General features: G+C 46.0%; 2 protein-coding genes across 2 annotated transcripts; both read right to left on the bottom strand.

The window, feature by feature from the left end:
- Positions 1-15,422: 15,422 nt before the first annotated feature.
- On the bottom strand, positions 15,423-21,529 carry LOC119826911 (protein FAM205A-2-like). The gene is made up of 5 exons (XM_038348427.1): positions 21,386-21,529; positions 20,789-20,834; positions 20,353-20,413; positions 16,854-19,122; positions 15,423-16,820 (listed from the first exon to the last, which is right to left on the bottom strand). Exons 1-5 carry the CDS (start codon positions 21,527-21,529, stop codon positions 15,423-15,425), a joined length of 3,918 nt encoding a protein of 1,305 aa, XP_038204355.1.
- A 16,877-nt stretch (positions 21,530-38,406) lies between these two features.
- On the bottom strand, positions 38,407-45,757 carry Fam205c (family with sequence similarity 205 member C). Its single transcript, XM_038348386.1, has 6 exons — positions 45,614-45,757; positions 45,111-45,156; positions 44,427-44,487; positions 43,041-43,492; positions 39,482-39,484; positions 38,407-38,651 (listed from the first exon to the last, which is right to left on the bottom strand). Exons 1-6 carry the CDS (start codon positions 45,755-45,757, stop codon positions 38,407-38,409), a joined length of 951 nt encoding a protein of 316 aa, XP_038204314.1.
- Between the last annotated feature and the right edge of the window lie 25,701 nt (positions 45,758-71,458).

Genomic DNA, 71,458 nt, shown 5'->3' on the forward strand with positions numbered 1-71,458 from the left:
ACTCCAAGGTCAGTAGACCAGAACAGACATGGATTTCAGCCGACCCGTGTGACCCAGCTTAGGGTTGGGGCTTTTAGCTTAGTCTCACAAGCTCTCATTTCACGCTCATCATTTCTCCAACTCTCAGTCTCACGGCTTCCGTCTCTGGCACTGGAGACAAAGATCTGTATGTCCTTTCCCGGTAACCACATGGACTGTTCAACCGGCACTTACACTTCCCATTAGGTTACAGATCTGTAACAAGTCCATATACACACATACACATAAATACACACACATACATATACACACATAATACACACATACATGATTCGCACATGCATAATACATGCATGCACACATACATACACATAGGATACATACACACATACATAAATGCTCCAACTCTTATTTATATAAAATATCGGTTATTATTTGAATATGAAATATTCTTCACAGACTCATGTATCGATTGTATTCTCAGCTATTGGCATTATTTCTGGGCATTTTTTCTAGATAGGAGCTGGTTGAAGGAAGCAGGTCAGCTGGGGCAAGCCTTTGAAGGCTCTCCCTGGTCTCCAGCTCCTTCTCCACACCCTGCTCACAGCACCATGGTGTTCTGCTTCACCACGGATGGACTGAAGTCGCTGAAACAATAAACCAAAATAAAGATTTCTTCTCTTCGATGGTTTCTGTCAAGCGTTTGTAGCAGCAATTAGAAAAGCAACTAATAAAGAGAATGCCAGAGAAGTGGGGTCACTGCCAGGGCTGACCCTGCCCGTGTGGTTCAGAAGTCTTTGGGAAGGTTTACGGGAGGAACTGGAAATGGCGCTAGAGAAGCCCTGGGATGATGTCGGCAAGGCGTAATGGAGGACTCTAGTGAGTTCATGGAGGAAGACAGACTGGAAATGCCATTTCCCCAAATTCTGGCTGTCAGACAAAGCCAGTACTCCTCCAGAACCAGTGAAGCCAGTTCCCCTCTAACAAAGGAGCCCTGTTCCTTATCACTGGCAGAAGGGACAAATGGCTACCTGTGATGCCTATTAGCATATCGAAGTCTAATATTAGCATGTAGATATTAGCATGTCAAAGTGCCTGCTGGCCTCATGGCTCCCTCGGTATCACAAGTACCTGTTACACACTTCAGAGTCCATGCTGGCCTCATGGCTCCCTGGGTGTCACAAGTACCTGTTACACACTTCAGAGTCCATGCTGGCCTTATGGCTCCCTGGGTGTCACAAGTACCTGTTGTATATCATTAGGAATATTAAGAGCCTCTCGGCAGACACAAATAATTCCAATCCGACCAAATCAGACCGAATAAAAGATGCCCATGTTTAATGCAGCACTCCTGGATGGCTCCTGGAAAGTGAGGGGAAGAGAGAGCCGGGGAGACCATGCAAAACCCAGAGACCACGTGTTCCCTTTCTGGGTGTCTGCCTAAATAGCCTGTGGGAGTGGTCCTGACCCTCCCTAGAGAGAGGTCACCGCTTGGCGGAGCTTTCTTGACCCTTCCTGGGGAGGGGTCACAGCTTGGTGGGCTTTCTCAGAAGTGGAGTCCAGACCAAGGCAACTCCTGGGGGAGGGGCTTGAAATGGATGCCAGGGGCTAGGGGTGATGCTTCCAACCAAATATCCCAGACTCCTTGGATATAGGGGTGTCAGGGGGCTGGGGTCTCACTTCCAATCAAACAGACGTCCGTGCTGTCCTCCTGGCTCTTCTCAGCCCCCCCCCCCACACCAAAAAAAAAAAAAAAAACTTCTCCAGCTCCTGGGCTTCCCTCCCCACCAGCTACCCATCTTCCTTGTAGGCCAGCTGTGACAGCTCTGCACTCTCCTGTGCCTCCCTTTCTTTATCCTCCTCTCTTGCTTCTTTCTCTGTGCTCCTTTCCACCCCCATCCCTTCTCTGCTCTGCTCCTGCTCCTCTCATGGCCAGGGCTCATCTGCAGACCATGCTCAGTCCACTGCTTTCTCTCTCTGCTCTGGACTCCTCCAGATGCCTCTGGCCATTCTCTCCCTCACATTACAATACAAATCTCCCCTTAACCATGGCATGGAGCAGCCACATCATCATCGGCTTATACAGTGAATGCAAAGGAGGTCAGAATGGTAACAAGAATGCGGACCACGAAGGCCACAAGGCCCCTGCGGTTTCAGTCGGGTGGCAATAATTTTAGGAATTAGACTGTGGTTATTTATGTGTTGCCTAGCAAAGAAATTGTCTATATTTTATTTGTGTCCTGAGACTTTGAGTAAGGCTAAATGTAAAAGTAATGGACTAATTAACTTGGTGGAACTTTCAAAACAGCATAGTTGGACTCAGGCTGTTTCTATGGTTAAGGCAGAATGCTTTCAGCCAGGTTTACAGCAAGGATTTGGGGCAAGTGGGAAGTTTTGAAAATTATGCAATTTGGCTAGCAATTGGAAGTGTTTTTAAAGTTCTGGACAAGAAGCATCTGGCTATAAAAGATATTAGTGTCATTAAAAAGAAATAAACTACTTTAGTACAATAAGAAAAATGTCTTGAAGGCATCTTAAGAATTGGCCAGACCCCACGGCTTAGAAGGTATAAAAAAATAAAATAAAATCTATCAAAGGACTCCCTGGAGAAGAGACCCTGTGCCTGACAGCAACTGCGTCACTGGATCTCCATTACTGTAACAGGATACCTGAGACAGTTAACTCAAAAAGAGGAAGAGGGGCTGGAGAGACGGCTCAGCAATTAAGAGCACTTACTGCTCTTGCAGAAGAACTGAGTTCATTTTCAAACACCCGCATGACACCTTACAGCTGTCTGGAGCTCCTGTTTCTTCTTCTGGCTTCCTCCGGATCCAGACACACACAGGGTGCACAGGCATGCATGCAGACAGAACACCCAGATACATAACATAAAAGAAGAGACAAAACAGGGAAAGTTTGTGGGGACTTGTTGTCGGGGTGTCAGTCAATGTTTGGCCGGCTTCTTGCTTTGGTTCCTGTGGAAAGGCCTCACAGAATGGCTGGGAGTTTTAGTTAACCAAAGCTCATTAATCATCCACCTCATGATAGCCAAGAAACAAGAGACATGTGGGAAGGGTTCCACTATGTCTTTAAGCACCAGCATGTAATTGAACAAAGTGACCCTTTAGGACATTGTTGTAATTCAATGGTAGACCCTTGTTTGGCAAGCACAAGACCCTAGGTTCTGTCTTTAGCATTGCAACAGCCTTCCACCAGGCTCTACTTCTTAAAGATTCGCTACCTCTTAACACACACCTTGATGGGGACCAATCCTTTAACACACACCTTGCTGGAGACCAATCCTTTAACCCACAGGATTGGATAGGTGGGTAGAGGTGACATTTCAGATCTAAGCTGTAGCAATAGTCAATTATAGCTCCTTGTGTCCAAGAACGGCTTGTTTATGCATTCCCTAGGTTCCAGGGCTGTAAGTGCTCCCTGTTTGGCAGGAAAGAGAGCTGAAGGTCTATAGCGGGAATATGAGTTCAAGGGCTGGGCTGGTCCCGGAAGAGGCTGTAGGGTGGTCCAGCTGCCCTGGGCCTGTATATCCAACAAGGGTCAGAGGTGGTTTGATTCTCTTAGGTTCTCTGGCAGGTTGTTAAGTTCTCGGGCAGCACAATGCCCCAGGGACAGTGCAGCTGCTCCTGAAAAAGTCTGTGTTCCCTCGAGGGTGTACATGATACAACCCTGTGACATTCTTGTGCCCATGTAGAGGCATGTGTTATCCAACGTGTAGCGTCTGTGGGCTCAGAGTCGTACGGTCGCTTAGACCAGCATTGAAATAGTCACAGACCAGAGCTGGGCCGTGGAAAGGTCAAAGTGGTCCTGTTGATGTCAAAGTGGGGTTTGAAATTGAATTTGTAATCCATATTGAGAAGATCTAGCATATTTCATGCCAGGGAGATGGCTTAGCAGGTGACGGCCCTTGCCGCTAAGCCTGACAGTCTAAGTGATTCTTGGGTCCTACATGGTAAAGAAGAAAACTGACTCCCAAAAGCTGACCCCTAACCTCTACACCCACACTGTGGTGCTTGCACACACACACACACACACACACACACACACAAACACGCACTCATGCATTCACACATGCATACCTTAAAAGATAATTGAATAAAACTTTTAAAATGTAATAATTTCTTTTTTAAAGAACTGGTGTATTTTATATTAAGGTCGTGTTAGGAATGGAGTAGAGAACCACCTGCATTTAGCCTTAGGGCTGAAATGGCCAAGAATATAAACTGTATGTTAGCTTTTAACTTCTTAAAGATTTGTTTTTGTTTTTTATTTATGTATGTATATGTGTGTGCTTGTGTATGCCACATGTGTGGATGTCCTCAGAAGCCAGAAGAGGGCGTTAGGCCCCCTGGAGCTAGAACTACAGGCAGTTAGTTGTGAGTGCTGGTGCTCGAACTCGGGTCCTCTGGAAGAGCAGCACCTGCTCTTAATTGCCAACCATCTCACGAGGCCCCCTTAATGTCAAAGTTAGTCTGGCAGGCAAGAGCCAGGAGGGGTATGGTGAGAACTTGGGCTGAGACAGACCCAGGCTTGTGTATTCTGTGCAGGATTTTTCTGATTTACATAGGAACTTCTTGGCTGTTTTCTGGGCCCTCTGTGCTTGATGGTTATGAGTGTCTCTATAGTCATCCAAAAAGGACAGGTGGCCAATCAGCTGCCAAGGAGATGGGGATGATGTCACAGCCGTCCTAATATAGTCATCCAAAAAGGTGGCCAATCAGCTGCCAAAGAGAAGGGGGATGTCACAGTTGTCCTACGGTCATCCAAAAAGGACAGGCAGCCAGGAGGCTGCCAAGGAGAAGGGGGATGTCACAGCTCTCTGTCAAACTGACTCAACCACACTAACAGACTTTGTTGACACCAGCACACAGTCCTGGTGAGGGGTTTGTAACTGAAAGATGACGGAGAGGGTACTGGAGTGACTGCCTGGTCGGAGAGTCTCTCAGAGCTCACACCCAAGTCTCTGAGACCAAGCTATGCACGTGAATCCATGACTTTCCTGCAAAAGGACAAGCAATAAGATAAAAATTACAAACCAAGTTTAGCAGAGTGGGGGAAAAGCCAGAAGAGGCCGAGAGGTTTAGTGGCGAAGAGGGGCTGAAGGGTACATTTGGAGTACAACTGTGTCCGTACGTCTTTGCAACAGGCTGTGGCACTACGTGTACAAAGGGGTGTCTGTGTCAACACTTGTGTGCCTAATGTGGGGTGCTCATGGTCAGTAGTGGATGATTCCTTGGTAAGAGTCTGTGTTCCCTGAACTTGTTCCTGACTGGCAGGGTCACCTTCGACACACTTGTGTGACTGGGTATCTATTTCCCTGTGGGTTGGTTTTAGCCCCTCCCTTTACCCCCACTTTCCACCTGACACACCCCAGCTGCCAGCACTATTTACCGAAAATAATGGCTTCCCTTCCCCCTGTCTGGATTCCCATGTGTCAGGCTGCCTGCCCAGGTCCCTGGCCCTGTGGCCTCTGAAGCAGGCCTGACCTTGGGAGTGCTACACTTTGGAAATCCCCAGTGTGCTCCTTCCTATCTGAGGACTTAGAGAAGTTATGCGGAGAGAGGCAAAGTGGGAGAAGCTGCAACGGCAGCACCAAGTCTTGCTTCTGGAAATAAGATCTCTCTTGACTCCTTCCCAGGTCCCCTGCATCGCCCCATGCTCTCCTCCCAACATGCCGTGAGAGTTCCGTTCTTGTCATCTCCAGGCCTAGGACCTGGCAGATTTCTGTGATCCAATCAGACCTGCTGTGGATGTTCCCAGCGTCTGCCCTGTCCAAGTCCTTATGTGCCCGCTCACTTCCCAGTTGTCCTCGTTTTCACTTTGTGCCTCCCACATCTCCACCCTTTCCTTTTCTCCTCCACTTATTCTCTCTCCTCCTTCTAGTTTGCTTCTTGTTTGCTTTGAATAAAAGTAACAGACCATGACCAAAAGCAACTTGGGAAGGAAAAGGTTTATTTTAGCTTACAGTTTGTAGTGCATCTTTGAGGAAACCAGGGGCAGAAATCAAGGCAAAACCTTGAGGCGGAAACCTCTGGGTGAACGAACGCTAGTGAGTAGTTCTGGCTTGGGGAGTTACCTTTCTCATACAATGCAGGCCCACCTACCTAGGGACGGCATCACCCATTGTGGGCTAGGCTCTCCTGCACCAATGAGCTAATCAATGAAATGCCCACAGATGTGCCCACAGGCCAGCATGATGGAGGCAATTCCTCAGTGGAGGGCCCTTCTTCCCAGATGTGTCATTGTCTGAGGCTGGCCGTCTACCCCCAGTTCTCCTTCCTCAGCCTCTAGAAGGCTGGGATTACAGATTATGCCACCACGCTCACCACTTACGTCATTCTCTCTTTGCAGTGCACACAGAGAGCATCCTTGTCTTTCCTTCTGTGATCCTCCTGGCCTAGGCCATGGGATGACTATTCCAGTCAAGGCGTTAGGCCATGGTAGGCTGGTGAACACCAGAGACTCAACCACAGCCCATGATGCGGTGTGCTACCATGTGACTTACGCCTGTGCACATCCTGTGGTTTCTGCCCTCCCTCCCTGGCTTTCAGTCAGCAGGCACAGAAGTGAGGCAGCGTAGGCTCAGTCCCCTGCAACCCAGTGTTTAACAGGAGTGACATGGAGAGGTTGTTCTTCTCCTTCTCTGTTCAGTTGCCAGAAATTTGATGTGGGATGTCCTTCTGTACACTGGCAATGTATTGTTTTTACTGGTTAATGAATAAAGCTGCTTTGGCCTATGGCAGGGCATAACATAGCTAGGTGGAAAGCCAAACTGAACACAGACGATGGGGTGGAGAGACGCCAGCAGCCGCCGGAGAAGCAAGATGTGAGGTAACAAGCTGCAAGCCTTGTGGTAAAGTATAAACTAATAAAAATGAATTGATTTAAATGTAAGAGCTAGTCAGTAGTAAGCCTGAGCCATCAGTCAAACAATTATAATTAATATTAAGTTTCTAAATGATTATTTTATAAGTGGCTGCAGGAACCATTGGGTGGAAGAGAAACCAGTCCAGGCTGGAATGGGCAGGATGCAAAAAAGTATCTGGCTACAGACATTTCTTCCAAATGATTTTTTTTTCTCTCATGGTTTATTTTTTTTTATATTTAAAAATTTCCATCTCCTTCCCTCCTCCTCCCCCCTCCCTCCCCTCCTCCTCCCCCTTCCCTCCCCTCCTTCTCCCCCTTCCCTCCCCTCCCCTCCACCCATACCTCCCCTCCCTCCCTCTCAAGGCCAAGGAGCCATCAGGGTTCCCCACTCTATGCTAAGACCAAGGTCCTCCCAACTCCCCCCAGGACCAGGAAGGTGATCGACCAAGCTGAGAAGGCTCCCACAGAGCCCGTCCATGAAGAGCAATCAGAGCCCAGTGCCATTGTCCTTTGCTTCTCAGTCAGCCTCCGCTGTTGGCCACAGTCAGAGAGCCGGGTTTGGTCGCATGATCCATCAGTCCCATTCCAACTGGAGTTGGTGATCTCCCATTAGTTCTGTCCCACCGTTTCCATGAGTGAACGCACCCCTCTCGTTCCTGACTTTCTCCCTCATGTTCTCGCTCCTTCTGCTCCTCATCGGGACCTTGGGAGCTCAGTCCAGTGCTCCAATGTGGGGCTCAGTCACCTTCCCCATCTGTCGCCAGCTGGAGGTTCCCTCACGGTCCTGACTTTCTTTCTCATGTTCTCTCTCCTTCTGCTCCTCATCAGGACCTTGGGAGCTCAGTCCGGTGATTTGAAGTGCTCTGCTGGGGGTCCCAAAGGAAGAGCTTCTAAATGGTCTGCACTGCTCGCAGTGGCACAAACATGTGAACTACAGATTTCTAACCCAGTGCTGATGAAGAGCAGTGAGTTAGCAAGTTAGTCTTGAAAACCTGTTTGTCTGTCTGTCTCTCTCGTGTGTGTGTGTGTGTGTGTGTGTGTGTGTGTGTGTGTACTTGTGTAACTGTGGGGGTCAGAGGACCACCTGAGGCTTCGGGCCTCACCTTCCACCTTGTTCCAGGTACTTTCCTTTGCTCTCCATAGCACATCAGAAGCTGCCCGAGGCTTCCAGGAATTCTCCCATCTCCGCTTCCACCTTGTTGTAGGAGGACTGGGATTGCAGATGCACACCCAACTTTATGTGGGTTCTGGGGGCTCAAGCTCAGAACCTCATCCTTGTGCACCAAATCCTTTAGTGACTGAGCCATCTCCCCTGTCTTAGGATAGTAAATTCTTAAATTTATGCCTTTGTGAGGCTTCTGTTCCTTCAGATTTTCCTGAAGTCTAAGGGAAGGTGACAGGTGGCATCGTGCTCAGCTGGTGGGAGGGACTGGAGGTTTCATCCTCCCTCAGCATCCTGCTTGAATCATCGGCTCTGGCTCTGGCTCCCAATTCTCGGTCCCGAAGGTCTCTGTTGCGGTTCATCTCTCCACCCCTTGTCACGGGAGGTTGGTCAGCAGCATGGGCCCACCATGGAGTATGACAGACAGGACCTGTGGGTGCCATTGGAAGGACCTCCACCCTAAACCAGGGTGTGTGCAGAGTAAGCTGCCTTCCTACCTCAGGCCACCAATGACCCTTCCAGTCAGCTCCCTTCATCCAAGCCTCTTCTGGTCTTAATGCCCTGTGTCTTTCTGCCCAGCTCCTGCCAGGCAGAGGATGCACCTCTTACAAGGCCTCCTTTTCATCTTTAGGACGCTTCAGGAAAACACCTGGAGATTGAGCTGGCTCCGCAGTCCTGGGACTTGTATCTCCAGGAGACAAGGCTCTACCCTCCAGGCACAGACATACCTTTCAGAGAAAAGCAGCACCCACACTTCTGGCCCTCTGGGCTCTCTGCTAGAGGTAGGCCCGTGGCGCTGTGCACTCTGGTCACCTGTTATAGCAGCACGCCCTCTGCTATTACTTCTTGGTTTGGCCAGATAGGTTAATATTTTCTCAGAGACCCAGAATATTCCTACTTCTCATAGCACACTGTAAAGGAATTCAAGCACTCTTACACTGACCCTTGCTGTGCTATGACAGGCTAGAAGGAGGGCATAGAAGTGTCACCTTCAGAGAGCTACACGGTATCCAATAGAGATGGATGACATCTACTCAGGAATCCCTGGTCTTGCTGATACCCAGTGATTAATTCTCATCTGTTCTCTATCCGTTGCCTTTCTCATTGTGAGAACGAAGTGCTCTTTCTTACAAGGAGATTTCCTTTCACATTTTCAGGGAGTTCCAGTGCATCGCAGCATGGAGGACAAGGTGGGAGGAGCTTGTGGGGATCCACAAGCAGAAGCGATTGTTACCTTCAAAGTTCTGCTTGTCGTGGTCTACTTCTTCCAGCCAGCCTCAACTCCTAATGGCTCCAGAGTCTTCAAAAACATTTTCAGAAGCTGAGGGTCGATCCCTGAAACACGAGCCTGTGTGGGACAACCTGCGATCAAGCACTGAGGTGCTCCCAACCTATCGTCACACCTTTCTGAATATTAGGTCGACACCCACACTCTCTCAGGCTCCACACATTCAGAGCTTTCTCTGGGATCTGGCCCTCTGTCCAAAGAACATCTGCTTCTCATCCATCATCATCGACTTCTACCACATGTTCATGCCCACCTGTGCTAACATGGCTCCCAACTTCTGAAATCCTGTCTGCTGTACCAGGGTTCTCTAGAGGAACAAAACTGATAGAAAGTGTGTGTGTGTGTGTGTGTGTGTGTGTGTGTGTGTGTGTGTGTGTGTGTGTGAATATATATGGGATTTATTAGTGTGGCTTACAGGCTGTGTGCTCTGTCTGGCTCTTTCAATAACAGCTGCCTCCTGACAGAAAGACCAAGAATCCAGTAAGTTGTTCAGTCCACGAGACCGGACACCTCAGCTGGTCTTCAGTCTGCATTGGAATCCCAAATAAGTAGCTTCCAGTACCAGCGAAGAAAGTGCCTCAACAGCAGGATACCTGAATCTATCAGTGAGAAAGAGACCAGCAAGCAAAAAGCCAAAGCTTCCCTCTTCCTTGTCCTTGTACGTGGGCTACCACAGAAGGTGTAGCTCAGATTTAGGGTGGGCCTTCTGACCTAACATGATCTGGATTTAAGGTGGGTCTTTCCACGGCAAATGATCCAATTAAGAAAAATCCCTCACAAATGTGCTCGACTGCTCTGGTTTTAGTTGATTCCAGATGTAGTCAATGAAAGAGTCTAGCAGGCAGGACCATGGCAAACACAGGCTCGAGCATGGCAAACACAGGCTCGAGCATGGCAAACACAGGCTCGAGCATGGCAAACACAGGCTCGAGCATGGCAAACACATCACCGGCCGGTTTTGCCTTTTACCCTTCTCCCCCTTGCTAAACCGTAGATTATATTCTTCCTAAAGCTAGCCATCAAGGTCTGTCCCCTATGTGACACTGACTCACTCCTGAGACTAATCACCAAGGTCCAACTACCAAAACATCAAGGTCCAGCAATCAACATTCATTATTTTGATTAGCCTAATTAAAATACCCAATTAGAGCTTAGAACTTACCGACGTGCCCTCACTCATTTTAACACAGACCTCCTGTTTTCCTTCTTAAAACTAACACTTGCAAAGTGATTTGCTGCTATTTCTGCCCAATTCAGATTCAGCCACCGTGTCTCTTTGCCTTGCTTAGTAATGAATCTCTTTGTGTTTGGTTTGTGCTTGAAAGTTGGTGCTTGAGTGTGGTCTGTACCTAACCCGGGGTCCAGAGGGGAGGTACCCTGCAGGCCACGGGTCTGCAACCAAGTTGACAACCAAGATTAGCCCTCACACCTGTTCACTTCCAGGATCTCTATGTACCTCCAGTTCTCCAACTTCATGTCCCTTCCATGCTGTCATCCTGTCTGTGTCTTTGTTGGCAGTCCCCTATTTCTGGGAGAAACTCTCTTCTTTTATGTTACCATTCCTTTACCACCACCAAGATATCTGTGCTTTCAGTCAGGACCAATTTCTTGAGTTGAACTCCATCACTGCCAGCTTGTGTTACTATGAGAAAGAAAATACCTGCAGCAGTTAGAAAAGGGGAAGGCTTTCTTCTGACTCGGGGTTTCAGAGGCTTTAGTCCTATCAGTGAGTCTTGCTACTTTGGGTCACGAGGCTGCTTAACATGGTCAACAGCAAATGGCCAAGAAAAACTGCTCATCTCAAAATGGCCAGAGACAAAGGAGAGATGAAATAAGAACCCAGCGCCCCATACCTACCCGCTTCTCATGACTGCACCCATCCACCCGACCTCCTTCACTAAGACCTCCCCGGCCACACCTCCCCGCCGATCGCACTAGGTGCTTACTTGTCCCTCTGCTGTGGCAAGATGCTTGATGCAGACAACCAAAGGATGAAGGGTTTATTTTGGCTCCCAGGACCAAAGAATAATCAATGGTGAGAAGTCATGGTGGTATGAGCTTGATGCATCCAATCACACTGCAACTGCAGTCAGAAAGCAGGCAGACATGAATGGACACACTTAGCATGCTTTCTCCAGTGTATCGAGTCTGGGACCCCAGACCACGAAATGGTACCACCCACATTTAGGGTGGCTCTCCCTACCTCAGTTAACCAAACCTGAAAAATCCTTTACAGACAAGCTCAGAGATTTGTTTTCATCGCAATTCTAAATGCCACCAAATTGACAGTCAGGGTCGCTCACCACAGCACCTCAGCCTGGCAACAATGCTTGCAGCATGCGGTCCTTCTGAGACATTTCAGAGCCACCCTGCAGCAGCACTGCTCTCCCTCCTCCTAAGCAGCACTTGGACCTGACGGTTCTTCCTCCCTTGCTGTCTTGCATTGTTTATTGCTCTTGAGCAGAGCTTTCCCACCTGTATTCAATATGCTGCGTCTTTTAAGAAAACCTAGGTGCTGGGATAGAGTCCAGCACCTTCAGCACTTGCCCAGCATACTCGAGGCTGTTGTGGGAAGTCATTCAGTCATAGCTTTTGTCTTTAAGCTATATAGGAATTAATTACAAGTCAATAGTCCCCCCATGTTTGCCATACTTATAGTTAGGCTAGTCAGGCTCTCTAGATGCACAGAGATTGTACTCTGCATAAATAGGTAATCTTCAAACACTTCGAAGAACTGTAGAATATGGCATTTGAATAACTCAGGATTCTGTTGTGAGACACAATTGCTCCTGGCAGCACTGATCTATTCCTGAGAGAATGAATGTTGGGCACCTAAGACACTCCAGTTGGAACTTGTTTTCTTCTTGGCAAAACTGACCTTTGGGCAAAGAACTGCCCTTTCCTTGACTATTGACAATATTCATGCTGCCCAAACCGGACAAGCAGGATACAAGCAAAAATGACTGTCTAACCTTACCAAGACAGGGTAGGACAGTCTTTCGAATTTTCATGCCTCTGAAAATAGTCTGCCAGATATTCTAGGCTTTAGCCAAACTTGGTTGCCTCAACATTGCAAATAAGGTAGCTGGAAGTCTCTGTCATTTCTTGCACCTATTGGAAATAGCTTTCTTGCACTTCCTGCTTACTCAGATAATATTATTTTCTTTCTCAGGTCTTTGATGGTGTTGAAGACTAGATAATCGGAGCTACTTTCCTCTCATAACTTAGCTAAGACATTTTTAATATAAGACTTAGACTCCTCAGGCTAGGATAACTATTGAAATAATCTCTGATATTTGCTAATTACCTTAGACTGAACATTTAGCATGTATTTCTTGCTTGAAGATGTTCATGTTGGTTGTATTTATGTGTGTGTGTGTGTGTGTGTGTGTGTGTGTGTGTGTGTATGGCTTTGCCTTTTCTTTTTCCTGGGCAATGCTTGATATTTTTTCTTATTGTATATAGTTTTGTATCAGGTTTAGAACCCTCTTACTTAGACAAAAGGGGAAAGTGTTGTGGGAATTCATTCAGTCAATAGCCTTTTGGGTTCCTGCCTATTAGGGCATGGTTTGAGGTACTATAAGTGCTGATGAAAAGTGTGCTTGCTCTCTCTTAGCTGGTGGTCTGGATCCTGTTCACAGCTCCCAGTGCTCACAGAGCAGAGGGCAGCAGAGGCTTCCTTATTGTGAGTGTTCCCCCAAATAAACATTTGTTATCTTTTATTCCATGTTCTTGTGGACTTCCTTAATTACACCTACGAGAGACCCTGGATTTGATTCCCAGCATCACAGACAACAAACAAGCTCTGTGGAGTCTCCATGTCTTCCTATCACTTTTCTACCTCTGTGGAATAAATTCTTGAAGGACCAGTTGCTTCCGTCTGTTCTCATATCACTTCCATTGATGTAGGAGAAACTTGAAGTAGTAACACTGACGTTTATAAAGCACTTATTAATAAACTAGTAGATATAAACTAGGAGATATTAAGTTACGTAGAATTTAGCCAGAGGGGCGTTGCCTCGAACAGGACAGGATCTCCCTGTGCAATGCTCCCATCTGCCTAAGTGGCCAGACTTGCAGTTTCCTGTCTCGGTTTAAATTAAACCTGGGGCTGGGACTTAAAAGAGATTTCCTATGACAGCGGGACCAGGGTTTGAGTCCCAGCACCTACAGTCTCCTCCTAACTTCCTGTAATTTCAGCTTCTGAGGATCTCTTAACATAGGTGAAACCATCTTGTGTAACTTGAAAACCAGTTTGTGGCTTAGAGTAACGCAAGACAGGAGCCTGCCCCACGGCAGCTCAGGTAGGAGCTAAGCCCAAAGTTGCTGTGCTGGTGAACCAGAGTAACTGTGAGCCTGGACAGTGCAAAGCTGAGGCCCAAGGAAATGATGCAAAAATGGAACTTTTACAGCATCCCCTAGAATTGTATTGCTGTGCCGTGCTCCCAAGTCAGCATCTCAAGTCTTAGCACTGATGCCCATCTGCGAGAGAACCTGGAGACTGTCCTGTATGTGTGGCTCTGGCTTTGGCAACCCATTTCAGTGTGCTGAGCTCACACATCCTGCCAGTGAGCACCAGCAGCTAGCTGAAAGCTCTCAAGGATCTTTCTGGAACCTCCACAAGTGTCATCTTCCTGGCCTGGCACAGCTGAGGACTTCACAGTGGACATGGGTTGAGTCACCAAGTTCCTAAAGCAACCTAAGTGGAAGCCAAATGGCAGTGGTGCATGCCTTTAATCCCAGCACTCGGGAGGCAGAAGTAAGTGGATCTCTGTGAGTTTAAGGCTAGCTTGGTCTACAGAGTGAGTTCCAGGACAGCTGGCACTACACAGAGAAAAACAAACAAAAACAACCCCCAAAAAAAGACAAATGAAAAACACAAACAAAACGAAAGCACCCTAACTGGAGAAGACTCCGGGTGGAAGCCTGCAGCAGTGTGATCTACCCATTGGCTCCCCACCAGGGAAATGTCTGTCTAACCTTTATAGCAAGATGATATTGTAAGTGATAATTGTGTGAATAGTCTGAGCACAATTAAAAGGCAAATTTCACGTGGACATCCTACTTCCTGGCCACCGCAGAGTCTACTAGCTGTGCTTTCTACGGGATCTGATGCCTTTTTCTGGCCTCTGTGGGCTCATACACATATGTAACACACAATCACATATACAGGAAAAACACCCATAGACATGAAATAATAAAACAAAAGTATATCAGAAAAGTGAAGGTGGCAGGAGAGGGTGGACTAAGACGACAGAGGTGGACATGTGTGATACGAACAGGACACAGCAGTAGAGCTCGGTACGAGCTGTTGGCCTCAGTGGTCACAAATCTGTTTACATAATGTCTTAGTGCTGGGATCTTTGCCAAGAAACTCTAATGCTCCATTCATTCCTTTATCACACAAGCAGCTCACAGTGGCTGCACTCCTGTCCCCAACTCCTGTGCTGGCCTTGGGCTAGCCTCCTGCTTCAGTTTCTTCTGGTGTTAAGAAAACTGACCCTTTGTTCCTTGGTGCCCATCAGAAACACAGCGGCTTTGGCACAAGTACAAGAACTCCCTCTGTATGTTTCTGGGCCTTCCCTGGATCCCCCCCTTCCAGGAGGCACCTAGGCCACACAACCAAGCACACAAACCAGGCGAGGGGGCTGACGCAGGCTTCTGGGTGGGTTCTTAGAGACATTCCCGACACCAATGGGTTGAGCAAGGAGATTCCGAGACCCAGACGTGCTATTTGCCATATATGCTCTGTGCGTCTTCGTTTTAGCTAGCTGCTTTTGATCAACTCAAAGGCATCCCTTGAAGAAAGGCGTACTAATGGTACTTCTCTAAAACACGCGTGCAAACTTTGGACTAAATCTCCGCTCCTGGATGGGCTCGACGTCATTGCTTCCTTCATATCTCCCCTTAATAATAGATGGCAGAGACAAGAAGAGACAGACTGTTTATAGGTACAGAATATATTTTGGGTGGTTCTTTAATCCACCTGTTCATTAAAGGAAATGACAATAACACTGCTCTTTAAAGACACTGAGGAGGGCGAGCCTAGAGGAAGAGCCTGAGTGGTCACCATTAGCAGAACAACATTCCCAAGGTAAACCTTGGGACCTAGGGCGGGTTTCTGGATTGGGTGGCACGAGCCAATCTAGGGCAGTGTCGAGGACAGTGCCGGGGCTGGCCTGGTACTGAGACAGAGCCATGCTGTTGAGAGCGTGGCCCAAGCTTACTGTCTAGAATGTGGGGAGCAGTTAAAAACGATGTGACCACTGGCCTCTCAGAGGACGCAGATTGGGCCTTGGGCCCCCTGCTGTTCTCTGTCTTAGTTTTCTTGGTGGGACTTTTGACTTGAGGCAGACCCTTGTCAACGTTTTCTTTACTGGGTTTGGACACTTTCCCGGGTGTAGAGACTGTGGATTCCATGTGGGTTTTGTCTTTTATCTTGGGGCTCATAGAGTGAAGAAAGGATTTCATCTTATTTTTCAAGCCAGCCCCTGGAAGGCTGGGGCTAGCGTGAAGAGAGGCTGGCATCACCCGCCTCTGTGAAATGTGGTCTTGCCAAGCTTGGCCTTTAAAAGGTTTTCCCTGAGTTGGTAGGCGTGGGAAAGGCAGACCTTGGGAAGTCTTGGAGGCCACAGGCTGGGTGACCTTGGCAATCCTTGCAGGTTCCAGGATGGCATCGACCTTGGTCAGACTGTCTTGCATGTTCTGTGCAGCGTCTGTCTCCATAAGGAATTCTGGAGGTGGATCTGGGAACTCAAGCTCAGAGAGATTCCGGGGGCTGGGCGAACAGGGCTCCTCAAGATGAGAGCTAGGCCTCTGCTCTGAGGAGCCTTGGGGTGTCTCAGGGGGAGGCCTCTTTTCTGGCTCCTCATCTCCATCATGGTGTGTCTTCCCACTGGTCCAGGGAAGCCCAAGACCTGCATCCCCTTCTTCAAGGTTCCCCACTGCCTTGGGTTTCCCTGACTCGTGGCTCTTTTCTGTCAGCGTGGGGCTATGGGCTGAGTACTTGCTCTTGCCTGGGTTTTGAGGCTCAGTGCTAAAGGTTTTCTCTAGTTTGGGTTTTTCCCCACTGGTCTCCAGCTGAACACAGTGCACTTGGGCCTTGGTCATATTCCTGAGTTGTGAGGCCTTGGAGCCCCACTGGGCAGAACCATGGGGGCACACGGCCTGCCCTGCAGTGGCTGGCTGTTTACCAAGGTGGACCCTGTTTGCATCTGGGGCTAGAGGAGAGTCCCCTGAGCTGGGCAGCTGTGGTAGCACTGTGCTTTCTGGGATTTTTAGAGTCCCAACAGGCTGCTCTGTGTATTCACTCCCTGGGTCCACTGCATTTGATTCTTGGAGCTCATTTGCTATTACAGGCATTCCCAACTTGATCTCTAGGACCTTTTTCTTCAGGTGGAAACTCAGTTTCGCCAAGATCTCTGTCTGCGTCTCTAGAGGCACCTTCTCTGTCCCTCCTGCCGCCTGCACGTTAGGCTGGACCTCTCCTGCAATGTCCTCAGAAGTCTCATTGTCATCCCATGCGATGTCCACAGAAGCCTCGTTGTCATCCTGAGTACAAAGTTCAAGCCTACTCTGATATGGGTCTTCAAGAAAGGTCACCTGAGTCAGGGGTTCCTGTGGGATTTTGACAGGTCCAGGAATAATCTCTGTGATTGTAGATTGGTTCACAGTTGCTGGGGATGTTGCTCTAGAGGAGGCCACGCAGTAATGGACAGGCAGGCCTGACAGGAAGGCCAGATACTTATGTCGTAACGTCGTCTCCAGTTTCTTAATGGTTTCCTCAGATAGGGCTTGGGGCCGCTTACAGTGTTCAATGAGAGCCCCTGATAAGGACTCTTTCTCCTGGTCAAGGGCTGCTGGTTCTGGTTCCTGAGAAACAGCTTTGTGCTGTAGGTCAGGGTTATTTTTTGCCTGTAGCTCCAGGTGCTGGCTTGCTGGAATGTTTGAGAAGGAAGCCCCTACTGACAAACTCCTGGGAATTCTGCATTCCCAGGAGCTTTGGACACAGGCAGGGACCTTGCCCTGGTGGATCTGTCCCCATTTGGAATCAACATGGGTCTTCAACACTGTCTTTGCCTGGCCAAACAAGTGAGGTGTGGGAACTGACACTCTGTCCACTGCAACCGCAAACGTGTCACCGGACCCATCGACCTCTGGGTCGCCTGGCTGCAGGATGCTCACATTGGGTAGTGCCCTGTTGCTCCAGGACCGGGGCTGCTGGCCAGGAGAGGAGGGGACCAAGTGAATGGAGCGTTGGATCTTCTGGGGCAGGCCCCAGCGCAGGTGAATCAGCTGCTTCTGGAGGTGAAATTCCAGCAGCCTGCGTACAGGCTCTGGGACAAAGACGAGGTCTCTGGTGAGGACTGAGAAGGACTTTCTTGGCCAGGAGGCTTTTAAAGTCTCATGGGGCTTTGCTTTATTACATGGCTTATACTCTATGTGGCTGTGCTCATAGGGAGATCCAGGGATGACAGCTGGCAGGCCCCACTGTAGCTGAAGCTGTCTTTGTAGAAGGTGCCATTCCAAGGTTTTACACTCAGCCAGAGTCAGACAGGGCACGTTGAACTGAGTTTGGCACTCATACAAAGACTCTTTCGGAGAAGCTGAGGAAGAGGGAGGGGCTGCCGTAGGTGGCCTGTGGGGCGGCAAGAGGAAGGGCGAGGCCTCTTTCAAGAGGTGAGGATCTTTGCAGGAGGGCTCGGGTGTGTCCTTGGTGAGACCTTGTGTGCCTAAGAAGGTAGCCACCAAGGACTCACTGTGTATAGAGGGGAGGCCACAGAATAACTGGGTGAATGTCTTCGGGAGTTTGTTCCTGGAGTCGTTCGCCTGTCCCTTGGGCAGTAGCCAGATGCCACGGAGAATGTCATAGTCAGGAGAGAATAAGGACTTCTCCACAGGGCTTGTGATTTGTCCGCGGTGTGCTATTTGTTCCAGCTCCACATTAGACCACTGAGAAACCCAAAAGATCTGAGTAGGTTGGTTGTCTGTATATGAGCACCAGGTCTGGGGGGAAAGACTCCCAAACCTGTGAACATAGTCTTGAGGAATATTGTTCAGGATCAAAGAAACTGGTTGGTTATTTTCTGGCTGGAAATACATTGGAGGGTGTGGCATAAGTTGCCTTAGTGATTCCTCTACACGTCTGGGAAGCCCCCACCTTTGGAAATGCATCAATTTTTTCACATGTAGCTCAAGAAGCCTTACCACTTCAGGATTGAGGAATGGCGGGGGGACAGTGGTGACAAGAGACAGGGTCATCGGATGTGTAACATGAATACTATCTGGGCTCAGGGTTTGAAAAGGGGTCTGTGAGTTGAAAGACGACTGGTCTTGGATCTGTTGGACGTAGTTATAGCTTACATCGCTGTGCATGATCTCTTCTGCATTCACTAAAACCACAGGCTCCCTAAGCCTTGAAGAAGCTGCAGCCTCAGAGACAATGGGCATGTCTGCCCGATGAAATCCCTGTCCTGCCAGGAGGTGATCCGTACAGAGCTGTTGGACACCAACTGTGCTGGTTGACTGTGTTAAGTGTTCTGTTAGTGTTTGGGTCACAGGTGCCGGTGGAAAGTCTGTGGAGGGTCTGGAATGAAGCTCCACGCTCTGCTCAAAAGACGCACTGGGTACGGGCAACATCTCCAGGCAAGAAGAGCCCTGTGGCAGTCCCAACAAAGCAGGGGAGATCTGACTTTGCTTGCTCTCCAGCAACTGCTGAATCTCTAGAGTTGCAGCATCACAGATTTGGCAGCAGGGATCTACACACAGGAGCTGCCGCACACGCTCCTCCTTGGGGAGCCAGCTTTGGCTAGGAAGAGAAAAACGGCCACCGTTAGTGATGGAATGACGTGTCTGGGGCTTGCTGTACCCTTTCCTCCAGGCCCACAGATCTGAGCCTACACTGTGGCAAATGAGGTCCTCGTGGGAACCCTTCAAAGTATGGTCCCTGCTGCCGTGCCCAGAGAACCACCGGGATCATTCACAGCCTCTAGAAAATAAGTCGAAGCCAGGCAGTAGTGACGCACGCCTTTAATCCCAGCACTCGGGAGGCAGAGGCAGATGGATCTCTGTGAGTTCAAGGCCAGCCCGGTCTACAAGAGCTAGTTCCAGGACAGGCTCCAAAGCCACAGAGAAACTCTGTCTCGAAACCCGCCCCCCCCCCAAAAAAAAAAAAACAAGAAAAGAAACTAAGTCGAGGCAAAGATGGTGGACTGAAGGGGTCCCAGCAACTGCTCCCTCGCTCCAGACAGACAGGAGGTCATGTCAGCGGGTCCAGCCAGCCAGGGCTTTGTCCTTGAAAGGGAGTAGCTGGAAGCCGGTGGCAGGGTGACCTCTTTATCCTAAATCTACTCTCTTGACAACTCGGTGTCTGAGTGCAGCTCCAGCGATGCCCTTGGCAAAGTGTGCAAAGGCGGCTCTGAAATGCGGAACCGCTGAGACCCTAACAGAGGGAGCTGGGTATCGGGTGGGTCTTCCCTCCCGAGGTGTGAACCATCTCTGCCCTGACAACCTCTCAGCTGGTGACCTGGCCTCCGAGGTGTGTTTCTCCTTCCATCAATCCCCACCCCCTTTTTCCCTTCTCTGTTAGATCACATCCTAACAGAAGTTCCCCTCCCTCGGGTTCTCCCAGACTCCCTTTCACCTCCCTTCTCCCCCAATTCCTTTCCTCCTCGGTTTCCCTTTCCAGAAAAGAGCATGAAATTTGCAGGCAAATGGATGGAACTAGAAAAAAAAATCATCCTGAATGAGGTAACCCAGACCTGGAAAGACACACAGTGGTGTGTACTCACGTAAAAGCAGACGTTAGTTATTAGCTAAAGGATAGTTGTTCTACAACCTACAAATCCAGAGAGGCTAAGTAACAAAGAGGACTCAGGATGGGGTGCATGAATCTCCTTGGGAAGGAGAAATCGGATAGATTTCGTGGGCAGACTGGGGGTAGGTGGGAATGGAAACAGTTACCCCTTTTTCACCCCAGCCCAGAGCAGGCAAAAAAAAAATCATTACAGCTCAGAGACCACAAAGGTCAAGAGGTCACCTTTTCATGATAGTCAGCAGCTCCCACGGCTTCTCAGCTTCTTCTCGGCAAAGTCTCCTGGCTGAGGAATCAGGACACAGTGTTAGGTGGTGAATGAGCATTTTAGGGTGTTTTACAAGTCAGCCCTTAGCTCAGCAAGAGGAATCTGAGCACCTAGACTCAGTGTTCTACGGGGTATTTGGCTATAGCATCGCAGTTTACAGCATATGTTCCCCCGGAGGGATAATTAATGTTATGCTTATTTTATTGCTAGTCCTGCAGGTGAAATGAATTCTCACTCAATGACTGCTAAGGACGTCTTCAGGGGAGTAAGGCAGAGAAGTTTCAATATTCTTAAGCTCTGAAGGGAGAGCTCGTGGCCCTGGGCAGTGTCATAGGGAAGAGGAATGTGGGGAGCTCTCCTAGGGGCAGGGCGTAGGGGACTCTGGGACTTTACCTTTTGATGCTGCATCTCTAGCCCTCTGCCTGACTTTTCGGTGACGCTTAAAGAGAAAATATTACAGTGTGAAGCTGGAACTGTTTCCTTTTCCATGTCTGTAATGTGACAAGGACCATATATACATTTCCTTTTTCCTTTCAATAATCTATGTGCAATTTTGGAACTCTCCTACATTGCTCTTGGCTATACTCTACCCCCTCCTCCCACTTCCCTTCTCTGCATCCTTCTGGTTCTCATGGAAATCGATCTGAACTCTATTTCCTACCCAACTACTGAGTGACGTTCTACTGGAAACTGTGGTAAAATAGACACATTATAGAATGTGTTCTTATATAAAAGACATAACAGATTTAACTGGGAAACTGTACTGGGAGATCTGGGGTAATGGTAGTCTCTATCCAATAGAAAGGTTTATGGTTTATGCCTCATGAAAGTCCTAGTAAGGAAAGGCTTCCAGCCTCACAGAGGAAATCTATTACACACTTGAAAGTATCCTATCCAAATTGTCAGACAATGGTGATGAGGGCCCATGAGCAGACACCGGAACTTGAAAGGTCCCCCGCTAGCTCAGTAGCGGTCCCAGGGTTTCCCTACCCGGCAGCAGCTCCTCTTCTGTTCCCACTTCAATCTGCGGTAATTCAATCTCACTTGCCAGATAATTAGGATAACAACGAGGATGTAGATATAGACGTATAAGGGATATTCACTATCCCACAGAAAGTAGGTAGAACTCAACATGGTCCAAACCTCACTAGCGTGAGGAGACCAGCCATCCCTGTCCTAGAACATTCAGAGTGCCCATCACCTCCCAGGAGTGGACCTTGTCAGTCCGCCTCACAGAGGACAGAACTGGGCCACCAGACGGTGTCACAAAGCCCTCCATTCCACAAGCTGAGGTGGTAATTCGGTCTGTAGAAGGCGGCATGTGGACCCCTGGATCTGAATGGGCCACACTCACAAGCTGTGCCTGTTCCTCGGGTCACTTTATATCCATTCCCCGCCATCCCAGCTTGGCTCTCGTCTTCACAGCTGTGTAGTTGTTCCTGGTGGCCAGAGTCTGGGCTTGAGTGTCCCGCTGTCTGACGTCAGTAGGAAATTTTATTCAAGGCAAAGTGATAGTATAGATCAGAAAGAATGCAAGCCGTTAGACTAGTGACAGTGGGCCACACGAGGAAAGGAACACAAGGTCCCCAGCTACTGTTTGGCACTTCCTTTCACGGAATTTAAGAGAAGGAAGATTTTGATTACATAGGTGACTCTTATCTTGACTGACAGATTGTTATATAACCTCTTTGCTACTGAGCATGCTCCTTCCCATACTGCATCTGATCTTGACCATAGCTGACTCAACCATTAATCATTACGCACAGGCATAAGATGGATAAGTAGGGGTTTCTCCCTAAAACTTCCTCAGTGTACATATTACCTTGTTACCCATGCATCCCAAGTTAATTCAGGCCGCACCCACTTCTCTACCCTCTTACGAGATGTATTGGAAACACTTGTGAATAGAAACTGTCCATCTTGGATGGTTAGGAGTTTGTAGACAACCTATAAACTTGGCAACATCCTGGGTTGTTTGGGAATTTCCATGGGGCCCTTTGGGCCATCAATTCAATTAGATGTAACCCAATCCTGGTACTGGAAGCTTTGTTTGGTAACAAGAATTGGCCAGTTGGGGTTCTGTCCCCTGTCCCTCCGCCCCCCAGTATTTGGCAATTTTATTTAGATCACCCTCGTTTATGTATAAATCTTAGGAAGTTTCTACTGTATAATGTTCCCTATCTGTCTGTCTGTCTGTCTATCTCTAGTTCCTAATGAGTTCTCTCTGTCCCCTCTAGTCCCGTAGTCTACACCTACCGTCTGTTGTCCTATGGATTGTAGCTTGGTGATCATTGACTTAACAACTAACATCTACATAGAAGTGAGTACACACTGCATTTGTCTTTGGGGTCTAGGATATCTCACTCAGGATAATTTTTTCTAGTTCCATCTATTTGCTTGCAATTTTCATGGTGTCATGTCTTAAAAACGTCTTTTAACTTCTATTGATTCTCTGTGGATTTAACATCACGCACCCCTAACCCACTTATCCCCCTGTCCTCTCATTTCTGCCCTCTGCCCTTGCAACTCCCCCACCCCAAAACAAAACAAAATCTAAAAAAAAAATCAAACCAAACAAGCAAAATAAAAAATAAAAAAAAAAACAAAAAATCACAAAAAAAAGAGAAGAATCTCATCATAGAAGCCAATGAGTCACACAGTTTACCCTTCAGTCCATTCATCTTTATTCATTGCCACGAGGATACCATGAAGTCCCCTTAAGAGTTAGCTAGGAATGTGTAAGATGTGTGTGCCAGGAAAAACCAAAAAACGAGAAGGCAGTACCGAGGGTCTGCCTTTGATTGGTCTGGTTTGATACCTCTGGCTTCTGCTTCACCACCAATAATGGGCTTTCACTGGTGCTCCCCTTGGATCTCCTTCACATGCTCCAACAGTTCACAAATGAGGTGAATGTGGAGGTGGCCCACCGATAGCCCTGGTTCTGGGCCTGTGTGATAGATAGCTGGCTTGGTCAGTCTGCAGCTTTCCCTCATCATCACCCCCCGGGGCGAGCTCTCCAGCACAGCCTCACCCAGCTCACCCAGTGGAGTCTGCAGCAAGGACCAGAGCAGTTTCCTGCTCTCAGGTCCCCAGGCTAGGCTCACCCACACTCTCCAGCTCTATTGTTTTGTCCAAGCGAGGTACAGGGGCCATTCTCCCAATTGATGTAGGGGGCATACAAGGGGTGGGGGTGGAATCAGGTCTTCTCTCACACCCTCTGGGTCAGTTTCAGTGTGCTGCCCAGATGGAGTGCAGGGCCCCCTCCCTTGTGGGCTGCCCCTGGGCAGGGGCAGGGCTAGTTTTCCCACTCTTGTGACCCCAGGGCCACATATCTCACCTGCTGCAGGTAGTGAGGGCAGGGCATCTTTCCTTCACCCACACGGCAGACAAGGGAGGGTAGGATCGCTCTCCTGCTCACACATCCTCAGGGCTGGCTCACCTGTGCCCACACAGGATCAGCTCCAGTGTGCTGCTCAGGTGAGGAGCAGGCCTGTGGTGAGGGATAGGACCATCTGTCCCAAGTACAGGGGATTAACTCTCCCATGAGGGGTGGGACCAACTCTCCTGCTGCAGTATTCTGTGAGGGGCAGGGCCAGCTATCCCAAGACCAGTAAAGGGCAGGGATAGCTCAGCACAGGCTTTGGACTTCAACATGCTTCCTATGATCCCTTATGGTAACATGGGCCATGGATATCAACACAGACCTCAGATGCAGCAGGACCATGGACCCAGACATGTTCTTGTCCTAAAAATCTGCCAGAGAATAAAATAAAGAGCTCTGGACACTTGAGAACCATGTCTGCCTCCCTTCAAAAAAAAAAAAAATCAGCTGGAAACGGGCTAGAGAGATGGCTCAGAGGTTAAGAGCCCTGACTGTTCTTCCAGAGGTCCTGAGTTCAATTCCAGCAACCCCATGGTGGCTCACAACCATCTGTAATGAGATCTGGTGCCCTCTTCTGGCCTGTAGGCATACATGGAGGCTGAACACTGTGTACATAATAAAAATCAGCTGGGAAGTTTTCCTGTATCTTCCATTTTCTAGAAAAGTTTATGTGTTATTAATGTTTCCCATGGTTTGGGGTAGAATCCATCAATGAGACCCTGTGGGCTAGTGTTTTCATGAAAAGGCTATTAATATCATCTTTAATTTCTTTAACCAACAGAGGGCATTCAGGCTATCAGGAAGAGAGTGATGTGTACTACATTCCAGCCTGAAGACACCATCTGCTCCATGCAAGTTCTCCAGCGCCAGACACAACACCACAGCGCTCAGTCTGGTCTGCAATTCCTATGGCATCTATAGTAATGCCTTCTCTTTCATTCCTCACATTGGCAAATTTCATCCCCTAAATAGATATGAATAGAATTACATTCTTTCAAGGACCCATATTTTTATTCTCTGGCAGATTTTTAGGACAAGAGCATGTCTGGGTCCATGGTTCTGCTGCATCTGAGGTCTATGCTGATGTCTATGCCCCATGTTACCATAAGGGATCATAGGAAGCATGTTGAAGTCCAAAGCCTGTGCTGAGCTATCCCTGCCCTTTACTGGTCTTGGGATAGCTGGCCCTGCCCCTCACAGAATACGATGATTTTCTGGGTTTTATTTTCCTACTTTCAGTTTGTTTCACTCCTTTTTACCTCTTTTTGCTTTGAGTAGAATTTGTCTTTTTTCTAATTTTAGTGATAGGGATTACTGTTTAGAATTTTTTTCTAATATGGATATTTAGTGCTATAAATTTCCTTGTGTGTGTATGTGTGAGTGCACCAGGTATGTGCAAATACATGTTGATGGAGGAGAGTTATCTGTCTATGTTTCTTTCATTGGTTAATTAATAAAGAAAACTGCCTTGGCCCTTTAAGAGAACAGAAAATTAGGTAGGCGGAGTAGACAGAACAGAATTGTGGGAACAAGGAAGCAGAGTTGGGGAGACGCTTCAGGCAGTCGCCATAGTGAGTCTCCATGCTGCTCCTCTCCGAGATGGACGCAGGTTAAGATCTCTCCTGGTAAGCCACACCTCGTGGTGCTACCCAGATTACTAAATATGGGTTAAAGGAAGATGTGAGAATTAACCAATAAGAGGCTGAAACTATGGGCCAGGCAGTGTTTTAAAAGAATACAGTTTCCGTGTAATTATTTCGGGTGTAAAGCTAGCCGGTGGCCGGGTCCCCGCCGCTTCACACTACAGATTATCCCACTTCTGACACCACTACAACATGTGGAGGCCAGAGATCAGCCTCAGATGTCATTTTTTTCTTGAGCCAGCACCTTGGTGTCAGCTCGGAGTCTGCCAATTAAGGCAGGCTAATGATGGACTGCTGAGTCCCAGGACTCTACCTGCCTCTACCTCTCCAGTGTTGGTCATTATAAGTGTGTGCCACCATGCCTAGCTTGAAAACTATTTTTATTTTTGAGAATTTTATATATACACTCAAATATGATCATATCTATCTTTTTTTTACCTCCTCCAACAAGCTCCCCTCCTAATTTCATGTTTGTTTGTTTGTTTGTTTGTTTGTTTGTTTGTTTTAAATAACCCACTACATCCAGCTAGTATAGCCTGGGCTGTAGAGGGGAGGTATCCAGTGGAGGATGGGAATCCAGCCGGTAACCACATCCTCAGAATGATTCTCTCTCCCCAGCAGCTGTCAATGCTAACAGCTTCTCATCAAAAGGAGGGGCCTGGAGACCACCTACCCCCATCTATCCAGGGTTCCGGCTGGCATGATCTTGCACAGGTCTTGTGCAGCAACCATGGCTGCTGTGAGTTCAGGAGCGTGATAGGCATGCCATGCTCAGAAGACGCCATTCCACAGCTCTCCTCCCCATTATATTCTTTCCCTTTCTCGAACCTTGATGGTGGTGGCTACGGGGGTTCATACAGACACTCCATTTACATCGGAGTACGCAGTCTCATTCCTAACACTTTCGCCAGTTAAACACCTTAGCTTTGCCTTATTTCCACTGCAAAAATGAAGCTTCTCTGGCCTAGGCTAAGAACAGCCCACATCTACAGGTATGAGCATAAATGTTTAGAAGACAATTTGACAGCATGAGCATTTAGCAAAACAGCTGGTTCTACTCTAGGGCCTATGACCTCCCTAGAGATGGGCTTTTGACTAGGATGACAGTATCAGGCATGAAATTTTCTCCTGTGGCATATTAATATGATCAAAATATATTGTATAAATGCATAAAATTCTCAAAGAAGTAATTTAAAATATTATAACCTCTAAAAATCTGGGTTTTTTCCTAAGGATACTGTTAAGCTGGGCAAAGTGGTATAAGCTTGTAATCCCAGGATTTGAAAAGTCTGAGGCAGAAGGATAATGAATTCAACGCCCGCCTGAGCTACATAGTGAGGCACTGTCTCAAGAAACAAAGAAGGGGGAAAGTAAAAGACGGGAGGGGGGGCGGGGAGAGACGGCTGGGTAGTAGTTCAGCAGTACTGTATATATTTGCATGTATGTGGTCCTAGGTCTGATACCCAGTGTGGATGGATAGCAAGCTTTAAAGAGACATGGAGGAATCTTAAACATGTATTACCAAGTGAAGGGCCATTCTATAAAGGGAACATACCATATGACTTCAACATACAGCACCCTGGAAAAGGCAGAACTGTGGAGCTAGCTACTCCAAAGTTCTCAGCTATGCTCAGCAGTTAAATGTTCAGAAACTAAAACAGCAACACAAAAGCCCGGTTCAAATATAGGCAATGGACTCTCATAAACATCTCTCTCAGAAGATACACTTGTGTACACGAAAAGATGTGCAATATTATCAGTCAGTAGAGAAATGCAAATCAAAACCATAGTGAGATGCTACTTCACACACTGCAGAACGACCGTTATAGAACAAGTCTTAGCGGAGAGAAGGATAAAACGCAATGCTGGTGCAATGCTGATGTGACTGCAAAATGGTACAGCTGCTGTGGAAATCAGTTTAGTGATTCTTTAAAACTTAAAGATAGTCACTAAAGAAATGGCCCAGCAGTTAAGAGCACGGGCTGCTCTACAGAGGATCCAGTTCCAGTTCACGGCACTCTCAAGGCAGATCACAACTGTCTGTAACTCTAGTTCCAAAGGATCTCACTCCCTCTTCTGGCCTCTGAGGGCATCAGTCATGCACACAGCACACATACACACTCACATACCCATACACGCACATATACATACACACACATGCAGGCAAAACACTCATACCCACAAAATAAAAGTAAATCTTAAGAAATAAATTCTCTTTGCAAAAAAAAAAATCTTTTTAAGAAATTAAAAGAGAATTATCATGATGGCTCAGTAGTTTTGCTCCAAGGTACATGTCCAAAGGAAACGTAAGGATTCAAAAAGATACTCGCATACCAGTGTTAACGTGACAATATTCACAGTAGTCAAAAAGTGGAAACAACCCAACGGTTCAAATAAATGTAATGCATACATATAATGGAATATTATTTGATCTATAATAGGAATAAAATGCTGACCCACATTAAGCAAAATCAGCTAGAAGCAGTAGGACAAACATTGTCTGATTCCACTCAGTATGAGATTTCTACAGCAAATCTGTAGAAACAGACAGAAACAGGAGGTTACCAGAGCCTGGGTCGATGAGGAAGAAGAGGGAATTACTGTTTAGCAGCTACAAGAGTGTCTCTTTGGGACAGTGAAAAAGTTCAGATAATAGTAATCCTTATACAAAATGACAAATGTTCTTAATGCCACTGAATTCTACACTTAAAAATTACAACATAAGCTGGGCAGAATGGTTCCTGCCATTCATCCCAGCATTTGGAAGCAGAGGCAGGAGGATCTCTGTGAGTTCAAGGCCAGTCTAGTCTATGTAGTGAGCTCTAGGACAGCCAGAGCTCCATAGTAAGACCCTGTCTCAAAACAATCCCTCAAACAAACAAACATTAAATAACTGAAATAGGAGCCAGGGAGAGGGTTTAGGTTTTTTGTTTGGTTGGTTGGTTGGTTGGTTTGGTTTTTCGACACAGGGTTTCTCTGTAGCTTTGGAGCCTGTCCTGGAACTATCTCTTGTAAACCAGGCTGGCCTCGAACTCACAGAGATCCGCCTGCCTCTGCCTCCCAAGTGCTGGGATTAAAAACATGCACTACCACTGCCCCGCTGAGATGGTTTGGGTGTTAAGAGCTCTTGCTGCTCTTGAAGAGGACCAGAGATCTGTTCCCGGCACCACATGGGGTGGCTCACAACCACCTGTATCTCTGGCTCCCGTGGCTCTGATGCTCTCATGGCGCTCACACCCATGCCCACGTGCACACATAGACACACTCTCAGACACTAATTAAAATAAATCGTTTTTTAAATGACTGAAATGGATAACCAGTTAGAGAAAATGGAAGGGATTTAAAGGAATGGACGTGGGAGGGGGCAGAGGTACGAAAATGACAGGGAGAAGTGATGGGATTATATTTTAATTTTAATTAAAAAATGACAAAATGGTTAGATCTGGCAGGCTCCGGAGGACCAACACAGCTCTGCCCCAGGTCCCTAGACTCAGGGTGGGAGGACTGGAGAGCTGGCCCAGCATCTCACTGGCTGCAGCACTCAGGAAAGCAACTCACTTGGGTAACTCAGTAGAGCTGACCCTGCTAGCGATGGTGCAGGTGAGCCAACCTTGAGGGCTTAAGTGTGGGACAGTTAACCTCACTTCTCGTCTGCCATGCAGCATGGGTGGGGAAAGACGCCCTGCTTGCCACTAGTCCCTTGCTGCCTACAGCTCTCAGGAGAGCAGGCCTTGCTCCTCACCTGGGCACCATAGTAGTGTTGACCCCACTGGTGAGAGCACAGGTGAGCCTGCCCTGAGATTGTAAGAGTGGGAGAGCTGACCGTGTACCCCTTGTCTGCCATTGACCCTGCCCCTCATCAGATGCAGAACTAGGAAGCATGGGCCCTGCAACTTGCCTGGGTAATACAGTAGAGCTGAATCCATTGATGGAGGCATGGGTGAGCTGGCCTGAAGAATGTGAGTCTCAGAGACAGAGCCCCACCCCTCATTTACCATATGTGCTGTGGGCAAGGGGGAGATGTCCCCCCATGTCCCTCAAGGCCTGTGGTGGATGGGAGAGCTGTCCCTGAGGTCACCAGAGTGAAAGAACTGGCCCTACCTCTCACCATCTGCAGCACTCGGCAGAGTGGTCCCTACACCTTGATTAGGCAACACAGCAGAACTGGCCTTGGTGGTGTGGGCAAGTCAACCCCAAGGACATGAAAGCAAGAGAATTGCCCTGCCCCTTGCTGCTTCCTAAAGAGGATGAACTAGCCGGGGCAGTACTGGAGAGCTCACCCTAGTGTTGAAGATAGAGAATTGGCAGGTTGACCAACCCAGCAACACTGGTCCAGCAGACCCAAAGTTACAGGACCTCCATGACACAGGAAACAACAGGGTGTCCAAGAGAAGCCCCAGTGAGGGCCCAGTATGTGATGATTTAGCAAAAATCAGAGACCTCAAACCAGACCAATGACTCCATGCAATGAACACTTGCAAGTCACAACATATGGACTAAAGGACTGAGTGACTCACTGTGTCACACTACAGCTTCCACAGAGACTTTTTTCTCTGTTCTTTAAAATTTTTACTTTGTTTTACCCTGTGTGGGGGGGGGGGCTGCAAGGGTAGAGGGTGGATGAGATAGGGAGATGAGTGGGATCGAGATGCATGATGTGAAATCCACAAAGAATCAATAAAAAGTCAAATTTGAAAAAAAAATGACAAAATAGTATGATTTATATTTTATATGGCTTTTTTATGTGCATGGGTATTTTGCTCCCATGTATGTCTATATACTGCATATTTGCAGTGCCTGAGAAAGCCAGAGGAGTAGTGGGTCAGATGCCCTGGGACTGGAGTTAGAGATGGTTGTCAGCTGCCAGGGAAGTGCTGGGAATTGAACCTGAGTCCTCTGGAAGCCATGCGAGTTCTGGGAATAGAAGCTGGGTCCTTTAAAAGTAATGAGGTCTTTGGGGCACCCGCCCCTCAGACCTCTCAAGGTTCAGAGAGAAACCTTACAACAAGCATGGGACTTAGAAAAATCTGAGGGCGAAATAAATTCTCCTCTGCATACTTTGCCGGATCAGTTTCTTTATTGATCCTACTTCTATCCTAATTTTCCTGCACTACTGCTAATGTCTCCTAGCTTCCTTTTCTCCTATTCTAAAAACTCTTCCCCTCCAGGAGCCTTGAAGCGATAAAGAAATTACTCTCATTGGCCTAAAGCACATTCCTAGAGCAAGCCTTAAGGAATTAAGCCGTTGCCAAGGCAACACAAAGTCCCAAGGCCATAAGAGCCTGACCACGACCAGACAATCATGGGGGCAGGGCCATGGTGCCCAATGACTACTTTGAGACACAGATCCATTGTGAGTAGACTGGCAAGTGAAGAGTTGACTTGCTTTTTTTTTTTAGCAACCTTCATTGGACATCTGTGACTCTGACCCTGTGCGTAGCTGTAAGGTTTTAAACTTATGATCCATTTACACAAAGCCGTTAGTCTAGTTTGAACTTGCTCTGAGGTAAAAGTGAACTGTGTGCAGTTTGTGTTAGACTGAGAAGTTGTTATTTTTTTTTATATTAGTCTGAGTAAAAAGAAGCAAAGAGGCTTCTAAGCAACCACAGTCTTCATGGGGCAAATAGATCCAGGTATGAAGCATGTCCCAGTATATATTCTACATATCAAAACTATATAGACAAATGAAAAGTCATATCCCTGACCACCCACAGATATATGTGCCCAGCAATGGAAAATTTTCATAAGATAAACACACAGCAGTGGGGAAACACCCAGAGCTATTCTTAGGGAAGAAATGAAGTTCTTAGGGAAGATTTGAGGTGACTCATGAGAGAAATGACAGACAGGAGCAACTGGTCTCCACAGCCAGTAATGCCACAGCCCGTCCAGGTGGGGCTCCCTATCAGAGAATCACTTATCGGGTAGGTCGGCCTGTTAAATACTAGTTATCACCTGGTGTATCCTCATGGTCCCTGATATAAAAGAGCAACTAGTGCCCTTAAACTTTGAGCCATCTCTCTAGCCCCTATTTTATATGTCTGACCTCAATTTAATATTAGTGATTGCCAGAGGTTTGTGGGAAAGGATAGAGAGATGCATAAAAGGAACATACAAGGGGCTGGAGAGATGGCTCAGTGGTTAAGAGCACTGACTGCTCTTCCAGACGGACCCCGGTTCAATTCCCAGCACCCACATGGCAGCTCACAACTGTCTGAAGATCCAGTTCTAGGGGATCTGACACTTCACACCAATGCACATAAAATAAAAGTTAAATAAACCATAAAAAATATTTTAAAAGGGAACATACAAGCAATGAAATTACTCTACATGACACTGACATTGTAGGTATGTTATTACACATTAGTCAAACATGTTAGTTAGACATGTTTGACAGTTTGACAGTCAAGGTGTGCCCACTGGTCCAATCGTGACATGACTATTGTAAGTTGACCACGGTCAGATTGGATTTGAAGTCTGCTTTTCCACAAAAGGAAATGTCATTCCTGGGACTATAGCCCTGGCAGAAAGTCCATGGATAGGGCCGGGAGTGGAGCAATGGTTCAGCAATAAAGAGCATTGGCTGCTCTTCCAAAGGAGCTAGGTTCAATTCCCAGAGCCCACATGGTGGCTCACATCCATCTGTAACTTCAGGATCAGGCGATCCAACACCCTCTTCTGGCCTCTGCGTACCAGATACATACATGGTACACAGACATACAGGCAGCCAAACATGTATTCACGTTAAAAATAAGTGAAGTTTTTTTAAAGGCCCACAGCTAGGGAGGCCATGGGCACCAGGGTAGAGCCTGCTTTCATTTTGCACAGTGGTGAGTGTTGTGACTTCAAATGCCCTCATAGGTTTGTGTGTTTAAACGCCTGGTCCCCAACTGGTGGACTGTTCGAGAACAGTATGGAACATTCAGGGGTTGGAAGTTGCTGGAAGTTGTGGGTGGGTCACTGGGGTGGTCTTTGTTGTTTTATAACCCGGCCCTGCTTCCTGTTGCCTCTCTGAGTTTCACATGTGTGAATGAACTGTGACCAGCCAGACTCCTGACTACCAGGCCAGCCTTGGGCTCCTGCTGCCACGCCTTTCCTGTTGTGTTGGACGGTATCCCCTTGGGAAACAGAAGCCAGAATAAACTATTTCTTCCTTACACTGCTATTTGTTGGGGTATTCTACCGCAGCAAAATGGGAGAAACTGATATCATGTCAAATATAATAATAACCAATAATATAACTAATACAGTCATGTTGTCAAATGGCATTCTATATAGTGATGTTTGTATCCACAGACCCTGGCTGCTCTCGACCTTCGTTGAAGCAGCTGCTTTTTTGCAGGGGAGATTAGCCAAAGCAGAGATGGTCAAAGGGCTGAAGATCAGAGTGCTCATCCCGAAATGGGACACCTGTATTCGCTCCCCTAACACCAAGGCTCATAAACACTGCAGAAGAAGAGACAGAATGAATGTAAGCCAGAGAAGGGGTGTGTGAAATGCTGTCTGCCAGTCAAGCCATGGCTCACAACCATGAATTCACCATGACTGTGGCAACCCACTCAAGATCAAGCCAGCCAAAATCCTGGCAGAGATGGGGTGATGACCTCCAGGCCCCACCCCTTACTGAGGAGCTTTTGGTGGTTGCTAGCTGCTGGGGAAGGGAGGATCATTATTTTCTGAAGCTGTGGACATTGGTAGGTTCCCATGCTTTACTGGGTGGTCCCACACCCATGCACATATAGGCAGCACTAACTGGACTTAGTGAGCTACCCCAAAAAATATGAAGTTGAGAGGACATATTAGGGGAATAAGGGAGAGTTGGTGGGGTAAATTGAAATTTGTGGTAGTTTCAATGCAATTGACCCCCATAAACTCATAGGGAGTGGCACTATCAGGGGGTGTGGCTTATTGGAGGAAGTGTGACACTGTGGGGGTGGGGTTTGAGATCACCTATGCTCAAGCTACACCCAGTGTGAACACAGTCTACTTCTGCTGCTGGTGGATCAAGATGTAGAACTCTCAGCTCCTTCTCCAACACTATGTCTGCCTGTACATCACCATGTCCCATCATGATGGTAATGGACTCAACCTCTGAAATTGCAAGTCATCCAGCTAAATGCTTTCCCTTATAAGAGTTGCTGTGATCATGGTGTCTCTGCACAGCAATAGAAACCCTAATACAAGGGTAAATATGATAGTTCATATTTCATTGTGTAAAATTCTCAAGAATGAAGAAAAATTATAATTAAAAACAGAGATTAAAAAGAGAAATAAAAAAAGAAGGAGGGAAGAAAGAAAGAGAGAGAGAAAGAAAGAAAGAAAGAAAGAAAGGAAGAAAGAAAGAAAGAAAGAAAGAAAGGAAGGAAGGAGAGAGGGAAGGAAACCATAGCATGTATAACACAAATAAAAACCTCTGACCCAAGGCAGTCAATATTAATACAGAAGCCACATCTGCCACTCAGCCTGATCAGGTCAGACACAGTGGGGTACACTTGTGGCCCCAGCAGGGAAAGAATTAGCAGGGCCACCATGAGTTAGAGATCAGCCTACGTACCAAGATTTTTTTGTTTTTGTTTTTTGTTTTGTTTTGTTTTGCTTTTGTTGTTGTTGTTTTTCAAGACAGGGTTTCTCTGTAGCTTTGGAGTCTGTCCTGGAACTCACTCTATAGACCAGGTTGACCTTGAACTCACAGAGATCTGCCTGTCTCTGTCTCCCAAGTGCTGGGATTAAAGGCCTGCACCACCACCGCTCAGCTCAGGTCTTTTTCTTAAAACAAGTCAAGAATAAAAAACATCAAGGTGACACCAAGACTTCATAGCCAAGCCTGCAGCAGAAAAGTCACAAAGGAGTCTGGCCAACGTGGTGAAGTCCAGGGCAAAAGCTAGATAGAAGGGGCTTCAGCAGGCCTGTGTGGTCCTTGGTCTGGTGTTAAAAACACGTGATGACTTCTCCAGAGAAGACAATGAAGACATTGCTGTGTGTGTCTTCAGTGGTGAATATTGTTTTATAATTGGGATTCCTCCCCTGCTCACATCTGGCCCTGAGTCTCCAGAGCCAAGCGGGTCTCCTCCCAGTCCTCTGCAAAGGAAAGCTTGCTGGCATCCCCCTCGCCAACCACTCCGAGGTCTCTGGAGTTCTCCCTTCATCATTTCAACTGCTCGGGAATCCTCAAACAGGCAAGCAGCTCCCTTCTTCTCTGCCAGTTCCAAGGTAACTGTCTCCAGATTTCCCAAGTGGATCCCTGCTCCCTTCCCTTCACCTTCACCTTTGGTCTACTTGGTACCATTCGCTCCCTAGTTTGCTGAAACAATCACTGTCTTTGTAAAGGCGTTTAAACCAATAGTCAGTGAGCTTAAAAAACAAAAATGCATTGTAGTGTACAAGATAAACATTAGTAATTCATCAATATTGGTTCCTCAACTGTAAGAAAGAAAGATACCACACTAACGCAAGATGTAATAATAAAGGAAATTTCCAGGGGCAGGAAAGGGGTTCATGGGAACTTCCTATTTTCCCATCAGTTTTCCTAAAAATCTTAAACTGCTTTTTAAAAAGTTACAGCATCATAATATGAATATTTTTATGAACTATCATCGTCCATGTACACCTTTCCTGGGAACTCTGCTTGGACAGGCAAAGGTGAGCTAAGATGGCAACGAAGAGGTACGTTAAAGGGTGAGACCGTAGAAAGGTAAGTTCAGAGGCTGGGAGACCTTGGGAGCCAGATGTTCTGCACAAAGCATACGGAGATTTTTAAGGGCATAGGTGAACTAGCACCCTAGAGTCAGAGATGCCCCACAAGCTGAGATGCTGAATAGGGCGGGGCACTTCTGCCCCTGCTCAGGATGTCCCAGCGGCTTACTGGTGAGAGATTGTCATGATAAGATTGAGCAAAGTTAGGAAATGAAACATCACACATTCAGTGCTGTGCTCTGCGTGTCTTATGACCTCCTCTTTCCAGGATGGAGTTGGGGTGGCAGTGAAAAGGTTAAGTATCTCTGGGGAAGACAATGTTTCCTCAAAGCCATCCACCACTCCTGCCTCTTACAATCTTTCCACTTCCTCTCCCACATAGGTGCCTGAGTCTTGAGTGAAGGGTTTTTAATAAAAAACATCCCATTGAAGGATGAGTGCTCCAAAGCCTCTCACTCCCTCCACAGTAAGCCGTTGGGGATCTCTTTGTTAAGTACCATCTATAGCAGGGGCTTGAGCGGTGCCCAGATCTATGAGGATCATAAGTTCATGGGTAGCAATATGTGGGTGGGAGGATCTGGAAGAAGTTGGGGGAGGGGAAAGAGTATGATCAAAACATATTCTATGAAAAAGTAAAAGAAAATAAAAACACTGTTGGGGATCAATTGCCTTATTTTGCCATAAAATAGGAGCCAGTTAACAACATGGAGACGGGCATGGGAAGAACCCACTCCATCATAACCTAGGAAATACACATATTAACTCAGGTGCCTACCTGAGCCAGTCAGTTGCCCTCAGACAGGCTCCCTCTAGAACGCCCCACCCTCTCCTGCCGTCCCTACTCTGTGAATTTCTGCCTAGCTCCCAGCGGGCAGAGAGGATGCCTGTTGGAAGGCCCCTTGATCTTTGTGGATGTTTCAGGAAAACACCTGTAGAGTGTTGGCCCAGCGAGCCTGGGCTTTGTGTTTCTCTGCTTAGAGGATCAAGTGAGGGCTGATCTTCCTTCCTCTAGGCACAGAATCACCACTGAGAGGAGGAAGGACACACACACCCATACTTTTTCCCACCCGGCTTTTCCGCATTCTGCTAGCAGTGAACACATTGTACTAAACACTGGGGTCCTGTGAGAGGAAGCAGCACCCATTACCACTTCCTCTTGACTTGATGGGATGGTGACAGATCCTGGATGTCCTTATGAAACAAAGGTATCCCTTCTCTGCCTCACACCCCATCACAAGGAAGCCCAGGGCTTCCTGTGCTTACTTCAGCTCTCCTCTGAGGTAGGCTAGCAGGACGCAGTAACATGCTGCCTCTTTTCCTTTCTGCTTCCCAGTTTTCATTGCCTGGTCCACTTCCAAATCCTTGCTCATCCATGCTGAGCATAGGATCCCCACCCCCACCAGCCTTGTTTCTGTCTCCAGTCCCTGCTCTTCCTGGATTCAGCTCCGAGGATTCAGAGCTTTCTCGGAGACCTTTCTTGCTGCTCCCAGTTTCAAGAGCGCCTGCTTCACACCTGTGACCAGCAGCTCCAGGCATCTTTCCTCCCCATTCCTCCCCAGCTGGAGTCTCACTGCCTCCAACTCCTGAGTTCCAGACAGACACTTCCATGGTAACCTCCACAAACCATCTCCTTGGTGGGGGGGGGGGGCTCTCCAACTCTGATTCCCAGCTTGCTCCTCCCGGTGAAAGCCCAGGCTCAACAAACAGTTCACTGGCAGGTGATGACAATGACAGTCAAGAGAGACAAACTGATGATTTGAGAAGCAAATGAAGAACTTCTAGAAGGAGCGAGAATAAGCACCCACAATTAAGAGTAGCCAAAACTGCATTTGGCTGGTGGTGTTAGGGATGAAGTTTAGGAAAAGGAAGTTTCTCCATATTCAAGTGAGCATGCATCTCAAATCATCAGTTCGTCTCTCAGGACTATCATTGCCATCGCCTGCCAATGAACTGTTTGGTTTCTTTTGGTTTTGTTTTCTGGCTTTTTGAGACAGGGTTTCTCTGTGTCACCTCAGTTGTCCTGGAGCTCGCTCTGTAGGCCAGACTGACCTCACACTCAGAAATTCACCTACCTCTGCCCCTGAGTGCCGGGAGTAAAGGGGTGCACCACCGCCCGGCAAAACTATTTTCTGTCTTCAAAAACACACAAAGACCAACCTTGTAAGGCAGTCCATCCCCTCCCCCACTGCCCCTTGCACTGCGCTCAGTAACCCTACAAAACAAAACAAAGCAGCCTTCGTGGGTCCCACACCCCTTCCATTGTACTTCGATGAAACAAAAGCCCTCAAAAGAGTTAATTCTATATGTTGTCGCCAATTGCTTTCCTGTCGATCCGCTGCCAAGTCTTACCTGTTCCTTGAGACTCAAGGTCTCAAAACCATGAAGGATCTCTATATTTCTCAGGGTGACAGGCAGCGCCAAGTCCTCATGTCACCCACTAGATTGGCTGCTCTCCAGCTGACTGGTAATGATCTCCTTTAGCTGCTTTCAGCCCCCAGCTTCCAGGTCTCTTCTCTCCTGGTTTCCCTCCCACCTCAACGGCTGCTGTTTCCTAGTGCCTTGGGCTCACTCACCGGTATCGTCAGGATTTTTCTTTTCTCTTCCTTTCTCTTCTTTCCTCCCTAAGATCCTTCTTTTCTTTCCTTATATCTTCCAAATGACTTTATTGAGTTTTTAAATTACATGAAGTGTTCATTTGGGTGGAGCCGACAGAACAAGTAAATTGTAAAAGGGAGCCATCAACACAGAGACAGACTGAACACTTTTTCAGGGAAAGGCAGGTTGCACGTTTCTTATGGGAATTCAAGCCTGACTATATTTTTAGTGTATCTTATACAAGGGCCCCTCCCTTCTCAACACAAGTCCCTCTACCCCCAGGACTCAACATGAAAGGCAGGCTTAAGCACCTATACTGCAGGAAGAACATTATCTACTTTATCACACACGGCAATGAAAACAAAGAAAAATACTGGTGTTTTTGCTTATAGGCAGAGTATATTTGGAGACTACCATGCCTCACTTAGACGGCAATGGACAGTTGACAGCCTTTGTTAGGGAAGGTGCAGAGCTTTGGGAACCTACAAACTCTTCCAGCTTGAAATGGTTGGTTCTCTCTGTGCTAACCAGTGCCTTCCGCTGAGATGAGTAGCTGCTACTGATTTCCTAGCTGGGTGATACAAACCAGCTGTGAACAATTTTCGAGGCAGTCATGGGAGTAGCCATGAGGCCCAGGGTTGGTTGGGCCAAAGTGGGTGTTGCTGGGACTGGGTAGGCACTGTAGGAATCAACGCAAGTCAAATGTTATTCTTGGCACAGAGAGGCTTGGCCTTCTGGTCTTCTCTAGTTGACTTCATGTTAGCTCCCTCCGTGTGGCCTCTGACAGGAGTCGGGCTCCTTTGGGGCTCTGCAGTCTTGGGTTTGGCCTCTGTTTCAGACTTACACAGGACAATGGGTTCCTCCAGCTGTTCACAGTTAACTTCAGGGTTAACCCAGTGGGAAAAGAACGTCATCTTATTGTCCCCTTCGGCTTCTGGGGGTTCTGGAAAGGTAGAACTCCAGTGAGTATAGTCTTCCCCATCAGACCCCCCCCCACTCTCAGCCCTACCAGGTTTCACCCCTACAACATGGCTTAGAAGAATTCCACCTTGAAATTTTTCTATTTAAAAAATGAAGTCCCACAAATATGGGGTCAGTAGATGATGGACCAATAAGTTCGCATTGTAAGGTCTGACCTTGTAAGAACTGGGCACCCCAGGCTGGGCATCCCCAGGAACCATTGGATGAAATAAACATTCGTTTAGCCTAACAGATGTGCAGAACATTTTTATCTGTCCCAAGGAATCCTGAAGGATGCTCTGGGTACCAGCAAAGAAACTGACAAAAGCTGAGGGGCTAGAAACGATGGCTCTACCGACAGAGGTCTCACCAGTTCCTCTCTTCACTGAAAGCAACTTGCTTAAACCAAAATTCTACCTGAGAAAGATCCTAAAGAGCCAGTGGGAAGGTAAGCAGCCCTGGGGTTCTGCTTAGAAATCTTTTGTTGGCCCATGAACCTCAGCAAAGTGTCTACTTGGATTTCCACTAGGTCCGCTGTTTTCCATGCTTAGGTAAGAACTAGGCTTCACTCTGGTCTAAGGGGTTCAGGGGATCTTCTGGTTGGATTATTCACATTGGTCCCCAGCTACACACAAAGAACCTAGGTGTCTATGGTGTCCCAAGTGACTGTGAGATGTCGGAGGCACAATGGGCAGAACCTTAGGGCTCTCTGCTCAGAGTTCAGCTGGAAATTCTTTCAAGCAGACCAGTTCTAGATCTAAGGGACGTGGGGATCCTGGGGGATGGGACTCTTGGAGCCATGCTTTTCTTTACTGGCTTAGATCCCCAAAGGTCTCCAGTGTGGAGATATTCTTTGGACAAAAAATGTCCCCTGTCCCCCTATCTGAATGGGACTTTTCCAAACATATCACTAGGAATTTCTTTTGGAGGTAGAAATTTAGTTTGGGAATGATAAGTACTTTGAGTGATTAAGGAATTGCAGGAACATGTCATCAGTTTTACTTCAGCCTGGAATACATCTCTGCATATGGTGTCCTGGCACTTTGAACATGTGGCCAGGATTTAGTATGCCACTATTAAGGTTAAGACTGAATCAGGGATTCTAATGGGCTCAGGACTCATCTCTGTGATTGTGTATTAGCTAAAACTGCCAGGGTAAAAATAGGCTGGAGAGAAGCACAAAATAGCAGACAGCCCTGGCAGGAGAGCCAATTTGTTTCCAGTTCCTAAATGGCTGTGTGAGACAAGGCTTGGGCAGCTTAGGGCCAGCAGTAACGACATCTGGAGAGACTGTCCCTGCTCAAGGCCTGTTGGTGCTCAGCAGTCTGATCTAAGCGGGGATCTGATTACTATCTCTGTGGCTTAGACTTGTTTTCGAGGGAAGAACAGAACTAAGTTGCCGTCAGAGCCCCTGGGGTACTGCATACAGTGACTTTCAGTCGCAGAAGTTAGGGACGCGGGGATGGTGCTCTTGCATGCCCTCCGTGGGCTCTGCCACAATGTTTTGGTCTAACCAATCAACTGTGGACTGGCCCTGTTACTGCAGTAGATCAGTACAGGCCATCATTCTCAAGGGTTCTGGCCAAGGAAAACGTACCAAAGATCGGGGTGGTGCTGCTAAGGGCAGGCGCTGCTACTCCACAGGGGCTAGAAGCAGCTGGATAGACTGCTGAATATTTAGGGACCATTTCCAGCGATAATAAAATCAACCCGCTGTTTCAACCGCTGCTGGAGGTGGAACTCCAGCAGGCACACTCCAGGGCAAGGCTGCTACATACCCTCTTGAGGTCAGAAATGACCTTTCATCAGGCAGATGCCTGGATCTGATGAGACAGGCTCTAACACATCTCAGGGTTTATATGTTACATGGTTCTCTGCATCTACAGAGCTCTCTGGATAAGAGGCAAGTCCCGCTGAGGCTACCACTGCCATGTTCACAGGTGCCACACCAAGACTTCACCCTTGGCCCAGAATTGGGACATAATCTGGATTTGTCAATGGAAATGCCCAAGTTTGGAAAAGTTAGGAAGAAGCTGGTAATATCTGAAGTGTAGGAAATTTTAGGTGATACAGACATAAAGGAATAATTGAATAAGAAAGGCCATAACTCTCCTGTTAGGGAAAGATCCCTAAATGCAAACTCAAAATCCACTGTGCAGAAGATGAACTGCAGAAAGAGACCTAGCAATGGCATACTGAGTTTCAATGTGACTGCACCACCCCAAACACACACTCCATCAAGGCCACTTAAATATGACAAAAACTTTAAATCTTTGAAGGAAGAAATTGAAGAAGACATCAGAAAGTGGAAAGATATCCCATGCTCTTGGGTAGATAGAATTAACATAGTAAAAATGGCAATTTTACCAAAAAACTATCTACAGATTCAATGCAATGCCTATCAAAATCCCAGCAAAATTCTTCACGTATCTCGAAAGAATGGTACTCAACTTCATATGGAAAAGCAAAAAACCCAGGATAGCCAAAACAATCCTGTACAATAAAAGAACTTCTGGAGGCATCACAATCCCTGACTTCAAACTCTACTACAGAGCTACAGTACTGAAAACAGCCTGGTATTGGCATAAGAACAGACAGGAAGGCCAATGGAACCAAATCCAAGACCCAGATATCAATCCACACACCTACGAATACCTAATTTTTGACAAAAAAAGCAAAAAACATAAATTGGAAAAAAGAAAGCATATTCAACAAATGGTGTTGGCATAACTGGGTATCAACATGTAGAAGAATAAAAATAGATCTATATCTATCACGATGCACAAAACTCAAGTCCAAATGGATCAAAGACCTCAACATAAAGCCAGCCACACTGAACCTTATAAAAGAGAAAGTAGGAAGTACACTTGAACATATTGGCACAGTAGACCACTTCCTAAATATAACCCCAATAGCACAGACACTGAAAGAAACAATAAACAGGACCTCCTGATACTGAAAAGCCTCTGTAAAGCAAAGTACATGTCAACAAGACAAAATGGCAGCCTACAGAATGGTAAAAGATCTTCACCAACCCCACATCGGACAGAGGGTTGATCTCCAAAATATACAAAGAACTCAAGAAATCAGTCATCAAAAGAACAAATAATCCACTAAAAAAATGGGGTACAGACCTAAACAGAGAACTCTCAGCAGAGGAATCTAAAATGGCTGAAAGACACTTAAGGAAATGTTCAACATCCTTAGACATCAGAGAAATTCAAATCAAAACAACTCTGAGATTCCATCTTATACCTGTAAGAATGGCCAAGATCAAAAACACTGATGACAACTTATGCTGGAAAGGATGTTGGGTAAAGGGAACATTCCTACATTGCTGGTGGGAGTGCAAGCTGGTGACATCACTTTGGATGTCAATATGGTGATTTCTCAGAAAATTAGGAAACAACCTTCCTCAAGTCCCAGCAATACCACTTTTGGGTATATACCCAAAGGATGCTCAATTGTACCACAAGGACATGTGCTCAACTATGTTCAAAGCAGCATTATTTGTCATAGCCAGAGCCTGGAAACAACTTAGATGCCTCTCAACCTAAGAATGGATAAGGAAAACGTGGTACATTTACACAATGGAGTACTACACAGCAGAAAAAAATAATGACATTTTGAAATTTGCAGGTAAATGGATAGATCTAGAAAACATTATATTGAGTGAGGTAACCCAGACCAAGAAAGACAAATATCATATATACTCACCCATAAGTGGCTTTTAGACATAAAGCAAAGAAAAACCAGCCTACAATTCACAATCCCAGAGAACCTAGATAACAAAGAGGACTATAAGAGAGACATATGTGGATCTAATCTACATGGGAAGTAGAAAAAGACAAGCTCTTCTGAGTAAATTGGGAGCATGGGGACCATGGGAGAGGGTAGATAGAGAGGGGAGAGAAAGGGAGAAGAGCAGAGAAAACTATATAGCTCAATAAAATCAATAAGAAATGTTTTTTAAAAACCCACTTAAGCGCAGCTAAAAGAAGGAGAGAGTAGAACCTAGACAGCGGGACAGAGGTGGAAACTACTCTGTAGTGGCCTTCTAAGGCTGCTAGTGTCAAGGGATGGTAACCCATCCTCCAACTGTTGTTCGTTGTTGGGTTTCTGGGCTTTGAAAATATGGGAAGTGGTGAAGCGGTGTGCTACAAATGTCCCCAGGAACTCTTCCACAGAACGAGGGAAAGCTCAATGTGAGAATGCATACATTTATGTCTTCCTATTCTCACAGGCACCTTGGGGCCTTTGGGACATAGGAACAGCAGGTGACATGAATATGGGATCATAGGGTATTGTTTCAGGTTCAGGAAACAATGGGTACCCGGAAAAAGAAGGAATCTAATACTCAAGGGCTGCTGACCTTCATTCTTCAAGACAAGCTTCGTGGTTTTCTTCTTTTGCTGGTTTGCAGGAGCCCCGGGTTCTTCCACACTTGAGGAAGACAGAGAGCCTGCACCCTGTGCTTCCTGCTTTTGCCGATGATCAGCACGGTAATATCGGAAGTTGGCATCACCAGTTGATGGGGCAGCTGACTGAGTTGAAGATTTCTGATCTGTTGATGGTGGTGGTGTGAGGCTGGATGCCAGTGAAATGTCTCTGGAGTCTTGGGAACTCTTGTCAAACACTTTTGATGAAGCCAGTGCCTCCAGGCTAGAAAAGGTCCGTGATGGTCTCAGCGAAGTCAGACAGGTCTCTTTGTTCTCATACCCCAGCAACTGCTGAATTTCCAGAGCCATCGCATTGCAGATGGAGCAGGAAGGGTCTGAGCACAGGAGCCGCCGGACATTTCCTTCCTGAGGAAGCCAGCCCTGGCTAGGAAGGAAAATGGCAACTATTAAAGACAGCATGGCGCCTGCCTCCTCAGGAGTGGGGAAAGATGGCTTTCCCTCCTGCACCCTGCAAGTCCTGGTGTCTACCTCTCAGCTCCTCTTCCTGGGAAATTTTCAGGTGGTGAGGTCTGTGGCTGAGCTGAGAGTCTGGGGAAAGGTCTCAGACAACCTGTCAGAGGGTACAGCCCCCAGAGAGGACTGGAAACTGGGTCAGTTTTCTGCCAATCTTACCGAGAAGCTCAACTAGGAAAAAAGAACCAGGTAGATAAGAGGCACCAAGGGATTAGCTGATGGGCGGCACCAAGGACACCACCATGTGAGGTCAAATCAGTTTTTTCTCGGGGTGGGGGAATCTAAGAAACTTGGTGCCTGGTAAACAGTATATCCAACCTGAGAAATGAGGCCCTCACTCTAAGAACTGTGGGTGTCCCTGTCCCCAGCATCTCTTAGGAAGTCCAAGGGAGAGTGTAAGATGGCTGGCTGAGGGTATCCCAGAAACCGGCCTTATGGGAGAGAGGCCTTCTGAGGAGACACATGTGTATGTCAGCAGAATTCAGCCAGACCCAGGGCTCTGCCCCTGAAAGGATGTAGCTAGAAAGAGATGGGACAGTAATGGTTTCTTTATGCCAAACCTATTCTCTTGACAAAACTATTCTCATGACAGGAGCAACGCCAGCACTAGTCAACCCTGAAATGCAGAACTACTCGGACCCTAGAGTAAAACGGGTGGCTTCTCCTTCTTGAGAGACATACAAATCCTCTCTCGGCCCTGGCAAGCTTCTCAGCTTGGACTGAGACACTCCATGGTGTATCTCTCTAGGCAACAGCCCCATTCCCGTCCTTTGCCCAGGCCAGCCTAAGCAATCATCAGAGCCAGGTTAGGACTTGGAAGACCACAGAGAGTAAGAAGAGTTCACCTTTTCATGATAGTGAGCAACTTCTGCAGTTTCTCAGCTTCTTCCTTGGACGTTCTCTTAGCTGGAGGAGGAGGACAGAGGGTTAGGCAGAATGGAAGGTTGAGAGGGAGATGTATAAGCTGAAGGCCGCTGGGTGGTGGCGCACGCCTTTAACCCCAGCACTCAGGAGGCAGAGGCAGGCGGATCTGTGAGTTCCAAGTCAGCCTGGTCTACAGAGTGAGTTCCAGGACAGCCAGGGCTACACCAAGTCTTGAGAAACAACAACAACAAAAAGAAGCTGAAGGCTTTTGAAGGGCAGGTGACCCACAACCCAAAGAGTAAATGCTCTGTGTACAGCTAATTGCAGTACTGCCCTAAACCCAATTTCATTTAACCTCACAACCACGCAGTTAGTGCCCATTTTGTGGAGGACAAAGAAGGAAGTAACGTGGCTTCCACGGGGCTTTAAAAACTTGCAAAAGACAGAATTAAGGATATTGGCTTCCCATCCTTGTAGTTTCCCTCGGGAAGGTCAGATGGCAGGTGGAGCATGCCTGGTCTCTTTCCCACCACAGACGTCTTTGGCTTATAGCGCAGTCTCCGAGGGTTGGGAACACCTGACTTCTGGTGTCAGTCAGCGCAAAGGGCCAGAACCTGTGTGCACCTTACCCACAGAGTTAGGGAGTCAAAGAAACTGGGATTTACCTCTTGGTGCTCTATCTCTAGGCCTGTGCTTGATTCTTCGATAACACTTGAAAGACAAAAATATTAGGATGTGAAGTAGAAACACCAACTTTTTTCATGTCTAAGGTGAAACAAAACCCAGAAATAATCCCTAATCTTTTTCTGTCTTCCAGCCTTGCGCGCCCCACCCTCCCTTTCCATCACCATCACCCTTGTTTCTCCCGCTTCTGCCTCAATTCGAGACTCTTCCACACTTTATATCTTCCATCCCATTTCCTAGACAAGCTCTGCGGTGGATTCAAGGGTCAAGCAGAATGACGGGACAAGCTAAGCCACAGGCAACACTAGTAACCAAAGGGCTTCCGTTATCCAAGATCCTAAATGTCCACCAACCAGATCTGATCTGGGATCCAGTGAAGAAATCCTCATTAAAAAATAAAATTCAAGGGGTAAGATAACCAACAGACGGTGAGGGGGTAAACTTCTTCTTACAACATATTCAGGCCTGGTTAGTATTTCCCTACCTTGTAACAGTTCTTGTCAGGCCCCAACCTTAATCCCTGGTAGCTCCTTTTCACATGCCAAATAATTAATGCAATAATGAAGATAGATCCATACTTATATATTGGGTATCCCACATCCCACAGAATAAAATTAGGGTTCAACATCACTCGACTTCCCTAACTATCCCTCCCCCAGAATTCCATGGTGTTAGAATGCAAAGCCTCCGAATTCTAGAGTTTGGCTCTCTGCCTCACAGAAGACATACCCAGGCCATCAAACTACCTCACAAAGCCCTCCTGCTCCACCAAACAAGCAGAGAATTAAAACCTTTTTCTATCTTGGATAAAATTATGAGGTGGTTCAGCATTCAGACAAGGGTGTCGGTTGTCTGTATAGGCCGTAGAGCCTGTGACAAAAGATGTCACAGTTGCTGGGTAGTGGTCGTGCACGCCTTTAATCCCAGCACTCGGGAGGCAGAGGCAGGTGGATCTCTGTGAGTTTGAGACCATCCTGGTCTACAAGAGCTAGTTTCAGGACAGGCTCCAAAGCTACACAGAGAAACAATGTCGGGGGGGTGGGGGACGGGAGTGCGGGAGGAAGATGTCACATTCGCAGGTGGCATATACCCCTTCCTGCTTCCCTCCCTACTCTATGCTATGACAGCTCAGGTCTGTGTTAATTCCGTGGTCTGGTAATTGTCTCCAGATAACTGAGTCTTTATGCACAATGCATCCACTAAGCAAGACAGAGGCTAAGCCGGAGCAATACCAGGAATTCCATGTACTGGGAAGACAACTAAAACTCACACAACAGGCTTGGGCAGGAATTACAGTGCTAAACCTTAAAAGCATAATTTAATGTCACAGGTAATGACTGATAGCCAGTATTGAAAGGTTTAGGAAGAGGATCATGTAAAACAGGTCAGGGGAAAAAAACGAAAAACAAAAACCAAACCTATCCGGCTGCTGTACTTCTGAATATTTTTGAGAAAGGACTTACGCTAGGCTGTGCGACCTATCTGGAAAAGGGTAGGATGCTGCTGGGAGCAGCCCCTTCCACAGAAGCATATGACAAGACTTGCTTTGAAAGCTCCAGTCCAGGCTCGATTCTTCACAATTGTCTCTGCAGAGCTTGTGGCACCTGGCCTATTCCTTTAGATAGGTTAGTGGCATGACTTTTGTCAAGGGCTACCAACTAGTAAATCTTTGTTTGAAACCATCATGGTTATGATATTTGACTGAAACAGTGTTTATGGACATCTGAATAGCCTCAGGCATAGCAAGATTTACTCCATTTGACCCCAACCCCTACCCTTCCTATGTTCACTGACTCACACATTAATGTCAACTTCATGGCCCTTAAGGACAGGACAGTATGTCTCCAACAATCTCCTTGAGAAATTCTTGTTCTGATTAAGAGTAATCTTGCCAGGCGGTGGTGCACGCCTTTAATTCCAGCACTCGTTGGGGCAGAGGCAGGCGGATCTCTGTGAGTCTGAGGCCAGCCTGATCTCAGTTCCAAATCTCTGAAAAGACTATTTGGTCCTTCCCTCAGCATGTAGCCCTCCATTAAACAGATATAGTAGGTATTTGATATGTGCTCACCCTGAGTTAGGCAACACTGATGGGTAGGCAGGTAGTTAAGAACTGCATTGCTTGTTAGCTCACAGGACGCTTAAGAAGCCTAGTCGCAAAAGCATTTGCAGCAAGAGCCATCCTTTCCATGGACTGGGAAGGTATGAACAGTGTTTAACAGGGACAGCCTCTGGTCTGGAAATTAACAGTGGTGGTGACACTCAACACTTGGATGCCCTTCACGCTCCTGAACTATCCACCTAGAGGTGATTAAGGGATGGACACAGAGCTCAGGGAGAAACCCTTTGCCCAGCAAGTATAAAGCTTTGGCTTGAGCCCCAGCACCTAAAGAATATAATAAATAAATAAATGCCAAGAAAAGTTACTAAAATGATGAGTTTATTTTATGCTAAATATATCATAGCATAATTTTCAGAATTGTGATTATAGGACTTTTAAAACTAGTTACAAGGAAGAATATTCTGGAAATTATTTGATAAGTGGATCAGTAAGTGTTTTCCTTACGTGTCTCTTATCTACAACACAAAATCAATTTTTAGATTAAAGATGATTTAGGGAAAGTTTCCATGTGAATATGAGATGAATTTGAGCCGTTTAAACATCTTTTATGAATTTGCAAGTGCCAAGATGAGATAGGAATGAGAAGTTTCTGCAAACAAAGAGTACGAAACAGCAGATTAACAAAAGCCAAGTGAAAAGCAGCGTGAAGGTTTGAATCTGGAATAACCCCTCATATTTTGACTCTGGGAGGCTCTGGAAACCTCAAGAGGGGTCTAGCTGGCAGAGGCAGCTCACCAGGGCAGGCCTTTCCAGGTTATAGATCTTGGTCTGTTCCCCTTTCTCTACTTCCTGGCCCCCCACCATGGGAACAAGCACCGCTTCATGTTCCCACTGCCACAGGCTGTGCCGCTCCGCCATGCTTCCCCACTATGAAAACTGAAACTGTAAATAAGCCAAGATAAATCTCACCCTCCTGTCTGTCAGATGTTTTCGTTCCAGTGACACAGTTCATACAATCAGCATGTCAAGCCCTCAGCGGCAGGTCCACGCGCCTAAAAGTAGCAGATTTCTATAACCGATGAGAATCCCTACTCTGAAACTCAAAAGGTCCCAAAATCTGACTTTCTAAAAATCCTAGCATGGTTCCACACATGGAAAATTCCATGTCTAACCTCACGTGACAGGTCATAGTCAAAGCACTGGTGCATCAAGCAACCTTGGGTCTGCATCTATGAGGTATCCATGAAATCTCAGTGATGCTGTGGTGGGCTTTTGTATGGGCAAACATGTCTAAAAATCTCAAACCTTTCAGATAGTCAATCCGTATAACTCTTTTTTTTTTTTTAATCCTGAGCTCCTGGGTTCAAAAGATCCTCTCACCCCAAGCCCCTAAGTGTTAGGACTGCAGAGGCGCCCTGCCAGCACATCCCAACCGGGTTTTAGTCCGGTCAGTTGACAGGCTCTAACAGCGGGCGTCTGCTGCCCTCTAGGCTACAATAACAGATCGTGGGCTTGACTTCCTGACTTCTCTTTTCCAGGCAAAAATTAACAAATTCTGTAAACCTTAGACCTGCTCCTACTAGTGCCCCATTTACTACACAGGTGACCCACAGCCGCTGTGACCTCACCACGCCACCAAGACTTCCTCTTGAGCCCTCCTCTCCATCGACACCCATGGTGGGCGCTGCTGAGGTAGGTGGAACCCTGCGCTAGGAAAATGCATGTGAGTACCCGCCAGCATAGGTTTCTTTGATGGTTTGGGGCTTGTTGGCAGAACGTACCTGCACAAAGCGCACCAGAGTTCCTGAACAAAGGCACCAACAAGCGGCGGACACACTCGGCCATTTTTAGTCAGGAGCGTGTGGTTCATCACATCATCTCGCGTCTGAACAGGAAGCAAGGCCGATGGCGCCTGTGACACGCCCCTGTGGATTCTGGGTGTCCACAGCACAGTAAGGGACCCTTACTCACTGGTTTCTTGGAAACAAGCTTAAGGCAGATCCTGCTCCCATTGTCATGCTGCAGTGCCATGGTGGCCTTGTAAAGAAAATCTGGAGAGACACACCATGGGTGTCAGTGTTGTCTCTCCAAGAAAGCCTTGCATCTGAAACAATGGTGACACCCGAGATGTTGTAAGGCTCTGGGGACAGAGATCCACGACCACTTTCACACACGAGCATCTTTGCTAATGCATTGCACACAATCCAGTACCCACGCCTTGAAACGAAAGAACCTCCATGGAGCCACTAGAGGGCAGCACAAGCCCACCTAATAATCCCACACCCCAGCAATGGCCCCACTGAAGAACGTTTTTACAAGGTCATTCACTCCAGATGCTCTCAGCAAGTCAAATCTCGGGGAAGCTGTAAAAATATTTTTATTCAGGCCTTACTTCAGACAAAATGAATCAGAATCTCTAGGGGGAGGATCTAGCAACTTATCATATTAAGTTAATATTGATTAAAATCTTATGCAAAGAGTAATAGGTTATTTAGACATATCTGATATCAACCGACCTCCAAAAGGGCGAAATTTCTAGACTTGGATGAAATTATGTCTTATCTTTGTTTTTTCTTTTTTTCTCTCTCTTTTGTTTGTTCTTTTTCTTTTCTTTTTTTCTTTTCTTTTTTCTTTTTCTCTTTTGTTTGTTTGTTTTGAGACAAGGTCTTTCTAGGTGCCCCTAGTTATTCTGGAACTCACTATGTAGACCAGGCTGGTCTCAAACTGCCTACCTCTGCCCTCCCAGTGCTGGGATTAAAGGTATGGACCATCACACCCAGCTTCTGTTCTTATCTTCACACTTAATTTTTTATTTAATGTTGGGGCATGGACTTATTGTGGACATCTTAGGAAACCCAAGAAGCTTGGTTAAGAAACTTCAATATAATTCACACCAGGCCAAAGAGCACAGTAGGGCTATGGGGCCCTCTTCAAGGCCAGGGACCTTCATAGTCTAGGAAATGGGGTGCGGGGGCTGCGGAGAAAGTGTACAAACTACCAAGGTCAAGAATGAAAGAGGTGATCAACTCAAATTCCAAAGATACTAAAGGGATAATAAAGTTGTAATATGGACATTTTAATGTCTATAAATCGGCATCTAAGATTAAAGGGACTATTAAGGCTGTAATATATTCCCTCAAAATACACATATCAGAAAGCTAACTGACAAGGCAACAGTCTTAGGAAGATACGCCACTCTCAAAGCAATTGTGGAAGCACAACCTCTCTTCAGCTCTTTGCCCACTGGAGATACAACATCTACTCCCTCACCCTCACAGCTGGGACACAGCATCTCTTCTCCCTTGTCCTCCTGATTTCTGCCATGTGAGAACACAGCAGGGAAGTCTCATCAGGACCCTCTCTCTGGTCTAGTGTTTTCAGCTTGGACCTCCCAGTTTACAGCTGAAAGACTAAATCTCTATTCTTTATAATTGTGCCAGTTTGTGGCATTCTGTTCTAGCAGCACAAAGCAGGTTAAGAGATTAACAACTTATGTTTTAACTACGCAGGCTCAAACAGAAATAGATAACTTGAACGGTTTCTATCTGTCTAAAGAAAGCACATTTTTACTTAAAACTTCATGGCTAAAACTACTGCTGGCAAGAACATTCCAGGACATATATGTTCACTGTGAATCCCATCAAATATTTAAGGAAGAAATAACACCAGTTCTATAGAACTTCTTTTAACACACACACAGATACAAACCTAAATGTAGATTCCATGTATGAGAAAAATACACAATATTTATCTGAGTCTGGCTTATTTCTTTTAACATTATTTCTACCTCTGTTTCATTGGAATTTTGTTTTATTTATGGATGAAAATGTAACACATTTTCTTTAACCATATATCTGTTGATGAGCATCAAAACTAGTTCCATTATTTAGTTATTTTTTTTAAAAAAAAAAAAAGCAGCAATAAACATGGATGTGCGAACATCTCTGTGGTAGGACTTGGAATGCTTTGGGCATCTTCTCGTGTGGTACAGATGGACGTATGTGAGATCTAATGCTAGTTTGTCAACAGTTGCCCCAAATGTTCTGGCCAGTTCAAACAGGCAGGAGAGAAACAGAAGGAAATCAGAAAGGAAGAGACGAGACTGTCCTAATTAGAAACCAGCATGTTTAGATAATGTGTGGGTTTTTGTTGGGAGCAGTGAGACCCCAGATCTTGAATTTCTTGTAATCCCCTGATCTGAGTGCCTACAGCTGCTCTGAGCACGAGACCTTCAGGAGTTCCTGATGGATGGAGAGTGGTTTCTGGTGGGTTTGGATGGGGCGTAGCTATCTCTATATAATCTGCCCCTGAACACAATAAAGGGGGCATTCTTGGGGAATTCAAGGATGACCCGTGTCTCTGTCTGTATGTGTTTGTGTATTTTAACCTCCTGCCCCTTGCCCGAAGCTCGGTAACTGGGTAAAAGCGCACCGAATGCAGACGCGGGGGCGCCGTGCGCGGAAATTGGAGGTCCCAGCTGAGATATCGGGAACTAGGGAACACTGAGAGGTCGCCCTCAGAAGGTGAGGGTGGATTGGGGTATATGTGTTAATCCTGACGTCCTGCGCTCGGTTTGGCAGCAAGTGGAAGTCCAACTGAGAAAGAGGGGTAAACGAACAGGGTTGTCCCTGGCTGGAGCGGACTTATGTATTGGGAAAAGATAGAAAGAAAGTATATAGCTTAAAAAGATAAATGTGTACAAATGTATGATATGTTGATTGTGTTGTCTTTTGTGTTCTGGACTGGAGAAAGACATTTGATTCTAGGAACTGCTAAGAAAGGTATCTTGACTTGAAAATATGGGCTTAAGAATTTGATGCTTTGGAAAAGAGGTTCTGTTTTTGTCTCCACAGACAATGAGAGCCTAAGGATTTATTCGAAATTCATGTGGTTTGAATCCCCGAGACCTCCTGAAATGTTGCAGTGGAGTGTGAGCGGGTTGCGGCTCCAAGGCCAAGCAGCTCCAGGTGGCCAGCACTGAGGGGCTGCAACGAGCAAACCCCAGGACCTGCCTCCAGGACCAATGAGGCAAGAAAGCTAGGCCTGCTTCCAGCATGGGCCTCAGGGCGCAGAAGCGCAGCACGACCTAGACCCGCGTCTGGAAAATGGCAGTGAATTGCAGTAAATACTCCTAAGAATGCAGCGTCCCCGCTCAGCAGGAAGTAGCCAGATTGACAATGCCCAAATTCCCTAAGTGGGCCCCCTTCAATGGTTGCAGAGCAGCAAGCCTGCTTCCCTGAGTTCTGCTCCACTTCATGGACCCAGAAAGAATGCAGCTGGGACTAGAAGGCAGCTGGAGCAGAGCTTTGCTAGGTGGCTGTGGTGGAAGGCACATTGCCTCAGCCCAGTCAGTGCCTAGCCTGGTGGATGCCATAGCAGTGCCAGAAGTACATGTTACCTGGAGAAACTGACCCCTCATCCCCCTGAATGCTTAAGATCAGACACTTTTATAAAAAATTTAGGGGGGCCGGGCGGTGGTAGCGCACGCCTTTAATCCCAGCACTTGGGAAGCAGAGGCAGACGAATCTCTGTGAGTTCAAGGCCAGCCTGGTCTACAAGAGCTAGTTCCAGGACAGGCTCCAAAAAGCTACAGAGAAACCCTGTCTCAAAAAACCAAAAAAAAAAAAAATTTAGGGGGGAGATGTTGGGAGCATGAGACCCCAGATCTTGAATTTCTTGTAATCCCCTGATCTGAGTACCTACAGCTGCTCTGAGCACGAGACCTTCAGGAGTTCCTGATGGATGGAGAGTGGTTTCTGGTGGGTTTGGCTGGGGCGTGGCTATCTCTATATAATCTGCCCCTGAACACAATAAAGGGGGCATTCTTGGGGAATTCAAGGATGACCCGTGTCGCTGTCTCTCTGTCTGTATGTCTGTGTATTTTAACCTCCGCCCCCTTAACCGAATTGGTAACTGGGTAAAAGCGCATCGAACGCAGACACGGGGGCACGGTGCATAGCAGGTTTTGGTTTTTGTTTTTGTTTTGAAACAGTCTCTCTCAGTGTAGCCCTGGTTGCCCTGACGCTCACTATGTAGACCAGGCTGGCCTCAAACTCATAAAGATCTGCCTGCCTCTGCCTCCCAAATCCTGGGATTAAAGGCATATGCCACCATGCCTGGAAGAAATTGAAAAAAAAATTGTCATTTACATTTGCATCAAAATTAAGATAGAATTAAATCTAACAAAAAATGTAACAGACTTTCACAATGAAAGCTACAAAATCATTCCAGAAGAGTTTAAAGACAGCCACAAAAAGATAAAGTCACATCATTCATAGGTCATAAGACCTAACATTGTTCCTCAAATTATCTAGAGACTCAAGAAAATCCCCAACAAAATCTCAGCAGACCCTTTTGCATGAATTGACCACCTGACTCTAAAATTCAGGGTAATACCAAGACCCTAAACAGTAAAATTTGCTTTGAGAAGGTCAGAAGTTTGAGTCTGGTTTCAAGACTGAAGCGTAGTAATCAGAACTCTGTACTGACATGAAAACTGCCCATGGATCTGAGGAACTGAGACAAAATGGCCTAACTCCCTAGACGGCAGGCAGGTCAAACTGTTGAATGCTGTTGTGAATGCTTGTTTTATGTAGAGATTTCATAAGCATTGTAAGCACCCTATAATGTTGTCTCTGGCTTTTAAATGACAGCAGATAGAATTTTCCCCAACCTGGCAGCCTGGACTAGGAAACCATCAGTAAGCTGCCCATTCTCTGGAGGGCAGCCACATGGCTGCCCAGCTGTTCTGGGCACTGTATGCTCTCTGGCTGCAAGGACCACTGTGACTGAGGCTGCAAGGGCTGACACAGAAGACCTCGCTTCAGTTACAGCTGCCGTAGACGACTTGTATCGGACCTTGACATAAACATTCTGAACAAGACAAGGCTTGGATGGATCTCAGATGCCCCTGGAACTAGTCTCACTCAAAATGGGAGGAAAGGGACATCCCCTGCAACTCAGCAAGAAGCCAGCCATGAGTTTGTGTTGTGTAGTAGTTTCTGTTGAGGTGGAACAGGAAGGCAGAACAACAGTATGCCCTAAGGGGAGGAGAAATACCGCAGGGAAGCTCCTGAAGACAGGAAAAGGGCAACTCAGAATAGCTTCGGGAAGTTCCTGAAACTGACCTGAGTCACTAGCACTGTACCCTCCAAAAGTGTCTAAGCAGTAAAGGCTGAGACTCCCTCTCAGTCAAGCCCAGCCACCTAGAAGAAGCAGAGACCAACTGCCTGCCTGGAAGAGGCTCTGACCGCCTGAGGCACTGGGGAAGGACGCTCTCCAACCTCTTGAGTTGCCTGCAGACTGTCTAGTGTGTTCCAGCTTTCCCAGGTTTTGTGCACTGCCCCCATGTTAGTGTTGGCTTTGGTGATGAAGCTGTCTTTGAGTCATTTCTACTCCTCTAAACTTTCACCTATGTTCCTATAAGTAACCCCAATAAAACTCATTGGTTCACCAAGTTGAACTTTGGTGGCATCCATGCTTATGTCTGCCATAGGCTCCCTATGTGGGGTGAGGAAGCACACGTGGGGTGTGTGTGTGTGTGTGTGTGTGTGTGTGGCATCTTCTCAGAAAAACCTGTCACACAACAGTGTGATTCAGGATGTACAACTGATTCTTAAGCAGGGCCTGTGTGATCCCTACACAGGGTTTCTTGTTGGTAGAACTGGAGTCTGTGCTGTGATTCTCACAAATACAATTCTTCGTCTATAGGTCATACCCATACCTCATGCCCTTCCTGGATACGTAAGCAGGTGGTCCCACTCAGTCAGCTTGTAGACACTGACTTATGCTACCTATGGTGTTGCAACATCAGGCTCCCAAAGGTTTTCTCTGCAAAGTCTTTTCTGGACCATTTTAATATTCATCATGGGTGGAGCAGGCTGAGCTGGTACCAAGGAGAAGGTGGCAGCAATAGCAGCAGGAGTGTGCAAGGAGTGAGGAGGATAAAAAAAACATAGCAATATCAAGACTAGTGTATGTATGAAGCCAGAGAAAGGCCAGAAGCTCTTCCCCGGCTAGGTTCACCCAAAACATGGAACGTGCTCAAGAAGAGCTTGCAATATACACCCGCGGCAGAGATGGGTCGTGTGGAGATGACCCATAAAGGGTCATGCAATTCACGACTTTGGGAAAACATGCTTTCCTGCAGCTCACCAGCCAACTCCTATTCTAGTGCATTCTCTCCCTTTCTTAAGAAGCTGCTTTTATTGCTATTTCAGCCCATGTGCCCTAGGACACAAAAATGTACATACAGTCTCAAATTCATGCGGGTAACAGTAGTGACGAGAAGGTGCCTGGAGAGTTCCAGAGAGTGACTTGGGGCTCAGATCACAAACAAGGGTGAGAGTATTGGAGAAAGGTGTGAATAGACAGGGCTGTCCCTGGAAGAGTTCCAGGGAGCTACAAACCCTTGGGGTCAAAGGTCTAGTTCTAAGAAGTCCAACGCCAGTCATTATAAGTGCTAACACTCAAGAACTATGGCACTAACTTTCGCTGAGAGCACGCCAGTGCTGACTGACGCTGCTATCAGTGCTAAGAGGATTATGGTAGCTGCCAAGCGCCAAGCCGTGGGCAATCAAAGCCTGAGCACCTCTATCCGCCAGTCTTTGATATCCAGAGCCTAGATCTGTAATCCCCTAGTTCTTAGGGGTTGATACTGAAGTCTGAGCCAGCCAGCCCAGCCCAGAAGCCTTTGGCACTCAAGAGCCTAAGCCAGACAACACTAGAAGAGCGAGTTCTTGCAGGCTCGCGATTTTTATCAGCCACATGTGGACAGAACAAAGCAGGGGATCTATAAATGGAGCCACACATAATAGACATGTGATTTTTGACAATAATGCCAAAGCAATTCAGCGGCAAAGGAGAATCTTTTCAATAAACGACTGTGGAATGATTGATATCAATATGTAAAAGTAATTTGTTTTAATTGATTCCTCTCACTATACAAAAATATGGCAAAAGAATGAACCAGGAATACAATGCTATAAATGTACTTAATGCTACTGAGCTGTACAGTTAAAATGATTAAAATCATAAATTTTATATAATACCTATTTTATCATACTGAAAAATTTGGTAGACATTTGATGTGGGATAAACATATTTGTGGCTGTTCTTATGATTATTACATAACGTAGCAGAAAAAGTCAGTATTTACAGTTCATCCGCAAATAGTCCTGTTGTGTTTTGTGTCTACACAGCTTGTTCTTAGGAAATATCGGATATTTCCTTTTTTAAAACCAGCATTAAATATTTAAATAGAGAAGTCTTTATAAATTCCATTTAAGAGTAAAACATGTAGTCTCATCCTTTTGTGGAATTATTCATCTAATGTCATCTATATTTATAATCAAGATTTTGTATTACTAATAGACTAGAAAAAAATCAACATCTGTCAGGGTAAAATGATTTTATTAGGATCAGTGTTCCTAGTAAAGAGACAAAATTTTTAAGAATTAAGGAACTGAATATATAACCTAAAATGAAATTTTTCTGGAGAAAACCTTTGTGATCTTGTATTATGCAAAAAAAATCAGATTTCTATCAAAAGTATGACCCATAGAATGACAAATTAGCAAGCTCTGTTCCTTCGGAACTAAAATCTGATCAGGTGTGATGATTGCATCTGTACAGCCAGGTTGAGGAATTACATCATGAATTCAAGGCCAGCTTGGGATACATAGAGACTTTTAAGCCCACCTGAAAGTCCTGGTTTGAGTTTCTACTACTATGAGAAAACACCAACACCAAAAGCAAGCTAGGGAGCAAGGAGTTTGCTTGACTTACGCTTCGACATCATACATAATCCTTCACTGAAGGAAGTCAGGACACCAAGTCAAACAGGGCGGGAACCTGGAGGCAGGAGCTGATGCAGAGGCCGTGGAGGGGAGCTGCTTACTCACTTGTCATCGTGACCTGCTCTGCCTGCTTTCTTTTAGAACCCAGGACCACCAGTCCAGGGATAGCACCACCCACAATAGTCTGGGTCCTCCCACATCCATCACTGATTCAGAAAATGCCCTACATCTGGATCTTATAGAGGCGTTTTCTCAGTTGAGGTCTCCTCCTTCCCGACAACTCTAGCTTGTGTCAAGTTGACATAAAGCTAGCTACTGAGCTAAAGAGAAGAAAAAAACAATAAAAACCTTCATCATCAGACTTTGGACATTATAACGAATTTATGGATATAGCCATTAATAATAAAACATCACTAATGTTATATATTAATTAATAATATATAAGTATATATCCAGGTATTTTGCTTATTCTGAAGAAAGTATTTAATGCCACTTATAAGGCATTATTGCTAAAAAGAATCCAACTTAAATTTCTTTTAGTCTTTGAATCTAACTACCATTTGGGGGAAGGAAAAAGTAGAGGGAAAATGGACATGCCCAAACCACAGGGATGTATTTAGTAAAACCAAGACCATAGTCAAATGACCTAGTTTACTTAAAACAAGATTAGGGGGAAAATGAGATCAATTGAGCAGAACCTATGTATTAATAGGTATTTACAGGGGGCGGGTGGAGGATTAACCGAAAGGAAGAATGTAAGAGCCATATGGAAGCCTATTTTGCAAGCTAATTTTAAAGCATACTTTTTCAGAAAAAAAAGAGTTTGAAGGGAGGAGCCTTGCATGGGTGGATAACAGCTCCCAGAAGCCATAGATTATTAAGCAAAACCCCCAGTGTTGGGTGTGTGCATCTCCTTTTGAGTCGCTGGTCAAAGAAAACTCAGAAGCTAAACAAAACAATACAGGGTATTATTATTGCTTCTGGGTACCCGCCAGAACTAGATGATAGAACCTGGTTACTGAAGACACGCAAAGGACTCAAACTAAAGCTGAGCCAGAAGCTTCCTTCCTGCTTTCAGGAGGCTGGGAAGTGCTATGCAGGCTACTGAGGGAGAAAAGTCATCAGTAGTTGGCTGTGACCCCTGTGAGCTGACACCTCAGATTGCAGGCGAGATGTGCCCACTACTACACCTGTTATGGAGGTAGACAATCACTTTCTGACTGAATTCTGGCCAGCTCCACTGGAGGAATTCATACCACACAAAGGGTTAAAAGCCCTTGTCTGGGGAGGTCATAGCCCTGTGGGGGAAGACACTATTGTTTGGCTAAATGGAGAGGATTTCAAACCGCCTTCTAAATATTTATGTTTATATCCATATATTAGTACCGCTCTCAAGCCTTCTTCCGAGAAGCTCCTATTTGCCGTGTGCAACCGTTGGTGCAGAGGCCTACAACTGGCCAAAATGCTGAAAATAAGTGGCTGTTACGGGCTCAGCCCCAGAAGGGGCATCTTTACAACCTCTGAGGCTCAGAGGACACTCAGAAGAGGAAGCAAAAAGAAAATTAAAGCCAGCTTTGGAAGCAGTGATGTGAAACACTGTCTCATGGCCAGGCATGCTATGAGCTCACGGCATCAGTGGTTACTGCACCAGTCCCTCACAAGGCCCACCTGTATGTCATCCTGAATGAGGGAGGGGCTCCTCAGGACCCTCCCCCGCCCTGAGGAGCCACAGGCAGTTAATGGTTATAAGAATGGAAGAGCTGATTCCTCAGTGGTATAGCCATTAATAACTTGCCCTCGCCCAAGGAAAGCATCGGCCACCCATGCTCATACAGACAACCCTAATGAAATGCCACACGCACACCAAAGCATGAGAGCTGGAGAAGGACACATTGGTAGAAAGAAAGGGTTCGATGGAAGAGGGACAGAAATAAGAGAGGATAATTGGGGGGGGGTGGAATATGATCAAAGTATACTAAGTGTGTGTGTGTGTGTGTATATATATATACATATGAATTATGAAAGAATAAATAAGCCAAGTAAGATTTTAGACACATTGGATATTTAATATTAAAAAATTATTGTAAGCCAAGCATGGTGCCATACACCTGTAATCCTAGTATTTAGGAGATGGAAATTGGAAAATCAGATATTCAAGGGTGTCCTCTGCTACATAGCAAATCCAAAGCCACCCTGGGCTACATGTCTCAAAAAAGAAAGGGAATGGGAGCTCCCAGGTTAAATCAGGGCAGCTTAGTCACTTTAAGTTTTTGTGTCCCCAGCCAGGCACAGCGGTAAACGCTTTTAATCCCAGTACTTGGGAGACACAGGCAGACAGCTATATCTATGTGTGCAAGGCCAGGCTGGGCTACACAGTGAGTTCCAGGCCATGTGAGGCTATATAGTAAGACCTCATTTCAAAAAAAATTGTATATTTTTTGATAAACACTGAAATATTTCATGTTATAACTGATATTTAGAACTTACCTTAAATTGCTTAAGTAGAAATGCTGTGGGAATATAGATGGAAAAGATTTGACAAGAAGTAGTAAACATTAGATAACGTTATATTACCTACTTAGATAAAATTAATATATATTAACATATTACATATGATATATATATATCTATAATAAAATAAAATTAGATGTAAATTAGATAGATGACAGGCATGTGGAGCTATGTTATCCTGTTGGACTGCAGCACATTTGTCCCACAAATAGAAAGGCTGGTGCAGGAGGATCATGAGTTCAAGGCCAGCCTGGCCTACATAGCAAGACACAATTTCGAAAGAAAAGAAGTCTTATTTCTGTCTTAGAAACATATTGCTGTGGTGATTCCCCAGCAGGCTTTACAGCAGGCAGGGAAAAGGACCAGGGAGAGGTCGAGTGAAACTCGGCCCAGCCCGATTTTATTACAGCTGCTGCTAGACCAGGACTTCTGGAGTCTGGCCCAGACCACTTTACTTTGACCGTATTTAAGCACAGAACAGTTTGGGGGGAAACTCTTCAGATAACAATGAACTCAGCCCCCTGAGCACACAAAGCTTAAGACATGTTTACATTGAAGCTCTTGGCAAAGTACCCTTGGTTTCATCCTAAGAAGGGCTCTTGTTGGGGCTGGAGAGATGGCTCAGCAGTTAAGAGCATTGCCTGCTCTTCCAAGGGTCCTGAGTTCAATTCCCAGCAACCACATGGTGGCTCACAACCATCTGTAATGAGATCTGGTGCCCTCTTCTGGCCTACAGGCATACATGCAGACAGAATATTGTACACATAATAAATAAGTATAGAAACAATGCTCGAGATAAGGGTTTCAGGAAGATTGACTGAGATAACCTTAACACCTTAGGTGTCAAGATTGGCCTGGCCCTAAGATAACACAGAAGTCACTTAGGCTGCCGTAAAGCACAGTGGCCTCCCTCATAAGGATGGCTTTATGCCCTAAAAGCAATGCTAGGATTTAGGGGGAAAGGGCACTGAAGTAAGTGCATTCTGGGAGAAAGGCTTATCTCTCCCTCTCTCGCTGGTCCTCAGGCGCCTGTAGTTCTCTGTCTGGAGCTGAGGCTCTGTGAAGTTTCCCCTTCCGGTTTAGCACGTCTCTGTGCCATCCTTATTCAGCTGGGATGAGGACTCTTCACGGGTGTGGCTTTTCTGACTTTTCTAGGAGACGCAATCTCACACCAGACTTACACTCTTACACTCCTTCTGCCTCCTCTGCTTCTGTGATGCCTAAGAGTTGTGTTGTAGATGGACTAGCTGGGGCTGGCATCACATGGTTACTTGTTCTCTGTATTTTGATCAGTTGTGATTTTCTGTGATGGTCGCTGTCTATTACAGAAAGACATTTCTTCGGTGGGGGGTGTGAACTATACTTATCTGTAAGTATAAGGATAACTATTTATAATGTTAATAATTATATTGCTGTTATGGAGTTCCTGATCCTTATGAAAAGACCATAAACTCAATCCAAGTATAATTAAATGATTTATTGATTACTGCTAGCAAGACAACAATCTCTGAGACAAACTTGAGATTGTCATGAAAAAGGGGGTGAGGGAAGGATTTTGTTATATTTATTTACTTATTTTTTATTCATTTTGGTTTTCAAGACAAGGTTTCTCTGTGTAGCCCTGGATGTCCTGAAACTTACTCTGTAGACCAGGCTGAACTTGAACTAAGAGATTTGCCTGCCTCTGTCTCCCTCCCAAGTGCTGGGACTGAAGGTGTGTGCCCCACACCCAGCAAGGGGAGGGTTTTTAAAGAAGAAATCCACAAGAACACCTTGAATATCTGCACAAACAAGCCAATAATTGGTTTTCTCTGCCAAGATTAGGTAGTCAAGGCAACCTGAATGTCTGCATAAGCAGGTTACAGAAACCAAAAGCAGTTTATCATAACATAACAAGTAGGTGATCATAACTGTACATTTCTGGGTAGGGTTAGCTAAGTCAGGTTCCTGGGAACTTATCTTCCAGGGACTAGCATGCTGATGTTTTGTTTGTGCTTTACCAATAAAGCCTGCCTGAAGATCAGAGTATGGAGGTAAACACACTAGTTAGTCTTAGAGGCCAGGCTGTGGTAACACATCCCTTTAATCCCAGCATTTGGGAGACAGAGGCAGGCGAAGCTCTGTGAGTTCAAGGCCACCCCAGGGCTACCTGAGATTAAATCAAACTAAAAGAGAAACAAATCTAAGAAACACCTTTAATCCCAGCACTCGGGAGGTGGAGATGGGAAGGGATATGACTAGGTGGAGAGAGGAACATAAGGAGCTCAGGATTCAGTCGTCTGAGGACTTGTAGAGACAGGATGCCCCATTCGGTCTGAGGATTTCATCGAGGCAAGGACTAGTGGCTGGCTGCTCTGCCTCTCTAGCCTTTCACCCCCTAATATCTGACTCTGGGTTTTTATTATTAAAACCAATTAGAATTCGCACTACTGCCGGGCGGTGGTGGCGCACGCCTTTAATCCCAGCACTCGGGAGGCAGAGGCAGGCGGATCTCTGTGAGTTCGAGACCAGCCTGGTCTACAAGAGCTAGTTCCAGGACAGGCTCCAAAGCTACAGAGAAACCCTGTCTCGAAAAAAACCAAAAAAAAAAAAAAAAAGAATTCGCACTACAGACTAGAGTCAGAGGCAGATGGCTACAGGGTACCAAGACGGACGCCTAGCATAAAATGGAGGTTTGTTTGTTGGTTTGTCTGGTTTTTAGCCATACCGCTGGTTTAGTAAAGTGGTGGTTGTAAGTTCAAGGACTTCATTAGCCCCAGGTAGTTGGCTAGGTTTTCAGACCGGGCATCTCTCTTGTTCAGATGGTTGGAAGTTCAACTAGAGCAGATCTTAAGTCCAGTTAGAGACCTGCTGGTTACTGCCAAGGTATGCACGCCACGCCACTACTGCACCCTGTACCCTCAGGGATATTAGATTTTTCTTTTCTTTTCTTTTCTTTTCTTTTCTTTTCTTTTTTTTTTTTGAGAGAGAGAGAGAGAGAGAGAGAGAGAGAGAGAGAGAGAGAGAGAGAGAGAGAGAGAGAGTCTGACCTCAAAAACCTACACCTGGCCCTTCAGACTAAGTGTTCATCTCGGGTGAACAGAGACGCCCAGCCAGGTGATAGAAGCACTAACAACATTTATGCTTCTGACTTGATTGCAAGTTCATCAATCACTTTCTGTAACTAGAGCTACAAGAAGAGAGTGTCCTGCCCAGCAGGGTGGCAGCATGCCAGGGCCCTGGAGGTGGGAACTTGTCCCACTGTAAACTGGGATATTAGCATTCTGATGTATCCTTCCATCTCGTTCCAGTTTAATTTCAATGGCTCCGTCCCAAAGAAACCACTTGGCTCAAAGCTCATCAACAAAATCAGAGCCATGTGGCCTCAAAGCCGAGGAATGCTGACACCTGGTTCTCCCCACTGATTGTGCCTCTTAGTTCTCACCCTGCTGGCCCAGGGCAGAGGCAGGGAGACAATTCTGAGCATCAGGGTGGTGGTGACCACAACCCCCAACCTTCTAACCAAAGAACGTGATTGCCACTGTTTCTCCCTTGAGCTGATCTCTTCTGAGTCTTCTCCCTCTGAGATGAAAGCATTGCCCACTAAAGCTTTTTGACTCCAGTATTGTGGAGGATATAAATTAAATCTGTCTTGCTAACGTAAATCTTACACATGAACCATAGTGTCATCTATGATCCCAGGACTTGGGCGTTCAAGGTCAGCCTGATCTACAAGGCAAGTTCCAGTCCAACCCAGGATACAGAGTGAGACCCTGTCTCAAAAATATAAAACAAAAATCCATGTTTTGAAGCTGTGGAGATAGCACAATCAGTACCTATAGCTCTTCAGAACCTAGGTTTTAAAAAAAAAATCAGATGTAGTGGTATACTCCTGAAGTCCCAGTGCTGGGAAGACAGAGACAGTGGGACCCTGGGACTCACTAGCCAACTAGCCCGGCCCCCTTGGCAAGCTCCAGGTGACTTTTTTTTTAAATGAATGATGCCTTAGGAAAGATACTTGAAGTTGTCCTCTAACCCCCATGTGTGTAAACACAAATGTGCATGAACACACATGTGCCTGTGTACCAGGACCTGTACCCACACAGAGTTACACACTTTCTGAATAGTAGGGATTACGAGGTATCCGTCCATACAATAGTAATCAAAGTATCTGGGGTGTGCCTGGTAGAAGAGCCGCTGTAGATCTATAAAGAGAGAGGTTGTTTGGACTGAAGCAGTCTTGGAATGCTTCCTGTAGACACGGGTATTTAAGCTAGTGCTTGGGGAAGAGAGGTTTTTTTCCTACGGGTGATTTGAATGTAGGCATCAACACATGTAACCTGCTGAAATCTCTGTGATGCTGTGTGGGGCTCACAGGAGACCATTGCTCTGAGAGCATTTTTCATCTGAATTCGGTGAATCTGGGGCTTCATTTTGTCTCTGTGTGGAAACCAGGGTTGTGGATGTCTCCCTGTGGGCATATTTTTTCTGCCTCACATGAACAGAAACTGTGGAGATGGGTCTTCTGAACCTGACCATATGTGTTTCTAGGTATAGACATCTGTGTGGGTGCATTTCTCCACAGAATTTTTGGTCTTTGTGGGTGTGTGCACATGTACTCCTAAGGGGATGAGAAGAACAGAGAAAAGGTCTAGAGGGACTGAGAGTTTGTGGAGGGGAGCCCCTGCTCAGAAGCCTGAGAGCTTTCACACATTACACTTTCCTGGGGTCCTTGAGTACCAGCCTCAGTACCCCTCAGGGCTGGCGAGGATCTGAGGGTAAAAAGATTAACCCAAGTACATGACCTCTGCATCTTCTTTATTTTTCAGGGGAGGGGAGGAAGTGAAGAGAAGGGGCGCAAAGATGGGGAGTAAGGGGACAAATGAGGAAAGTGAGGGATGACCTCCACCACGTTTCTAATTTTCACAGACATAGTTGGAAAAGTCCATAGGCAAGGGCAATGATAATATGCTTATCAAAATCACAAAATGGGCAGGTAGAACCTGACAAAGCAGTACTCTGGAGCAGGTGACCTGACCCAGGAATGAGCCTGACATTCTAAACCCTTAGATAAGGTTACTAAATGTCCCTAAATCCTGGGTTCACCCATTCCCCTCATCCAATCTCTTTTGTGATAACCTGCTTTGGAGACACCCAGATTTGTTTGTTAGCAAAGGTGGGGCATGCTGCCTTCCTGCTCAGTGCCTGTCTTCTATAGACATTTCTATGTGGTCTGTTAGCAGGTAGCTTTGTGGGACTGACTCTGTAAATCTGAGTGTTAGAACAAAGGGTGCATGTTGTCACTGTAAGGCCTCATGGTGTGGGAGAATGGAGCAAGGTCACCCCATTGCTGCGCTGGAGAAGTTACACTGCTGAGGTGTTTTGGGAATGAATCCCATTTTGAAGGGAGAATCATGACCTCATGAGGTGTCCACAGTGACTTTTCCAAAAGACAAGACTTCCCGCAGCTCCACAAAACGTGTTATTCCATGTGGACGTGTATGTATACATTTCCATGGATCTGCCTATTGGTCTGTCGCTGTTCATTTACTGTATAGTCTTGTGGGCTCCAGCAACACTTCATGTAATCAATACCTGAAAAAGAATCAACACTTCATGTAATCAATACCTGAAAAGGAGCCTACTGTCCTGGCGGGAGCTTAAAACCCCAGAGCTGGGGAGGTGGAGATCAGTATATCCCGGGACTCGCTGGCCTGTCAGCCAAACCCACTTGGCAAGTTCCAGGCCAGTGAGAGACCCAGTCTCAAGTTAAAAATAAAACCTAAAAATTTTAAAAAGGTAGAGAACATCTGAGTAAGGAACCTATTTGTCCTCTGTCTGTCACACACATGAACATACATGTGTACCCACACCATGAACAGAAGCCCTCAGTGTTCTCACCAAATAAACACATAATTAGCTTTCATTAGCTAGTCTTCAGTTTTTACTTGTTTTAAAACATGTTTACATGATAAATACATGGTCAATCCAAGTAACAGACATGTTTGGCGTCCAAAGGAAAAGAATTAGTGACCAGACAGCTCGTGTTTCTTCTCATGAACTCTAAGCATACAGTTGCATAGTGGTCAGCTATGTGCTGACAAGAGACAGAATTAGTTCAAAGCCAGTGTAGGAAGTTTTGGGTACAATTCTGGGTCTCTAAAATCTAGCTTACCTTACAAAACCACCAACACACAAGATTTTGGTTTTTTATAAAGGAAGTGAATAATTTCCTGTTACCCAAATTCCCTAATTTTTCTACCTTAGTTTTCTAGGTTAAGTAAATTATCTCCCTTCTACCAAAACTTCCTCTAAATTTAAAAATGCAAGCATATGTATGTCTAAATGCATTGACAGTCATAGGTATATTTTGAAGGGGTCTAATTTTATGCAATTGTTGTAACTGTGGAAATCATAAGCATATGTGTTAAAATAATTGTGACTTTCATACTGGGCTGTAGCTCACTGGTGGAATGTGAGCCTAGCATGTACAAGACTCTGGGTTCACTCCATAGCAGAGTAAGAAAATTAAACCAAAATTAACTGTCATTTTCAGACCCTCAACTAACCTTAAGAGTTTAAATAAATTATAGATAAATTTTGGATCCATGAAATCTTTCCAAGAAACACACAAAACACTGCTCACTAAATATAATTTGATTTACACCTTTCTTTCCTAGAATAGCAATACACGCACAAATGTATTTTAGAGGGTCCTCTGCTATCTTAAATTTACTGGTATGGTGTGTAGGGATGCTCATGAAACAAACTAGCTTAATAGCTTGTGGTTTTGTGTCTTCTCGTTTCTCTTCGTCCTCAGTTTCTTATTTTAGTTAAAGATGATAATATAATTGATTGAATATATAAGATGATATATATGATACATCATAGAGAAAATGGAAGGCAAATGATAGTTACTACGATTTACTGCCTTCTCCCATGCGAAAATATCCTTCCAAGCTGGAGTTCAATCCACTTTGTGAGACATTAAGAGCAAAGAACCAATGAACTTGAAGTTAAGAATAATAGAAAGTTTCCATGTGAAAAGCAGGAGCTCCTGGGTAAAATGATGGGCTGGAGGGTGTCTCTAACGCTGTCTCCGTGTGGTTAAGTGAAGGCCAGCGCAGTGGAACATTAGTGGAGCCGTCACACCTGGCATTTACTCTGGAGTGGCGGTCACTTAGGCCTTGAAATTATCTCCGTAAGTACCAGTGATTGTTAGCGGAGATTTATGCAGTTGCTCTTTCTTGGAAATTTCAGAGTCTTAGCATAACCTCAGTCATAAGACCTGGAATTCTTATAATGACTGTGATTGCTTAGGTAATGGTTGCTTAAGACAACTCCTAGTTCAGGTAAGAGATATTGGTCCTCGGGAAATGACTTGCTAAATGGATTCTTGTGTATCAATAAACAAAGCTTCTGCAGAGCTCTGGTTAGTCAGTCTGTGAGACTGATTCCGCCTGCTGCTTTTGCTGAGCCTAAATTCATTCTGCTGTGTCTCTCTTTCTTTGACTGACCCGCATAGCTCAGAGCACCAACGGGAAAGAGTCAGATTCAGAAAAAGTAGACTTTGCCGCAGTAGTGAAATAGAAGAACATGGAAACCCACAAAAGTGAAAAGATCCTGGAAAAGAGCACACGAGGGAGGAGAGATGGTGCCACTCAAGAATCAGCCTCTAACGGTTCAGTCCTCTGGCAACGGGGTGGGACAGAGACCACTTTACAGGGTAACAGAAAAGTCAGGCAGTCCCACCCCCAGGACAAGCTCACAGCCTTCCAAACTGCAAATGAGACAAGGTTTGGTGCCACACTGGGCGACTGAGAAGGAAGTAGCTGAGCACCATCTTAAAAGTCTTCTGTTGGGCTGGGTTTGTGATTGCGCAGCCCTTTAATCCCAGCACTTGGGAGGTAGTGTCAGGTGGATCTCTGTGGGTTCGAGACCAGTCTGGTCTACATAGCGAGTTCCAGGACAGTGAGAGCTATATAATAGACAGCCTGTCTCAAAAAACCAAAACCAAGATCTATTGTTAAAAACCAAACTACTCTGGGAGCTTGAGATCAGGGAGCACCCACAGGTAGGGAGCCTCGGTCTGGCCTGTCATGGCCTCTGGATGAGAGAGGGGTCAAATAAGCAGTGTGGGGGGAAGGCAGTTTGATCCCTGATAGATAACCCAACCCAAAAGCTAAGCCACCATAGAGGATACTTACAAGAGTACTAAATACAGAAGAAGGAGAAAGACAGTCTCAATCAGGAGGGCACAGGAGAAAGGTTAATTTTATGAAGGGGACTAACTGAACAAAAGAGAGCTAAGAGGGACCTCACTGTTATGCCCAGATTACGACCCCCAGAGAGACCACCAGAAACCAGAGAAGTCCAGACCGCAACAGCAAGGTTTATTGTTATTGTAAGCGTAATGTGAGCTAGCTCAGAACTCATCTCCAGCACTCATGGCAGCGAGGCAGGGAGGAGTTAGAGTTCTGTGGGGTTAGCTTTTTAAAGGCAAAAACTACAAGCCCTTCAGGAGAGTTGGGGATTTGGGCCCAATTTTTATTTTTACTTCTTGAAGGTCTTTGCTTTTTCCCCATCCTGATTTGTCATCTTGTTTTGTCTTTAGAGTTAGGTTACGCCGTCCCTGAGTTGGGGCATCTTGTGGTTTATCACCACCAGATGGTCTTGACTCTTGTGCTTTAGAATTTCCCAAGAAGGGGGGGGGGGGGCACCATCAGCTCTGGAAACATGAAGCTAGTCTGGGGTTTTTGATTTTAAAACACTCTGCCAGGAAATTCCTCTGAGAATAAGGGGTGAGGGTCTTACATCACTATGTCCGAGTAATCAATCAAAAACTTGGAACTAAAGGGGAGAAAGAAAAGAATAAACAATGATCCAACCAGAAAAACAACTAAATAAACAGTAATTAGTAAAAAAAAATCCCCCAATAATAACCTTAAATGTAAATGTCTTCAAATCACAAATTAAGGGATAGAGACTGCTGAGTGGATTGGAAAAAGACAGAATAAGGAGCTCAGGAAACACACCTCACTGGCAAAGACGCCAACAGCGGGAGAGCCAACGGAGAGAAAAGGCTCTAACACGTGAAGAGAACCAAAAAGCAAGCTGGCGTAGCTACTGTGATGTCTGGTGGGGTAACCAAAGCTAGTCTGGAAGGATAAAGAGGGTCAGCATGTGGGGATGGAAAGGTGACTTGGTGGGCTGCTCCTCCAGAGGACCCAGGTTTGATTCCCAGTACGCACATGAAGGCCAGTACCAGCTGTAACTCTGCTCACAGGGGATCCAGGGGCCCCATCTGACTTCAGACACAGCCATGCATGTGGTGCACAGGCATAAATGTCTATGCAGGCAAAACACCAACACACATACAATTAAATTAAATTTAAAATTTTTAAAGAGGTGCTGGAGAGATGGCTCAGCAGTAAAGAGCACTGGCTGAGTTCAATTCCCAGCAACCACATGGTGGCTCACAACCATCTATAGTGGGGTTTGATGCCCTCTTCTGGCATAAAGGTGCACATGCAGATAGAGCACTCATATACATAAAACAAATAAATACATCTTTAAAAAATTTAGGATTAAAAAGATCACAACATAATAATAAAGGGAACAATTCACAAGAAGATTTAACAATTATAAATATATATGCACCAACTGTTAGAATACATGTAATATAAAAATGGGGGATTATTTGGGGTTACTAGGGAAACCTACAAGAAGGATTTAACCTTCTGATGCTCTGAATAAAGTTGGCTATTGCATGAGACTTTAATCCACCTCATTTTTAGACCCCGCTCTCCCAGATTCATACTGCCATCTAGAGCGGTAAACAAGGTATACGAGAAAAGGAAAAAATCGAAAATAATCAATACCACCACAGAGACCTTTGGAACAGTATCAGAAGCATTGAATTAATGTCAGAAGGGTTATAGGACAAAAGTAGACTGGGACAGAAACTGTATAATGCCAGCGCAAACTACCCAAATTTAATGAAAATTATACATTTACAGATTCAAAAAACCTTGGTGATTCTCAACCAACATAAGACGTCTGTGCCTGTTGATGTAAGAGTGTCATCCCTGCTCCCAGCATCCTAGGAGAGGTTGAGGCTAGAGGACCACACCTCCTAAACCTTCCTGGGCTGCAAACAGTTCAAGCCACCTGGGACAACCTGACAAGGCCCTGTCTCAAAATAACATTGTTTCAAGGGAAGAGTACACAAGGCATATAGCACAATGGCTTACCTTGTGTGATAATGACCTAGGTTCAAGTCCCAGGACCACAGGGGTAAGAGACAACAGAGGGAGGGAAGGAAATGCAGAAAACCATGTCTTAACCTTTTGGGGAGTGGGGTGGTGGCGATTGGTTTATTTTCCTAACCTGAAAAACTCAATTCAATTCTTGTGATAGAGAAATAAGTCATATAATTCATTCCTACAAGCTACTGCTGGGCTGGAGAAATGGCTCAGTGGTTAGGAGCACTGATTGCCCTTCGGGAGGTTCAATCCAAGCAACCACATGGTGGCTCACAACCATCTATAGTGGGGTTTGATGCCCTCTTCTGGCATAAAGGTGTACATGCAGATAGAGCACCCATATACATAAAATAAATAAACATTTAAAAAAAAACTGTAAAAGTGCTAGAAACGTGGTTGCTCTTCCAGAAGACTCTGGTTTAGTTCCCAGCACCCACACGGTAGTTCACAGCCATTTGTAACTCAAGTTCCAGGAGATTCTTTGGCCTCTTCAGGAACTAGGCACACACATGATATACAAATATACACATAAGGAAAACACTTAAACACATAAAACAAAAAATTTAAAAAAAAAAGAATTCTGTAAAATTCTTTCTCCCCAAGATCCCATTATCTTCGTTATCTGGGAAATGTTAAGGATATTAACGGAATTCTAAAATTAAACTTTGCAGTTTAAACTTCAGAAGTGTTTGGATCTTTACGACCTAGTGCAGCGGTCAGCGAGTTTTTCTGTGAAGAATCAAATAATAAATAATGTAGGCTTTGTAGCTAGTGCTCTAAGAAAGGGCCAGACAGTAAATTATTTATTTAGGCTTTGCAAATCCCTCCTCCAGTCTCCTTCCCAGAAGGCAGTGCGGGCAAGGTGCTGTCTGTGAGCTCTCAAAGGGCCCCTCGTCTGCGCATGTTTGGGGGCCCTTGCTTCATTAGTTTCTCTGGAGCAAACCTTTAAATGCTGCCACCTTTGGGAGAGGGGATATGGCAAGTGTGTGAGGCATGGGAGAGGAGACTTGGGGATCTGTCTTTGTATGTTCAACATACCGCCCTTCTCACACAGGCACACACACACACACACACACACACACACACACACACACACACTTTTCTGAGATAGTTGGGGCACAAATCATGAATCCTGGCCTTTCCAGAGTTTGTCTTTTTCTTGTACCCCACTCCATGGCGTTTAGCCGTCCCTTTCTCTGGGCTCCCAAACCAGTCCCCACCAGTCCATCTGGTTTTCAGCTCTCAGTTTTTGAAAGTCTTTCTCACCTTTCATCCCACTGTCTCTCCATCTGCTCCACTCTTTATTTTCTTAGATTATGAGCTTATTCCTTTTAGAACCCTCCCCCGCGTGTGTGCGGTTCTGTGTATGGGGGGGAGGGTGGTTTTCTGTGTTTCTGTGTGTGTGTGTGTGTGTGTGTGTGTGTGTGTTGGTACTGGGAAGGATTAGAGGTAAATGAATATGATTAAAATTTGACTAGAAACCTAAGTCCCACTAGGATCCATTCTCTGTCAGCTGGAGAGAATGAGGCCTTTCAGCACACAGTCTGAGTTCTTTCCACTCAGGAGAGTTTTCTTCTCTTGCGCCTTGAGTTCTCACTTCTGTTCCCTCCCCACATTAATCCTCTGATTTCTACCTTAGGCTCTGCGCCTGTGCTTCACATATGCAATGCAGTTTTGTTTGTACGGCCTAAAGGATGCTCAAAAGCTCAGTTTACATG

This window comes from Arvicola amphibius, chromosome 11 (assembly GCF_903992535.2).
Source record: "Arvicola amphibius chromosome 11, mArvAmp1.2, whole genome shotgun sequence".
NCBI lineage: Eukaryota > Metazoa > Chordata > Mammalia > Rodentia > Cricetidae > Arvicola > Arvicola amphibius.

Coding starts and splice junctions, on each gene's coding strand:
- Fam205c (XM_038348386.1), bottom strand. CDS start 45,757: ATGTTGAACCCTAATTTTATTCTGTGGGATGTGGGATACCCAATATAT. Junction 45,157..45,613: donor CTGACAAGAACTGTTACAAG/GTAGGGAAATAC, acceptor TTGTCTTTCAAG/TGTTATCGAAGAATCAAGCA. Junction 44,488..45,110: donor TAGAGATAGAGCACCAAGAG/GTAAATCCCAGT, acceptor CTCCTCCTCCAG/CTAAGAGAACGTCCAAGGAA.
- LOC119826911 (XM_038348427.1), bottom strand. CDS start 21,529: ATGTTGAGTTCTACCTACTTTCTGTGGGATAGTGAATATCCCTTATAC. Junction 20,835..21,385: donor AGAAGAGGAGCTGCTGCCGG/GTAGGGAAACCC, acceptor TTTCTCTTTAAG/CGTCACCGAAAAGTCAGGCA. Junction 20,414..20,788: donor TAGAGATGCAGCATCAAAAG/GTAAAGTCCCAG, acceptor CTGATTCCTCAG/CCAGGAGACTTTGCCGAGAA.